Source organism: Dioscorea cayenensis, chromosome 14 (assembly GCF_009730915.1).
Source record: "Dioscorea cayenensis subsp. rotundata cultivar TDr96_F1 chromosome 14, TDr96_F1_v2_PseudoChromosome.rev07_lg8_w22 25.fasta, whole genome shotgun sequence".
NCBI lineage: Eukaryota > Viridiplantae > Streptophyta > Magnoliopsida > Dioscoreales > Dioscoreaceae > Dioscorea > Dioscorea cayenensis.
In genome coordinates, this window is record NC_052484.1 from 9,870,056 (window position 1) to 9,942,144 (window position 72,089).

At 33.1% G+C, this 72,089-nt stretch overlaps 4 protein-coding genes across 4 annotated transcripts; 1 reads left to right on the top strand and 3 right to left on the bottom strand.

The window, feature by feature from the left end:
• Positions 1-5,415: 5,415 nt before the first annotated feature.
• LOC120276103 lies at positions 5,416-5,811 on the bottom strand. The gene has a single exon (XM_039282836.1). It carries the CDS (start codon positions 5,809-5,811, stop codon positions 5,416-5,418), a length of 396 nt encoding a protein of 131 aa, XP_039138770.1.
• A 19,413-nt stretch (positions 5,812-25,224) lies between these two features.
• On the top strand, positions 25,225-25,713 carry LOC120276104 (uncharacterized mitochondrial protein AtMg00810-like). The gene has a single exon (XM_039282838.1). It carries the CDS (start codon positions 25,225-25,227, stop codon positions 25,711-25,713), a length of 489 nt encoding a protein of 162 aa, XP_039138772.1.
• A 3,999-nt stretch (positions 25,714-29,712) lies between these two features.
• LOC120276105 lies at positions 29,713-30,613 on the bottom strand. The gene is made up of 3 exons (XM_039282839.1): positions 30,331-30,613; positions 30,019-30,263; positions 29,713-29,919 (listed from the first exon to the last, which is right to left on the bottom strand). Exons 1-3 carry the CDS (start codon positions 30,611-30,613, stop codon positions 29,713-29,715), a joined length of 735 nt encoding a protein of 244 aa, XP_039138773.1.
• A 27,463-nt stretch (positions 30,614-58,076) lies between these two features.
• Positions 58,077-60,198, bottom strand: LOC120276540 (calcyclin-binding protein-like). Its single transcript, XM_039283303.1, has 6 exons — positions 60,133-60,198; positions 58,922-59,055; positions 58,704-58,713; positions 58,521-58,583; positions 58,377-58,436; positions 58,077-58,289 (listed from the first exon to the last, which is right to left on the bottom strand). Exons 3-6 carry the CDS (start codon positions 58,707-58,709, stop codon positions 58,182-58,184), a joined length of 237 nt encoding a protein of 78 aa, XP_039139237.1. The 5' UTR covers positions 58,710-58,713; positions 58,922-59,055; positions 60,133-60,198; the 3' UTR covers positions 58,077-58,181.
• Positions 60,199-72,089: the final 11,891 nt, after the last annotated feature.

Consider the following 72,089-nt stretch of genomic DNA (forward strand, 5'->3'; position numbering starts at 1 on the left):
TTTGGTAAATCTATAAGAAAATAAAGAATTTATAAATATCTCCTTAGAATCTTCACAAACTAAAATTTTATTTTATTTTTCTAGTTTAATCATTTTATCTATTTCATTATTATCCATAATTGGAATTAGAGAAAACCACTAGTCATCCTTCTCATTAACCGTCCATAATGCCAGATTGGCTATATTCAGCCTTTGAGTCCAACCAAAATGTTGGTAACATGTCGGCTTGGGGTGAGTAGATTAAAATTTAAAAGCTAGATGTCATTTTGGATAAAAGCTTTTCTATGAAATTGGATAATATTTAAATTAAAATAAAATGGTTTAATATTAAAATTTTCATTATATATTGGTATATTGGTAGAATAATTAATTTAAATTTGTTAAGTCTGATGACATGGATTGGCATTATATGACAAGCCAAATGGTGACATGGCATGAGGATGATGACATGGCTAGAAATGACTCATCAAAAGAAATGGTGACTAGGATGATGATGTGGAAAATGATGAGGTCATGACATGTGATGAAGATCTAGGTGGAGATTTTATGAAGATCAAGGTTGAAGATTTTATTTGGTAGATATTCCTCTCAATACAATCATGTGATGATAAACTATTTTTGGTAAGTGCATCAAGACTATATGATCTCTTCAAAAAGGGTAAGTTTTATTTTAGTTATGATTATCTATCCTTGGTAAGATCCGGGATGATTATTCATATCTTTGATAGAGCTCCTTTTTAGAAAGATCTATTTGAAGAGAGGGGAATATTCTATTTTTGGCAAGAGTTCAAGATCATGAAGATTATATGAAGCTATTAAAAAACACAATATTTAGTTTGGTGTGAAGCTATTTGAAGACACAAACTAAATAAGGTAAAGACATGCCAAGGAGATTATCAAGACCATATTTAGCATCACTAATTAAAGAAAGATCCAAGAGCTATCTATGGGCGGAACTATTCATGGAGACTAATCATGTGTGGAGATTGATTGAAGATTGCATAAGATATGATTAGAGATTTGGAGATCTAAGCATGGATGATTGAAGATCATGCTTGAAGATATTGAATACTAAACTTGGATGAAGATGAGATCAAGTTTAGTAACAATATTTCATGTGCCAAAAGAAGATCATTTGGAAGACCAAACTTGGGCCAAGTTTGGAAAGAAGATCGGGAGATCTTCGGCGGCTATCTTGGGTGAGATGGTCGCGTGTGCCTTGGTGGGCACGTCTCTCGGGAGAGGGAGACCTTTTGAAGTGACATGAGGAAGAAAGCAGCTGCAGGCAGGAGAAGCTCGGGTCGAGTCAACTGCTACAAGGCGGACTGAAGGAACCGGGAGGTTGAAGGTCGCAGATTCGGGTGTATTTGGCTAGAACTCAGTCATGTTCAGTAAGGTGGGCCATGTTACAACTGGGTGTTGCAACATCTAACTTTGGAAGGTGTCCAAGTTAAGAAGCAGCGGAGAATTCTAAAAGAGGTAACTTTATTAGACGTCGATGCGTCTATATAAGAGATCATGCTTGAAGATTTAGGATGAGCCAATTGTGAACGACTCTTCGGTGAGAGTTGAGAGTATGGTCGTTGGGCAATCTTGAGAGGATATTCTTTGTATTGAAAGAGTGAGTGAGTGTTGTACTCCTTGTTCCTATACCTCTTTTAGTGGATTGTTTCTCTGGGCCTGGCCCCCCAGATGTAGGCAAGGTTGTGCCGAACTGGCTTACCAATTTGCTTATCTCCTTTATCTTGTTTTGATTGTGTGTGTGTTTGATCTTTGAGTAAGTTTTTGAGTAAATTTAGCACATCACACCCCCACCGGAACCATCAAAATTAATAAACGAAAATAAATTTAAGATGTATGGCTGGAATCCTAGGATGCCACAAAACCAATTAAACATAGTCTAAAATATTTTAGGTTATTGATTCAATTTTGCATGATATAATAGTTCACAAGTTGAGTTTAACTGTTCAGATAGCTTGTGTGATGTGGTTGAAACAGATACCAATATTTTAATTAAAAAATTAAAATTTTAAATTAGTGTATATTATATATTAAATTGGTTTTGTGGAATGAGGATTACGTCGCACATTAAATATCATCACTTATGTCATTCGTAACTACCCTTTACGATTCATTTTCAAATTTTTTTTATTTTTAATTATGAAAATAAAAATTATTAAAGTAGCATATGACACATGATAAGTCATGTAAGTCTCTTATTGTGTATTAGCAATTAAAAACTTAAAAATATTATATGGGTGGTGTTGCAACATTGAAGGCACCAAAGTGTACCATCTCCAATTTGGTAAATTTAATTAACTCAAATTAAATTGAATAATTAAAATGATCACAAAATTTGTCAAAGGATTTATAACTCAATGGGATTACTGTCACTGTAAAAGATGTTGGTATGAGAAGTTCAAAGTCATATATTTAAATTTCATTAAATATATTATTAATAACATGTGTCCACTTATGAGTATAAGTTGCAGTTTAAATTCCGTGTCATTAGTTAAGGATATACGTAAAAAAAATATAATATTAGTTCATGAACTACAAGAAGAAGATACAAAGATATGGAAATTTCTATGAAAATGTGAGAACTCTCAATGATGACTTTAATTTCATGTTGAAACCTATAACCCTCATTCCTCAATGAAAAATGTATGACCTTTTGATTTTTAACTAAATATTCTTTTAGCTAGTTCTTAAACCCTTTTACTTTATGAGCATGATTTTTTATTTTTAAAATTCACAAAAATTTCTAGTTTTTAAAAATTTAATCAGTTATCTATTTTCATTTTCATCTTTGAGTGGATTTAGAGAAAAACCACTAGGCATCCCTTTCATTAGTGGTCCAAACTATCGCATTATTGGAAGCTCGTCGTTCCTTGGGAAGAAAACTTTTCTATCCAATTAAATAATGCTAAAATAAAAATAAATACTTTAATATGATCATTTCCATTGTTGTATATATTTTTAAAAATTAATTGTTTATTAATTATTTTAATTGAGAAATATATTGATTTAAATTTATAAATGAACATAAACTTGAGATATATGGTTGTCATCATAGGGTACCAGATAACCAATTAAACATAATAAAAAATATTTTAAGTTAAAAATTCAATTTTGTATGATGTTCACTAGTTGAGTTTAATTCTTCAAATAGCTTTTGTGAAACAGTTGAGGCTATACCAATATTCTAATTTAAATATTAAAATTTTAAAATAAGTATGTATTATAATATATTATATGGTAGTGTGCATGATAAGAAAAAAAACATGAGTAGAATGATGTTTATAAGATAAATAAAATAAAAATAAAATCTCGAGTAAAGTTATGAAGTGGAGGCCTAATGAACAACAATAGTTATTAAATTATTATTATAAAGGTTTGAACATTGACTAGCATACTATATAGTTGAACTTTAGTGGAAACTTGATGGCCAAGTTATCATTCAACCTTACAGAAACTTGTCAGTCACTTCTTGCAAGCTTTCAAGCTCTATAAAACACCACTTTCATAGTGTTTTTAATTATCAGAGAAGAAAACTTGAGATTTGCTTTTTAATTAACTCCATCTGAAATGGTCCTTTCAGGAGCTGAAGTAGCTGAGGTTTATGTGCTTAAAAAGCTCAATGAGAAAAAATTTGATACTAAAAGAGAAGAAGAGAAAAAGGACTTGAAGCGTAAGGAAGGAAAAAGATGGAGTGTATTTATTATTTCAAGAAAGTGTATTTCTAAATTTTGCTTTCTTCCATGAAATCCTTGAATTATCAACTGCTTATTTGATGAGATTTTTCTGTATTTTTAAATGTGATGTTGTTTGACAGGGAAGTTAAGCGTTGAAAATATTGTTTAAAAGGGTGCAAGCAAAAAAAAAATTGTGTAAACAAATGGGAAGTAGTTATACCTAAAGATATTTGTAATATATTGCTAATTATATCGCAAAAATGTAGTCCAATGATCAATTTTGATTATTGTAAATAACCAACTACCTCATCATATATAAATTTTTAAAAAATAAATATAATATCATACTATTATGTCAACTGATAGAAATAATTCGACCAAAACATCCTCATGTCCCACTACAACAAATTGAATAGTAATAACAAAAGTTTTTACTAAAAACAATAATTTTAGTCATAATTAATATTAATAGTAAATTTTAGAAGTTGTCACTTCCTAATATAAATACCTCCGATGCTAATACAAGAGTGATCATTTTAGATAAATGGTCACAATTACTCCATATTTTTGTGACCAATTTCATGACACTAATAAGTTTAATATTTGTGGCAAAGCGATGTGGCTACAATAACCTTATTTATTTAAATCAATTTTGTTGACACAAAAAAAAAATTAATTGTGATGAATAAAGTGTTCATAATAATTTGTTCTGTTGTGTCAATTTTGTTGATACAAAAAAAATGCTAAATTGTGACGAATAAGCCTTCACAATAATCTATTTTATTGTGACAATATTGTTAACAAAAAAAAAAAATACAATAGTGACAAATATCAATAGTAATATTTTTATTGGTGACCAATACTTCGTCACTAATGTTACTTTGAGATATTGTTATGTAGTTATTATTGTTGTCATAAAAATAATGTTGTCATAAAAGCAAATAAAGTATTAATATTATATGAAAAAATAAATAAATATCATCAAAATGTACAAAATTCAAATTTTGAATATATAAAATTAGAAATTTTAATGTCCAAAATACAATTTTAAAATTATCCTTTTAAAAATATAACAAAGATTGTAAAATTATCCTAAATTTGGAAATAAAGTACGCTTTATGCATTTTAATCTTCTTTTTGCTTTTTAGCCTTAACTTATGCAAGAATTTTACTCCTTTCTTGGGACTTTAATGTTATTCCATTTCCTTGATGTTTACTCTGCACATTTAGGAAAAGTAAATAAGAATCTAATGAAATAATTTTAAAAATTAAAAAATTCTAATTTAATTACAACTTTTATACCATTATTTCTTTTCAATTGAGATAAGTTCTATGTTGCATTTGGCTTTTGTGATTTTTAATAGATAAAAAATCATAAAAAAAAGGAAAATCACATAATCAAAATATAAATAACATATTCCTATGACAAACCTGAACCTAAGATTCAAAATATTGAAAAAGAAAACACTGGGCCTGTTTGGATAGGCCAAAAATCCTACATAATCCGTACATTATGGCAGAAAAAAATATTTTCATGGATTTACGGCATAATGGTCGTTTGGGTGCTTAATTTACACCCCAAAAATATGGCATAATGTGGGGATTCTGCCAGAAAAAAATATTCCAGTGGAACTGGAATATTTTTTTCTTATGAAAGTCGTGACCCCTCTCAGCCGCCCTCTCTCCTTCGCACGAGCTCCTTTCTTCTCAAAAACGAAGATCAAAAGTCGTGACCCCTCTCATCATCAAACACCCAGATCTGGTCTCCATAACCACCACCCTCCGCCTCCAAACCACCAGTAACCACATCCACATCCTCTCCATCCTCCTCCGACGAAACCGGCGCCGGCGGCAACCCTAACTCATCATCCGACGCCCCAAGAAGAAACCCAAGATCCGGCTGCGCTTCCTCCACTGCCGGCGCTAGCGCCGGCAACCCGATTTCCTCCTCTAAACTCTTCATCACAGAGGCCAAATCCTGTACCCTCGGATCCCTATCGCCGGCGTCGACATCATCATCAAGCATATCAAGAAAGAGGTCATCACACAGCCGTTTCACTTCCGGCGACTCCTCGGAGTCCTCGCGCTGCCTCTTGGAACTTGGTATGTCCTCCATCTATCTCAAACGTTGAAGAGTGATAAGAGTTTGGGTAGATTGGGAACGAGTAATATATATAGTTTTAAAGGTCGGTTAAGTACTTTATCTTCAGAACCATACATTCAGAAATAGGCAGATTGTTCATATTTCATACTTCCTGTACAGTTTTTCCCTGCTTTATTCCTTATAGTATGTTTGTGGATCTTTTTCAAGAGTCAATTACCTAGTCAGTCTCAAACACATTTAATTAGTTCAACAGAACATTGAATTAAAAGTGGGAAGCTAGACCACTGTGTGGTTTGTAGGATAGTTTTAACTAGTCATTGGGTTCATTTAAAATCAAAACAAAAATTTCTATGATTTTTTTTGTTGCAATGAAGCTATGAATATAAGAGATGATTAGTTAGGATAATCAGGGTAGTCTCTGGACATGATTCTTAGTTATTTATTTTTGTGAAGGAGAACTTGCTTTCTACTTTTAAATTTAGAAAAAATCTTATGGCTGTGAAGTTGGTAGTAATGTGGACCAGGGATTTAATTGTGTAAATGCATTTTGTTATTTTTGTATGGCCTAAATATTTTGCTTACATCTAGAACTTCTCAAATCATTTGTGTGTCAGGGCAATTTTACTCTATGCAGCTACCTAGTCTTCACATTTTGTATTCCCGCTTTGCTATCTCTTCACCTTCCATTTTTTTAAAAATCATTTATTGTGTAAAAATGAGAGTATGATCAATGCTACTAAGATGATAATAAACTTGAGGATTTTTGCTTTCCATAACATTCATTATGTATTAGTGTGAGTGTGATCAATGTTATTAAGGTTAAAAAACTTTTAGAATAATACTGATTGTGAGAGATATACTTAAAGCTATACATAAGAGTGATGATCTCAACGATGAGGATGAGGTAGAGGATTTGTAGAGAATTTAAAGCGATAGAAGTTATGATACACTCGTATCATTGGTGTACTAACGCTTTCTCCGCTTGCTTTGGTTCTTGAGCTTACCTTCATTAAAAACTATTTTAATTAAGTTGCACGTGTGATATCCGATGATATATTGCCTTCATTAGAATGATTCAAAGTTATCTGATGATATATTGCCTATCTAGTCAGATAATATGTGTGATATCTGGTAGTTAAAAGCCAATATACACACACATATATCCTATTACATATATGTTGCTTCCCTTAAATTTTTCTTTTTCTTTTTCGTTTTTTAAATAGCGGTTTTGTAATTTTCAAAATATATTTCATTTTACGCTAACATACATGGACCACCCAAAATTCTTCCCAAAAATGTAATACAAATTCAATTATATGTGTGACGGTTTCTACCAAAAATCTGAGTATGAACCATTATATTTTACAATGCTTATGGCAAGTGAAGGTATGGCAATTGAAGGTGTGGTAAGTGAAGGAAGACATGAAGCTAGGGCAAAGTGGAATGAAATGCACAAGGCTTACCTAGTAAAGTTATTGGGTGAGTATAATACTCCTAGCTACTCGCTCACAAAAATGGATGGACAAAAGAGGCATGGAACAAGATGGTACTTGACATGATAACCAAGTTTTTCCAATCCAAGCATCACCACAAGCCAAGTCAAAGCATTAGAGCAAGACTTGAAAAACATACAAGCTTCTAAAAAGGGTTTTCTGAATTAAGTGGGTTCGGATGGGATTATGAAAGACATATTGTGTCCGCTCCTGATGATGTCTGGGTACCACTACTAGAGGTATGTACATACATAATGACTTGTTTCATTAATTACAACCATCCGATTTGAAAAATCAAACAGAGGAATAGAGATGCAAGGAAGTGGCATACTAGACCGTTTCCTTATTTTATGGCATTGCAGGGAGGTTTATGAGGGTAAGCATATTTTTTTAATATTTTTACATTTATAAACTTGTACTTCACTAACAACTTATATGTGTAAAAATGTAGGGAGGTATCGTGAAGGCAAACGATCTCGTGGTATAGAAGATTATGAAGATATCTCCCAATCACCCGAGTGCACACCCCAACTCCAAGTGTCTTTACTCCAAACGATTCAAGGCAACAATCACCTACACACGAGACTGAGGATGATGATATCATGCAAGTGGAACCGCCTAGTTCTCAACCACGGAATCCTCACACTCAAAGTTCAAGCAATGAAATTCTACGGGGACTAAGAGATCAAGATGGACACTAGGAAAGAAAAAGGGAACGAAAAGGGAAAAAGCCACAAGAAACATCATTCAATATGGATAAATACATTGCATTTAGAGAGCGCGAGAGCAAAGAATATCTTGAAGTTCTCAAGGGCACTCAAGTAGTGGAAAAACACACAATAGAAGATTGCATGAAGGTGTTTAATGAAATGAGTGGCATTTTCACTGAAGAAGAAATGTTCAAAGCTACCCAAATTTTCATTAAAGATAAGAGTTATCGTGAACTCTTCTTATGTCTTCAAGAAGATCATAAAGTGCCATGGCTCAAAATGATGTTCTCTAAAATTGAGTAGAAGATGATTATGAACTTGTTATCCTGAACTTGAATGTTTTCATAAGCACAATTTTTTTCCCATGAACTTGTTTTGATTATGAACTTGTAATCTTGAACTTGTGAAAGTTGTTATGGAGATCTTTTCATTATGTGTAATATTGATTGTAGGTTTTTTTTTTGTTTGGCGTGAATTTGTTAATAAGTATCCTTTTGTCTTGTAATATACTCTATAATGCTATTTCATTATAGGCAATGGTTTCGAACAAGACACAAGATTCATTCATCTAAAAGTGCTTTGCGATACAATAGATAATAAACAATTTTATGAAAACCACACCTATGATCAAGCTCGGCGGTAGCTACAATAATCATTCCATATTTGCATTGCTATTTCATCTCTTTTACGAGCACCTGCAGTTCGCTCAAAGTTCATGGTTTCAACATCCTCTCCGTATGACTCATCTCCATTAGGAACAATTGTTTCTTCGGCTTCATTATCGAAATCCTCAACAACATCTGTACCATTATGTATACGGATGAAGTTATGCAACATACAAGCAGCAACCACTATATCAGTTTGAGAGTCTATTGGGTGGAAAGTTGCTACTTTAAGGATTGGGAACCTCATCTTCAAAAATGCCGATAATGCGCTCAACATGATTCCGTAATGACGCATGTCGCAAATTAAATAGTTCTTTATAATTGCTCGGTCTAGTTTGCGCTCGACCTTGCTCCTGCAAAATGGTAACGGACACCTCTATATGGAGCAATAAAATTCGGGGTATTAGCATATCCTGCGTCTACTAGATAATATTTACCCCGTGGGACTTCAAAACCTTGTTCAATCGAACGTTGGAGAATCCTAGCGTCGGAAGCAGAACCTTCCCAACCAGCTCGTACATATACAAAACGAAGATCAAAATCACATGCAACCATAACATTCTGTGATAACGTTTGCTTCCTGTTTCTGTAAGGATCTTGCTTATCCAAAGAAATCGTGATTGGAATATGTGTTCCATCAATAGCACCAACACAATCCTAAAAAATAAACAAACATATAAACATTTATAAAGACGGAAAAAAGTTCACAATAAACTTCATAATATATAGATTTGCCTACCTTGAAATATGGGAAAAATTTTCGGGTATTCTGAATAACCGGTGATGTCAGTGTTGATGGAGGTTCTATATATTCACGAGAAAGTCGAGTAACAGCTTTAAGTACTTTACTAAAATATCGAATAACCGTTTCTGCAGAATGTTGAAATCGCTCTTGCACATCACGGTTACTAGCATTATGAGCTAGAGTGTACATGAACATTGCTAGTTGCTCCTCGACTGTTGTCCGTTTTGAGTTGCAGAGGAGGGAGTTTTCTCTTAGACGATCAACCAGTGCTTGAAATATATAAGGCTCCATACGAAATTCTCTTTTGCAACGTTCCTCATGACCTTGAAGAATTTCTTGTACATATGCATCACCTGTAAGAATGGATGTGTGATGTTCTACATTTCTGGAAGGTGCTGGACATTCTCTTGACCAATTGTTGAGCATGATTAGATCATCTTCTTCATTTCTTTTCCTCCAAAGATGTAAGGAATCCATGGTGAAACAATGGTTACAACACTGATTTTTTTTTTCAGTTATGTGCATAATGCAAAGGAATCATGTTGTGTATAAATAGGGAAAAATGATAACGGCTATAATTATAACGGCTATAATTATAACGACTATATTTACAACGGCTATATTTACAACGGCTATTTTTCAAAGTTTAATTACCAACGGTTATAATCCAATGGTTATATTTATTATGTAATAATTATTTATTATGCAAAACAAGCACTCATTATATAAGAAAAAAATATGTAATAATTTTTGTAATATTTTTTTATTTTGTTACCCAAACACCCATTATGTAGGAATAAAATATGTCATAATTTCTGTAATAATCACTTGCACTTCCTGCATAATAAAATTATGCCATATTTTTTTATTTTGCATCCAAACAGGCCCTAATAAACAATCACCATTGAAAAATTCAATAAATCTAACTTTGAAGATTAAAAAAATAAAGCAAAAAAAAATAATTATCTCTTATTCATTGCATAAACTAAGTTAAAGAATTTAAGAACAAAAAAATAAGCAAATCTTGTGATCATCAATAATATGTACCTTCACATCAACAGCTAGTTAGTCACTTTAATTCTGCGAATCAAATGAAGCCGAACTGTTGCCATCGATCTCCATAAACACATGATTACTCCATGCTTCACCCTTTTTATATGTTAAGTTCATTGAGAATATATATCTTTTTCAAAGTTTAATTTTTTAAAAAATTACATTATATAGATTTTGTTTTGTGGGATTTGGTAAATCTCTATTTAATTTTAAATTTTTAATTTTTTCTCTAATATTATAAATCCTAGATATAATCTAAATTAAAAGCTTGTTTTCTATCCCTTAATATATCAATTTTGGGGATTGGTTAAATAATAACAACTTACAAAACAATAAATTTGGAGAATATTTTTTTACATTTATTTTTATCAAATATTTTTACAAATATTTTTAAAATTTAAATAGTTTTTCTTTTAAAAAAATTATATATATATATAGACACACACATATCGAATTTGATCTGTAAATATGTTAAACATATTTTAGGGTTTTTTGTGACAATATTTAGTAGACATTAATAGTTGAATTTTTTTGTGACAAGAAATATGATCACAAAAAAATAAAATGACTAGTGGTGAAAAACACTTTGGTCACAATAAATGAAAATATTATTTATTATACTATAAATATATTAATAGTGACAACGCAATTGTGAGAGATCATAAATCATCACAATTATAATAGTTTTAGTAACAAAAAATCATTACAATTAACTTAAACAATAGTGTTAATTATTTTTTTTATCATAAAGAACTTCATATTTATGATAAAATGATTAATAGTTATAGAAAAAGGAAATCATAATGTTGTAATTCTTGAAGTACAAACATAATTTATTTGGTATATTAAAACTAGATTGGAGAAAGCAGACCTATATTTTTACTGGTTTTTAAAATTTTTTTCGTTACTTTTGGTATTTTTATGTGAAAAATAGTTGTTTATTTGGTAAATTATTGATGAATATGTATATATATATATATATATATATGTATATATATATATAGAATATGCTTCTCTTCACTGTAGATACGGGGCTACACCAATGCGATGATGAAGATTTAGTATTTGAGCATTGTTACTTTTAAATGTTTTAATAGGTTAATATTTTGGCTTAATAGAACAAAATCTTTTAGTATCTAATAGGTTATTTTGAAGTATTTATAAATAATAATTTTTTTTGATAAAATCATGTTAAATTTTAATTTTAAAAATCTTTTAAATTTTATCTATAATTACTTAAAAAATCCATACATAATTTTATTAACAATATAATTTTACAACTACATATTTCAATTTTTTTTGTATCCAAAATTATCGACACAAAAGATAAGATGTATAATTGTGATGTATACTAAATTGTCACAATTGAAATTGTAATAGTGACAAAATAATTAGATGTGACAACTAATTCAAACTATTGTATCAATTAACTTTTTTAGAATATAAAACTCAATAACATGGTTAAGAAATTTAATTTTTGTGGCAATATTTAGTAGGGCACTAAATGGTTATTTTTTTGTAACAAAATTGTTGTAATAAAAATATATATTGAGTGAAGGAGAACACTTTCGTCACAATAAATAAAAAATTATAGTGACGATAATATTTTTTGTCACAATTACACATCATTCTCATCAAGAAATTTTGACATAAAATTTTGTATGCTTTTAGTAACGAGCATTTTACACAAAAATGTTTTTGCCACTGTTAATATATTAATAGTGACAATTTAATTGTGACATATACTAAATTGTCACAATTATCTCACTATAATAGTGACAAAAATATAAGTTATCACAATTAAGTTAAACAATAGTGTCTGTTACCTTTTTTAACACAAAAAACCTAATATTTGTTGCAAAATAATCAGGTGACACAAAAACGTTGTCACTAAAAATCTTAATTCTTGTAGTGTCCTGCCCTTGCCCTGATCACTAAAGGCTCATTTGGTCTGATGTAATAAGTTATTACCGCATAATGAGATTACCTTGGTAATAACGGTATGATTGTTATATGATTGGGAATGTTGTAGCAATTTGATATAACCATATTTGGTTGGAAACGCATATTAACAGGAATAGTTCATTACCATGTTTGGTTGGTTATGATAATTAATTTGGTAATGTGCAAAAATTCCCAAAATACTCTTCAACCTTAAAAAAATCTACTTATTTAAATCACACACATATAGCCTATATAACATATTACATATATGTATATATTTAAATTAATATAGCAAAACCCCTTGTAATAAATTTAAAAATAAAAAAATCAATCAAAATTATTTCAATAAAGTCACACATTACATATTTGATTAAGTGAATGCACTATACAGTTATATAACTAAAGAAATGAAACATGAAACACAATGACCTGAAATCAACCATGTCATTAGATGAAATTTTTTTAAATAAGTGTGTATATATAAATGTTTAAATTACAAAGTCACATATATATGTCTTCATATTAAGGAAAGGAAGAAATTTTATAGTGCAACCATAATAGAAAACCCTTATTTTCTTATGGAGAACTTGCGGAATATAATGTCTGTTGCCACTTGTTACTCATCCTCATAATGATGTGAACTCCACTATCAGTATCCAATAAAACAATGAAAATTTTTAGTTCAAATTGAAGCTATTGTAGGGGATTTGTCAATTGTTACTCAATCCTCTAATTAAGCAATATTTTCTTGGCAATAACTCTTTGCAATAATCTCTGTCAAACATTTATGAAGTTTCTACAAAGGATTTAAATGGTTACTAGTTCTACTAACCTTTGCATGTACAGATGTTCAACAAATAAATATAAGAAAAAACACTGAACAACATATAGTAAGCATGACAAACAAAAGATGCACCAAGAACAAATGAAAAAGAAATGGCATGAATTAATACAAAAAACTTTAACTTTCAATCCATGTCCAAGAATAGCTTATAAATCCATTCATAATCAACCAACATAAAGTTTCAGTTCAAAAGTTAATATTCCCATGAATACATTAACAATCTAATCTATAAAAAGTTTTAACTCTATTGACAACCCTCCAAAACCCAATCAACATATTCTTTTTTGCATTCATTAGGCAGTGAGAAGAAATATGACACTATATTACTGTCAGCCACAATTAGTCCACCAACTCTGATCCTTTCCCCTTGGGATAGGCCTTCAATCTTAAGTACCAACAAAACCCTTAATTGCATCTTCCTCATTGACGAGAAATTGGAAGCAATTAGCATGCCTTGAAATATATTCTCATGAACTTTCCATCCATGTCCTAATTAAGCTAATAGTGTTTGTGAACTCATCAAAGCCACGATCTTGGCTGAAGGAGCTTCTATGCTTTCTTTTCATAGTAGGTGCAACATGTGATGGACCTGGTTGTGAATTAGTTGTGATAGTGTTTTTATTATTGGCATCTACATTGGTTGTGTGAGTTGGGCTCTAGGGTACATTTGCATTTCCTTCTCCGTTCATTGAATTCATGTCAAATTAAAAGTTATAAAAATTTGCTCCCTCAGGAAGCTAAATAATTGTCGTAGCTTCCTCAAATTCAATTTCTTCAACAGCATTAGCTAGAGTTTTAGCACCTTCTAATATGGCTTGATCTTTGCCAAAGACTTGGCTTAACTTTACACATTGTTGAATCTTGTTCTTCTTATTACTCATTGGTAGGGTTTTTTTCTTTCTTCACGTAATTATTACTTGTCATTATGAATGTTTTTTGTTTCTCAATTGCATCATAGGTTCATAACACTAGTGGTTTATAACAAAGGTAATGGAATGATCCAAGACAGTACTTAGTTGGGGAAAGAAAATTTGCTTTTCCTATACTATATAAAACTTCTCTCCCTTTTTATTTTCTCTTTATGTGTATGTGTGTGTTTCGCATTACAATTTTCTCTATACATATTTGATTTTCTTTCCTGTTTATTCCGTGAATAGACATCGTTCTTTTATGTTTTTGATTTTAATGCTTTATCGCATATATGCTTTTGTGAGATCATATATCAAATCTAAAATTACAATTAAGTTTAGAACCATGAATTATATTTGTTTTCTTAATAAAATTTATATAGTATTGAAGCTTTGTAATTTATAAGATCATTTTTGAATATTTTATTTATTTCAGTGAGTTAAATGCTTAGATGTGCCCAAAACTAATCAAAAAGGCAAAAGAAGGAGGTTTAGATGCAATTGAAACTTATGTTTTCTGGAACACTCATGAGCCTACTAAACGTCAGGTAAATAATTAGTACTTAATTGCTATTTAATTAATTTTTTAAATCAATAATATATTGATGACTATTTCATTTTTGTAGTATAACTTTGAAGACAATCTAGACTTGGTTAGATTTCTCAAGGATTTGCAAAATGCTGGATTATTCTACGCATTAGTCCTTATGTTTGTGCAGAGTGGAATTATGGGTAATTTAGGGGTCGTTTGGCATTGTTTTTGTTTTTGTTTTTGTTTCGCCTTTTGTTTTGTTTTTGCCTGTTTTTGTTGTCAATTTTTTTAAAACAAAAGCATGTTTTGATACACTAACTATTGTGTATTTTAAAAAACTTAAAATAAAAATACATTCGGTTAGCAGAAAATTATTATGACAATTTTTCATCCTTTTTCCCAAATTTATATTTTTTTATATATTTCTTTATATAAAAGTTTATTTTTCATATTAGTTTACTTGATTGTATTATTAAATAAAATTAATAATATAGACTGGTATTGTATGGGTAAAAAAATATTTCGTAAAATTTGCACCATTTGAAACTAAAAAATTTATATATGTTGATAATCTCCAATAATTTGGTTCCAATTTGATCTTTAACATAAGAATTTGTTGTTGCTTATCTGCTATAAATAGCAAAACTAGAAGGAAGATGTAGAGTTTGCTGACTCGAAAAATTAAAACAGATTTTAGGGGTTTTCCTAAAAAACAATGTGTATATACATATATATATATTCAAATTGGGCGTATCCAATTTTTTAAAAAATAAAAAGGGAGGAGGGTAATATAGAGACTTCACAATATTTTTTTGGAGATGAAGTAAAAAGTCAATAGCTTAATTAATACATTTTTACAAATATTTTTTCATATGTATATATATATATATTATATGTTATATCGTAGTTTATAAAAATCAATGATCAAACAATAATTTTCACAAATACTTTCTAAAAATATAAATTTTTAAACTATATAAACTAATTTGTAAAATATCAATGGGAAATAATTTTTATAAATATTTTTTAGACTATTGTTATTAATTTGTCAAAAAATTGATATTTTTCAAAAATTAAAAATTAAAACGGGTGAGAGAGAGAGAGAGAGAGAGAGAGAGAGAGAGAGAGAGAGAGAGAGAAAACTAGAGGAGTAGAAGAGGAGAGGTTTCATGGTGGGAGGAGTTTTGAAAATGTTTAAAAAAAAAGTTAAAAATACAAGGTATAGTTCCCTAAATAGTCTCTCTACTTTTTTCAAACTTACCATTTTAGTCCGTTACTTCAAATTATAATTTTTTAGTCCCCTACTATGTTTAAGTAAGCGAACTCAGTCCCCATAAAACGTAAACCCTAACCCCTAAGGAGGACTAGCATAGCTCACTTGAAACTAATAGAGGGACCAAAAGGTTACAGTTTGAAGCAAAAGACTAAAAGGGTATGTTTGAAAAAGTAGAGGGATTATTTAGAGAATTATACCAAAATATAAAAATGTTGTTTCCTGTTTTTTTGAAACATGCAGATTGTTTCCAAAATTTTTGAAAATAAAAACAATGTGCCCAACATTTTTTTGTTAGTTTTGTTTTAAAAACATGAAATTGAAAATAAATAACAAGAATTGGTAACAATGCCAAACAATCCCTTAATTAGCCTTTTTAGATTAATTAAGCACTAATTACATGTAACTTAATTTATATAATATTTATTAAGCCTTTTTTTTCCTTTTCTTTCAGTGGATTCCTAGTTGGTTATGCAAATCCGAAGGATGGAAATGAGAACTGATAACATACCCTTCAAGGTTGTATATTAAGTCATAATTAATTATAGTGTTAATAAAATAATTAACATTATGTTTTAAACTAATTTTATGATTAACTAATAGATTGAGAATGAGTATGGAAGCACTCGATCTCTATATGGAGCTACTAGAGAGAATTACATTCAATGGTGTGATATAATGGCTCAATCTCTAGGCATTGGTGTTCCATGGATTATGTGCCAACGTTATTTACTGTTCACATTATTATATGCATGCAAATTTTGGAGGTTATGTTATGTGAACATAATAGATTTTTCACATTATTAGATGTGAGTTGATTTTGTTGTTCGACGTGATGCTTTATTGATTTGTTGAAGCTTTCACGCCACAAGATGTCTAAAATTATCTTGAAGAACTGGAAGAGGAACACTGAGGGATAATTTCACTGAAGCTCTTGTGCTACAGGTTTTCATTGAAGCTCTACTCCAGGTTTTCACTGATGCTCGCTCACCCAACATCAGAAATGGTTTCTCCAAACTGCAATGCAATTTTTGTAAAAAGTTCATCCAATTTTAGTTGATATTACTGGTATTCTATGTAGTAGGATGCTTTATTTAGAAATTGAATTGATGTACAAAATGTGTTCAATGAACTGGATAAGGATTCTTCATTGATTAAAAAAAAATGAGCTTTAGTTTCTAATTAATGTAACTTATATGGCATGAGATTAATGAAGTGAATTATTAATATGGTCTTTGATGTTGTCTCATATATATATATATATACATATATATTTGCTTATATATGTGATTTGATTAGATATTAAAGTATCCTATGCAAGATTCAGGAAAATATAGCAGAGGTGGAAGTAGTGAGTGGTGAGCACTATAGCTGCGGATTTTTACACAACTATAGGATGCCCAAAAACTATATAGCGGCATAAATTTTCCACTACTATAGTACATTGCGCAACCCCAATCATAGCGTATGTGATAGCGGCGAAAGTGTACATTTGTTGTAAAAGAAATATAGTGACCAAGGTTTTAAAGGCTAATTTGGTACTTGCACCTATAGCGGTATTGAAGCCAAAACTAGACCTATAGTAGTGGATTTTCCACCGCTATAAGTAGTCTTTCTTGTAGTGACATGATGAGTGCATTTCATATTGTATTCACTCACCCTCTTCGCACTCATTTACTTGTATTAAAGTAGTCTTTTTTGCTTCATGTGTAGAAATCAAAGGCTCAAAGCAACATGGAGTGAATTCGGGTAGTAATTGAGAAGAAGAATCAGAATTGTGCTAAGTTTCAAGAATGACACGAGCAGTGCACGACCATGCGCTGTCCCCCCTGAATATCCCAGCCTGGAGGAAAACGAGAAAGAATTCAAGCATGATCATGCAATCAGGCTTGACACGGTCTCCACACGACCATGGGCGTTCCCTTGAAAAACTCAGCCTGAAGACGACTTTTTCTAAACAAGGGCAGCAAGATCTGGAAGCCCTTCTCACGACCATGTGCATGCAGGACACGAGCAGGACACGATCGTGCCCCATTCCCCTGAATAATTCTGGCCCGAATCACTTAGAATCCTCATCTAGGACACGGTCATAGCATGACCATGCACAGACCGTGTCGAGCACGAAAATTTCCATATAACTACAGACTTCTAGGGTTTTGAGATCATCTTTGTTGGGGGATTCTTTTCTCCACCGGGAGGACTTGGATGAGATTGAAGATCAGGCTTCACCACACCATCTAGGGAGATTAAGGGCTGGTTGGAAGCACAAGAGAAGTGGGGTTAGCACCAAGGAAAATCATCTTGTCTAGAAAAGGGAGAATCATGTCTTCTTTCTCTAGATTTTCATTTGTTTCTTCCTTGTTGTACTCATCCATAAAAGGCTAACCGTCCACAGTGCCCCGAGGTGTTGAAATACAATATTTTGTATGCTTTGACTAATTGTTTTTAGTGTCTACTGAGTTCTTTATATTCTAGTGTTAAATCTTGTGTTGCATAACTTGATGTGTTTGATGTGCACAGATGCTTTGGTAAAACTTGGTGTATGGATGACCATAGTTGTGATTGCTAATTGTGATTGCAAAACTTGATATGTATGAGATGCACAGTTACCCTAGCAGACCTTGGTGTATTTGATAACCATAGATGCAATATTGCTTTTGAGCACACACTTGAACCTTAGGATGTACGTGGTAGGCACTAGAGGCAATTCAACATGCTATGACTTATAGGGATCACCTCAGGGCATTGCTATCTTATTGTCGAATACTCAACCCTAGTCTGCCCATTCTTCCCATCCATTCTTTTTAATTCTTTCCTTGTTCTTGTTTATAACCAACTCAATCTTTCATTCACTAGAGATCAGAGGTAAAATGAGTACTTTGAGTTCTAGTCCCTGTGGTTCGACAACCTTACCCCTCACAGGGTACCACTTTACTACTTGCTTGCGACCCGTACACTTGCGGAGAGCGCATCATGACACTATTATTTGATCAATACGTGTACTTGCCTCTTTTAACTCATTCATGAAGCTCATCAAAGGGAGAGTCTAAAGTCTTATATACCATTTCAATCTCAAGACACTTGAAATTTTGAATCAAATAAGATGTTTTCTGTGGCAAACTTGATGGTCAGACTTTGATGATCATCCTTCTAGTGTTCCTTGTTCAAGAGACAATTGAAGGATCTTATGAAGCTTTTAACCTAACCTGAGAAATGTATAAATGTTGATGAGATTCAAGTTTCTAGGAAAGATTATTTATGGTAAGGAAGGCCAAGGAAATATAAGAAATATAATTAAGAACCACAAAAATGCTTCAAGTAGATTAATACCAAGGTCGAGGATCAAGGGTGGAAAAACACCCTGACCAAGTTCTATGGTTATATGCCTTTAAATATGAGTCAAGGAGAGACACTTATGCAAATACAAGATCAGCAGATCTTGAAAGACCAAGTTCTATGGTTATATGCCTTTGAATATGAGTCAAGGAGAGATACTTATGCAAATACAAGATCATCAGATCTTGAAATGGCCCTCCAGGATGAAATCTTTGACATTCAGAGGAATCCTTAAAAGTACCATCATTTTCATCATGAGAATAACTATGACACAAAAGAGTGTGAGATTTTGAGGGATAAGACAAACGAATAATATGAGGAGTCTACCTCAGTTAATATGTAAAGTAAGATCCAACGAAGGACATGTCGATATTATTAAAAAAAATTGACCAACACATAAGGTGATCCACTATAAAGTAGTATATCATGTTAGTGAGAGAAAAATGATTTCAACGTAAAACCAATATGCCAAGATAAACACTTAGTCGAGTCTCTTAAATAAGAAGACACAACCAAATCATTATATAGATTTTTTTTAAAAAAAATGATTTGGAAGGAGTTCACCTCCCACATAATAATACACCAGTCTATCAATATTTACTTTGAGGTGCAGAGAGTCCTTAGACATAGTAATAGCTTGGCTAATGTCCTATTTTGGGACTTGCATGAGTAGATGGACCTAGGAGTAGAGAGAGTTCGCCTTATAAAGTACCATTTCACCAAGTAAGCCTATTACCCGAGGACATAATCAACTTTTTGTTGATAGTAGGAGCTTTGCACAAGTAGGCTACAATAATGGTAACTGTTCATGTAGTCAAATGCCCTTCATTTATAACACTATCATTGGTACGCCGACTTTAAATGCCTTGGGGGTTGTGGTCTCCACGTACCATCTTTTGCTAAAGTTTAAAAATAAAGCAAGTGTGTGGAGACTTTGAAGAAACTAGCCCACTGTTCAGTAATGCTACATGGCATTGCTCAAAGGTAAGAAACAAGAAACCTTATCTTTCAAAAATTGGGAACAAGGTCAAACAAAACCTACAATGAAGACAACTCTAGTAAAAGAGATAGTTACAATTTTATTGAGTAAAAGCAACTAAACAAAGTTGTTTATATTAAGACAAAGCTAGAAGATGATAATAGAGGGAGTATCATATGTTTTCTTTAAGCCAACACAGATTTTTTTTTTTAGACCCTTGACGTTCTCCTAGGAGTAAGCCATAAGGTTAAAGAACATCACCTGAATGCTGATCTACCGCACAAGCATGTTTCAAGAGAAAAGATGTCATTTCGCCACCAAAAGGTAATCGGTAATTAATAAAGAGATAGAAAATTTACTGAAGGCTGGCATGGAGAAGTCTAATACCTTGACTAGCTGGCCAAAGTTGTTTTAGTTAAGAAGGCCTTGTGAAGTGGATGTGATGCATATATTTGATATACTTAAAGAAGGCTAATTACAAAGATAGTTTTCTATTTAGAATAATTGATAAATTGGTAGAGTCCACTACAGTGCATAAGCTATTGAACTTGTTGAATGGCTTCTTAAGATACAAATAAATCCAAATGGCAAAGTCAAATGAGGGGAAATCCTCTTTTCATTACCAATAAGGGGACTTATTGCTAAAAATGTATGACATTTGGGTTGAAGAATGTCTAGAGATTAGTCAATAAGATCTTCAGCGAAGTAATTTTGAGGAACATTGAACCATACATAGATGATATACTCATGAAAAGAGAAAAAGCATCAGAATATGTGATTGATTTTGAAGAAACCTTTCTGGTCTTCTAAAAATTTAATATGTGTTTGAACCCCGAGCAAGCATGCCTTTGGAGTGAGATTAGGGAAGCTACTAGGTTTATGGTGACCCAAATTGGAATTAAAGCAAGCTTTGAGAATATTAATACAATATCAGAAATGAGTTCTCCAACGATAGTAAGGCTGGTTGCCTTGGAAGCCTATGATGGTTCATATTTTTTCCTTTCTTTTAAGCACTCTAGAAAATAGTAGATTGGAATGTGGAGTACAAGTGGCCTTCCAACAGTTGAAAATGACATTTAAGCTCCTTGCTATTGGTAACTAAGCCAAAGTTCAAAGATTTATTGCAATTGTATTTAGCTACTTTAGAGTATACAATTAGCTCAATTTTGTTAAAAGAGGAATAGGGTATGCAAATACTGATCTTCTATACAAACAAAGTGCTTAATGGAACAAATGGTAGATCCTTTTTAATTGATAAGTTTGAATGGCCCTAGTTACCTCGCCCAATAGGTTGAGGAATGATGCATGCTATTGAAAACGTGCATGCTTGTAAGTGCAATAGTCGTACAAGTAATAAAGTGTGCTTGAATAGAAAAGTCGATCTCCTGAGGATAGAAATACTAGACACTAACTTGTCTTTTGTTATCTAGCCTGGAACCAATGAGAAATAAAACTGAATTCAAGAACTAATGAAAATAAATGCCAACAAACTCAAACAATGAGGATAAGTTAATCAAAGAATCTATATCAATAAGGTGGTGCTTAGATACTTAATTCCATTGGGTTTAAAGGCTAATTTCATGAAAGAATGTTGATTTAATTCCATTAGTTATTTATTGGACTGTGGAGGTTTTTATCTTATGCTAGCCATATATATAAGCAACTAGCACCTAATCCTAGAAAAAGCAAGTGTTTTAAACATGTCCTCTATGATTGCATTAAGTTTTGTGAACCCTTCTATTAGGTCACCCTAATATGGAGAAATTATGTCACCTATTATTTTGGTTGAGCTTCTTTTAATCTTTTTTAAACATGGGAGATCTAACATGTACACTAACTAAATATAAAATCGAATAAATCCAAGCTTTTGCTAACTAGATTCATGTCCATGAACTCGGGCTTTGGCTAACTAAATCCATTGAATTAGCATAGACATGATCAAATCATCAATATCAATGAAGATTAAATCATTGAAAAAGAAATTAAGAATCAAAATTGTTAGAGTTTAGATTGGTTAATGGGATGTATTGTGCCCATACCACAAAACCCGAATATTTCTCTATATATACCCTTGTACTCTATTTTCTTGATTGATATCAAAATTATTTTTCCTTTTCTCACATGGTACTAGAGCGCTGGGTTAGAACCTAGCGGCCATCCAAAACCCTAGCCGTCATTGCCCGCCGCCGCTACTCCAAACCCTAGCCTTCAACCCGGCGCCACCATCTCTACCACTAGCCCCTGCTTATCTCTTACCTTTTCATTGTTCTACGGGAACCTGATGATGTTCCTCAACCCTCACCAATGATGCCCTTCTCTCGTTGCTGAAGGATTTGTCTCTTTGTCATCATGTCTTCGTCTTGTGGGCGTAGTAAAGGCTTCTTTCATGGTAGTCGAGGAGCCGACTGTGGCGATTCTCGAGGTAGGTTTGTGTGCGCCTTTTGTCGACGGACGGGCCACATTGAGAATCGCTGTTGGGATAAGCATGGTCATCCGGTAATGGTCAATACTAGTACAGACTTGGCCGATCCATCACCTACTTCTGGTGCTGAACAGTTAGTTACTATCTCTCAGGCTGACTTTGCGTGGTTCTAGTAGCTACAGGGCACAGTTTCTCATGCCATAGTCTCTTCTTCTGTTTCCTCAGGTAATGTCTTTTTTGCTTCCAGGGACAGTTCCTGGATTATTGACTCCGGGGACTCTTCTTACATGACAGGTATAAAATGTTTTTTTCAAAATCTTTCTCCATCTGTTTTTCGTTCTGTGGTAATTGCTGATGAACGATCTTGCTTAGTATCAAGAGAAGTAGTTGTACAGACTTCCTCTTAGCTGAAACTAACTGATGTTATTTTTGTACCTGAATTTCCTGTCAACTTGCTATCTGTTTCTACGATTACTAAACAGTTGAATTGTAGTATTACTTTTTTTCCCTTTTCACTGCACTTTTTAGGATCTATAGATGGGGAAGAGGATTGGTTTAGGGCGTAATCGTGGTGACGGAGTGTATACATTGGTGTGTGATGATATTTCTTGTGGTTTGGTAGCTTCTATTTTTGACACCGAGTCATCACTCATATGGCACTGTAGATTGGGTCATTCTTCTCTTAGTTGTCTTCAGTAGGCTTTGCCTTGGATTCGGGTCGAGCCATTTCAATGTGAGTCGTGTCAGTTGGGTAAGCATCATCGTGCTACCTTTAAATGTTATACTCTAGTGTCTAGTCGATCGTCATTTGATCTAGTTCACTGTGATGTTTGGAGACCTTCTAAAGTCGCTTTTATTTCCGGTCATCATTATTATGTTGTGTTTGTTGATGATTTTTCCCGAGTGTCATGGGTATATTTGTTAAAAGACTGTCTTTCTATTGTTGATGTCCTTAAAACATTTATTTTGGAAGTACAAAAACAGTTTTCCATTGTTCTCAAATGTCTTTGTACTGATAATACTTTAGAATTTGTATCTTCTGCTGTAAATTCTTTATGTGCGTCCTTTGGGATTATTCATCAAACCACATGTCCACACACCTCTTAGTAGAATGGGGTCATTGAAAGAAAGCATCATCACATCTTAGATGTTGCACGCACTCTCTTAATGGAGCATAATGTCCCAAAGTATTTGTGGTATGATGCTATCTTAAGTGTAGTATATCTTATTAATCGTATGCTTTCTGTATCCTTAGGGGGAGAGGTCCCTCTACGTCGTCTTCTACCTGATATCTAGTTGTTTCGCTTGTCTCCTCGTGTTTTCAGTTGTGTTGGTTTTGTTCAGGATTTAACTCCTGCTTTGAATAAGTTGTGCCCGCGTGTACTTAAATGTGTCTTTGTTGGATATTCCCGCACACAACGTGGATATCATTTATACCACCCAACTAGTCGGAAGTACTATGTGTCTATGGATGTCATGTTTTTTGAGTCTCAATCCTTTTTTTTTGACTCGGGTTCTCAGAATTTGTTGACTACTTCGTCTGATATTGTTCTTCCTATTCCTATTTAGGTTATTGCACCTGTGCCTGTGCCTGTGCCTTGTGTGACGCCTCCTCTAGTAGATCCAGATGATGGTCATTTTAGACAGGTTTATCATCGACACCAACATGTACCACCGCCAGATCCGCCCCCTCTGATCGTCTCCCCGGATGATGCAGGCCCATTTCTTGATCTTTCCATTGCCTTTCGCAAAGGTATTCATTCTTGTACCAAACATCCCATCTCACTTTTTGTTTCTTATGATAATCTTCACCCGTCCTTCCGCACCTTTGCTCTTTCCTTGTTTGCTGAGTTAATCCCTAGGAACTACCAGGATGCATGTCTTCTTCCACAATGGCAGAAGACAATGGATGAGGAAATGGAAGCCTCGAGATCTCGTGGTACATAGGAGCTCGTACCTCGCCCTGCTGATTCTAGCATCGTCACTTGCCGATGGGTCTTCTCTGTCAAGCACAAAGTGATGCTATAGTTGATCGCTACAAAGCCCGGTTGGTGGCCCGTGGTTTTATTCAAACTTATGGCATTGATTATGCTGAGGCTTTTTCACCTATTGCTCATCTGAATTCCATTAGCATTCTACTGTTGGTAGCTATGAATCGATCATGGGTACCCTGTCAACTCGATGTAAAGAATACCTTTCTCTATAAAGACTTAGTTGAGACAGTTTTAAAGGAGCAACCTCTGGTGTATGTCGCTCAGGGGGAGAATCTAGTTTGCCAGCTCAAGAAAGCGATCTATGGTCTAAAACAGAGTCCTAGTGCATGGTTTGAAAAGTTTGGTGCAATTGCAGTTGCAGATGGTTTTCATAGGTGCAATATGGATCACTCTGTGTTCAATAAGAACACTTTATCTGGATGTGTTGTACTTGCGGTATATGTCGATGACATCTTGTGACGGGTAGCGATCATTAGGGCATTCAGAGAACTAATGAGCATTTAATGAGGCATTGCGTTACACGAAACATGGGACGACCCAGATACTTCTTTAGTATTGAGTTTGCATATGCCAAAGGAAAGATGACCCTCTCACAGTGGAAGTATGTGTTGGGCTTACTTGAGGAGACTGGTTTATTGGGTTGTAAACCAGAGAGTATACCTATTGAGCAGTCACTACCCTTATGGGAGACATCTTCCCCATCTCTCAAAGATCTAGGTCAATATAGAAGTTTGATTGGCAAGCTCGTTTATCTAACAGTTGCTTCTCCTGATATATCTTACGTCATTGGACTCTTGAGTCAGTTTATGCATGAGCCACGAGAAGTTCATTGGCAGGGTGCTCTGAGGGTGCTTACATATGTTAAAGGAGCTCCCGGTAAAGGTCTTCTCTATAAGAATTATGGTCACTTGGACATTGCAACCTATTCTGACTCGGGTTATGCTGGCGATAGAGGAGACCGAAAGTGTACATCGGGGTTTTGTACATATGTTGGTGGAAACTTTGTTACTTGGTGACGTAAGAAGCAGAATGTGGTTTCAAGATCGAGTGCCAAAGCAGAGTACAGATCAATGGCACAGATATCTTGTGAGATGGTTTGGTTGCAATCACTTTTATCTGAGTTAGGATTTCTCATCATGATACCTATGTAGATGTCATGTGATAATCAGGTCACCATCTTCATTGCAAACAATCCAACATTCCATGAGCGTACCAAGCATGTGGTGGTTCATTGTCACTCTGTTCGTGATACGATATTAAAGGGAGTCATCTCTACGCCACACACCCAGTCATCTGAGCAATTGGTGGATATTTTCATGAAGGGTTTAAGTGTTAAAGTCTTTAGTAATCTATGTAACAAGCTAGGCATGTTCGATATATATGCTCCAGCTTGAGGGGGAGTGTTAGAGTTTAGATTGGCTAATGGGCCGTATTGGGCCCATGCCACAAAACCCTAATATTTCTCTATATATACCCTTGTACTCTTTTCCTAATTGATATCAAAATTATTTTTTCTATTCTCACAAAAATACAACGCAAAGTTCATCAAATCCAAACACCAAGAAGGCATTTAGCCACTCATGGCTATAAAGATCATAAAGTTAACACAAGATTCGGTAAATCTATAAGAAAATAAAGAATTCATAGAAAACTCCTTAGAATCTTCACAAATTAAAATTTTATTTTTTCTAGTTTAATCATTTTATCTATTTCATTATTATCCATAATTGGATTTAGAGAAAACCATGGGTCATCCTTCTCATTGACCTTCCGTAATGCCATATTGGCTATATTTAGCCTTTGAGTCCAACCAAAATATTGGCACCATGTCGGCTTGGGGTGAGTAGGGGTGGACATAGATGGTGACACATGGGCTGGCCCGAGCCCAGCCCAAAAAATGTAATATCCAGGCTTAGAAAATTGGTCTAAAGAGTCGAGTTGGGCTCAAATAAATTTTAACCCAGCCCGATCCGGCCCAAATAAATAGATAATATATATATATAATATATTATTTATATTATATATATATATATATAATAAAAAAGACATGTTTCAAAATACTATGTAACTTTCTAGGCTTTGCTTTTGGTATATATAATAAAAAAAAACATGTTTCAAAATACTATGTAACTTTCAAAATACCATCAGTATCCCTATATATATATATATATATAGAGGGATGTGTGCATTCCTTTTCATCTATAAATTTATTAACAAAAATAAATTTCAGATGTATGGCCGGAATCCTAGAATGCCACATAACCAATTAAACATAGTCTAAAATATTTTAGGTTATTGGTTCATCTTTGCATGATATAGTATTCAGGGTAAATATTTTGAGTGGGTACTGTACTATGGTCAATTCTCACTTTGAGTACTAAACTTCAATTTGTATCATTTCAGTTATCCAGCTTCAATTTAGTTTCATTGAATGGATACGAAGAGGTTTTTGAGAGGAATTTGATGGTGATGCTGCCAAAATTGCTTTGTCAGCAGCAATTCATGGCATTATCTACTGACGCATACATACAACATCATCAACGATGTCAATGTGGTCACCTATTATGCAATTCAATGATGTCCTCTTCTTGTACATAATAGGTGCCAACATAGACATTATTGATGATGTGGCATGTATGCATCAGTTGATGACGACGTCAATTACTACTGACAAGGCAATTCTAACAGCAATGTCGAAACCTCTTGGTACCCATCTAGTGAAATTAAATTGAAGTTGGATAACTGAAATGATACAAATTGAAGTTTGATGCTCAAAGTAAAATTTGGCCATAGTATAGTACCCACTCAAGATATTTACCCTAATATTCACTACTTGAGCTTAACTGTTCATATAGCTTGTGTGAAGTCGTTGAAGCAGATACCAATATTTTAAATTAGAAATTTAAATTTTAAAATTAGTGTATATTATATATATTAAATTGGTTTTGTGGAATGGGGAATACGTGGTGCATTAAATATCATCACTTATGTCATCTGTAAGGTCATCTCCAACCCAAAACTCTATATTTGAAGCTTTAACCACTACACCATATGGGGCTTTCAGCGGCATTTTTATCGGCTTTTAGCGGCGTTTATAAACGCCGCTAATTTCATGAACGGCATTTATAATAAACGCCGTGAGTAGTGCCACCGAAGAGAACGTCGTTATTTTAGCGGCGTTTAGGTAATAAAACGGCGTAATATTAGCGGCGTTTTTTACAAAACACCGGCAAATTTGTAAGGAAAGTATAAATATATGCGCATCAAATTAGTGGCGTTTACCAATATAAACGCCGCTATTATAGCGGCGTTTATAAGTGGGAACGCCGTGCAAAAGTGTGGTCTGTAAATTTTAGAAAATGTAAAATAGCGGCGTTTAAGTAAATAAACGCCAGTAATATACTGGCGTTTTATTTGAAACGCCACAAATATATTGGCGTTTTTAATGCAAACGCCACTAATTTAGTGGCGTTCATTTGTATAAACGGCGCTATTTGGATCTGTTTATTTCAGAAATGGCACAATATTACCGGTGTTTAAAGGATAAACGCCAGTAATATTTCCATCTTCTAAATAATGTTAAAGCTTTTTACTGGCGTTTATATATAAAACGCCACTATATAACGGCGTTTTCTTGAATAAACGCCAGTAAAATGATGTGTTTCCCGGCGTTTATATTGGAAACACCGCTAAATTTATTTTGAATACAGTTTCTTCGTTTCTGCACTTTTATTTATGCGCATTTTTACAAAAACAATGGTACTACAAAGACATGTAATGAGCATTCAAGATAAGAATAGTCACATTGTTATCTACGCACCAAAACACAATAGTTGATATTTAAAAATTTCAAACCAATTAGAAGTTACAAAAGAGATCAATATTAATTAGTACATAATTAGGTTTGTGATTCTTGTCTTCCGGCCTCCAAATAATACAAAGGAAAACAAAGATAAATAAAAATCCATCAACACTTGATGAATGCCATTACTCATCTCCAGAAGGCTGGTTCTGCAATTAAAAAAAAAATTATAAGAAAAGATTCCACGATGTTTTTTAAATTAAAACAAATAGATACAATAATTGAAACATTGCCACTTTCGAAATACGTACCTGTGATTGAGAAGTTGAGCCAGCTGGGTCAACTCCAGGGATAGTAACTCCCGGAAATCGAGTTTGTAAAAACCCAAGAAAAGCATTATATCGAGCACATTCTTGTGCACGTTCTTCCTCACGTTGTGCACGTTCATGCTCTCGCTCCTCTTTCAATTGTTGCATTTGTTGTTCCATTTGATTAAACCGCTCAACAAACTCACTTGATTGGGCGCTTGAGGCAGAAGTTCTGCTAGTCGTACCCCCATAACAAGTTTTGAGTGTTGGACCCAATCCAAGCCCTCGTACTCGCCCACATCGTTCTTTTCCAATAACTTGTGTCAGAATTTCGGTTTCAACAGTTTGCATATCCTCATCTATTGTTTCACATTCAGCTAACTTCTCATTTGCTTTAACCTATATATAATGAAAAAAAAATATTTTAAGGTAATCATATATTTCACACCAAATTACGAAAGAAGGAATACTTAAGACATAATTATTACCATAATTTGTTCAGTTTCCACATTCATGTGAGAACCATCCTTTTTGGTATGTGTTGCTTTAAAAAATTCGAGGCGTCCTACTTTTCTTCCATTGTGAACCTCCTACAAGTGTTTAAACAAAAAAATTGTTTGAATCACAAACATCAAGAGATAAACTTGAAGACATCATTAAAATACAAATGAAAGTAAAAAAAAAACATCATTTTTCACTCACACTAACAATTTAATTCTTAATATATATTTACTTACCATTTCCTTTTCCTTTCTAGCAAAGCTCTTTGATCCAGAGGTATGAGTATATTTTTGTTGTTTTCTGCTAGCAACCCCAAGTTTTTCTGAATCCTACATAATGACATGTATAGTAACTTAGAAATAAGAAAGACATGATAATTTTAGTAAAATAGGTAAAATACATACTCATACCTCTCCTTTGTTTGAATACCAATAATCGACTAATTGTTCCCATTGCCATCTAATGGTTGCATTTGGATGTTTATCTTTGTTCACTTGCAAACCATCTTCTCGTTTGAAATGACGCTTTTTCAAATCATGCTTGTAATCTCTCCATTTCTTCCCCAGAGACTTGGGCACATACTCTTTTGAAATCTCAAGAACAAATCGTAACTAGTTGAAGACATTATAAACAATTTTGTTTATCAATGTAACTTGATGTTTTTATATTTATAGAAATAACATTTGAACAATTCAATTATGTGGGTTTACCTCAATAAATTTGAACAATTTATCCTTCAATGTTTTTGGCACTTTATGCCAACTCTCATAATGGATGCCAATTTGTTGACCGGTTCGAGCAAGCATGCCGAGAAATCCAGCCAGTAGTTGTGCTTCCGGCCCAATTGGTTGTCCCAGATGATTTGCACTCACCATAATCCTCTCTTCTGGTGGTAATGACCACAAGTCTTTCAAAGTAGTTCGGCCTCTTTTCTTTTGTTGTCCATTTCTATCAACTACATATTAGTATAACATAAGAATATGACCACAAATATAATAAATTATGATTAAGTTTCAAGATACGAAACGAATCTGCATTTAAATTTTCTGCTTCACTAACTGCGGGCACGTTCTCTAATCTGGTACTATTATTTTGGTTTGGCACTTGTTCATTGTGATTTGAATCAGCTGAAGATGATGGGATCGAGCAATTAGGAGTAACATGAAGTGATGGAGCGGATCTAGTAGAACCAATTGGGGCTGCTGAATTGGAGTTGTTGGTGTTGCTCATTCTAGCACCCACACCATCGTCACACCCACTACCATTATTTGGAGCATTAGTTGGAGCAGGTTCTGACACGACCATTTTCATTTTGTTCAATTTTAATTTCGGCATATTTTCTCTTATCTGCATCATATAAACAAAGACATGTTACAAAATTCACAAGACCTACTTGTATTTGGAAGATTATACATGGAAGATTATACATAGTAAATTTGCATTGCATTCACAAATCCAACTGCAAATGGTTTAGTTAGTATTGCACATTATCCAATAGAAACACAATGAATAATAATATTGCATATCAATTGTCTTCTCTTTCAATTATATTTCAGAAGCATTACATTTCTTCACTTGAGTTTAATTGGTATTAAAGAATAAAAAATCCTTTCCAAACTGTAAATTATTGGTAGCCATTGAATCTTCAAACATGAAATTAATGGAAGTTCACAATCTGATATGATACACAACTAAAAATAATAAAACTAGCCAATGATTTGCAATAATGCACACACTCCTAACTGCACTAAAGTCTAGAGATGTCAATTTAGATCCATCTGTTCAATATAGACATTAATGGAAACATATTTAACAACTTCATCTGCAGAGAAACCAGGACTATAATATATGGTAACTGTCTTTTTGGATGTGATTGTATAGAGATGTTACTTTATACTCATATTATGATCTCAATGAAAAGTATTACTATCAAATCCCATGTGAATTAAAGAAACATAAATCTACAGATCTGAAAACTGCAGAACTGGAATCTGCAGAACAGAAATCTGCAGATATGAAATAAAGAAACAGAATGTTGTGTTTTGAATTATCATTCAGAGTGTATAGAGCTTGTTGTCTAATTGCCAGTTTTTATATTGACAAACCATGAATAAGATACACAAAATTTTCATAAGTTATATTAGTACTTGTTTGTCTTTAGAAAACAACAACTGCTGGCTTTACAATGTTGATACAGACTTCAAAGGGCTAATAAATGAATGATTTTCACAACAGCTGCTAACCCAATGATACTGCTCATTGATGCTTACAAGATAATTATCTTATAAACATACAAAAATTAAGGACCTCCAAATCACTGTACCATGCTAAAAACGTTCAATCACAACCGGAGTGACACTTTATTTTTTCAGAAGATAGTCTACTATGAAAGTCTTCAGATTGATACCAACAGGGAAAATAAATAATATAACAAAGAGTTGCTTACATCATTAATAAATTAAATAGAAAATCACATGAGAAAAAGATGAATCACTAAAAATTTCTTTTCTTTTCCCTTCTCTCTCAATAAATTTCCACTCATTTTCATCTATCTCACCTCAAAAGCACATCTTGAGCCCTCGGAACAATTAAAAGAAATTTACGAAAGACAATGATTCCACTAAAACATTAACAAAAATCTCAACCAGAATTTTCTAAAGACATTTCGTAAAGACAATACTAATCTGGTTATCACCAGGCAGAAACCCTAGATCTAGGACTCTCAAAGTAAAGACCAAAACTTAATTTAGTATATAGATTCTAGAGCGAAGTAACATTGATTCTAGATTAGATGAATAAAAATGAAAATATGACCATGCACCACCAGCGCAATAACCCGATAGTAATGAGTTTATTTCGCATATCAGAGATTAAAGATTTAACTCTCTTAAAACATGATTAGGTATTTAGTGAATGTATAAGTGATGATGGCTTGTCCATATTGTAGAAAAAAAAAATTTTCGACCAATCTAAAAATAATACAAGGAGGAATAATTGATCGATTTGAAAAATTATATGAACCAATAAAAAATTTACCATATGTTGTGTATAAAGAATGTGAGTAAATATGAGTTACCTGAAATAAAGTTAATATACATGGGATGCAAATGGAGACTTTGTAATATAATCTTGACTAACCCTGGTTGCAAATTCTAATGGATTGACTACAATGAACATCTGCATTAATACTGATATATAGACATTGTTGAGATGATAATTACATTTAAGCAAGACCATGAAGTCTAAGCTTTGTGTTTATTTCTCTTAAATCAAACAGTTGGATGTTGAGATGATTAAACTTCTTAAGAGGTTGAAAGATATCTAATGGTGTGATAGAATTAACTTCCAAAATGACTTTGGGATTTTGATTTTCTAGACAGCATTGAATCATCTGCTCACCTAATTAATTGTAGTTAGAAACCATGCAACGTATTATAAATAAATAAATAAATGATCTAGTTCTATAGGGATGAGAATATTTCAAGAAGTAACAAAACTGTAAGTCCTGAAACTAATATTATATAAACAAGTTGTTTGTTATTTAAATGGACAACAAAGCTTGCTGGTAGGTCACCATGTTCACTATTTGGACTAACATTTCTATTTCTAGGTTACAGGTCATCCTTGTAGGAAAAAATAGAGCACATGCCTTGTTGACTAGCCTACTTCCATTTGAAGCATCATTGATTTCATTCAATAGACTTGTCAAAGCAAAGAGGGACTCTGCAACAAATAAAGAAAGGGGAAAGATCAAGATGATGGAAAAAGGGCACATTTTTTATTTATTTATTGAATCCTTGATGACCTAATTCAATATTTTCTAGTGATACTTGTATAGTTTGGTCACTGCTAAGCTTGTCACTGGTGTCTCTAGGCTAAAAGGTGGGCATGATCATTAGGTTGGTCAGCTGCCTAGCCTAAAATCAGATATCTCTCATGCATCACATGTTAGGAAGCTGTATTCATCTTCCCTTTGGATCAGAAATAATATTTCATTCATGTAACAAGGTTTGTTCATATGATGCAAACCAAAAGCATCCTAATGCGCTATTGTTGTATTTTGGTGGAATTTTCAAAGCTAATTGTTCCAAATTACCGGCCAAAATATATAAAGAAAAGAACAAAATGAGAATGTTAAGTCTCTGTGTATATCATGACACCTATTTGTTTTCTTCTGGTTGAAATCTAAAACTAATCTTCTGAAATGACGTGCAAATTAGAGAAGAAAAAGAACTAGATTGACATGCGATGCTCATGCATCAAGATATGTTCCTATCATGCTAATCAAATCATCTCCACAGCTCTTTGTTGTATTCTCACTGGAATTCTCAAGCTAATCTTCTTGAATGATAAACAAAAAATTATATTAAAAAGCCATGACAAAAATGATTTACTAAAAAAATCACCTCCTAAGCTTGCCACCGATGTCTCCAAGGCAAAAAGGACATAATCATTATGTTAGCCACTGCCCAACCTATAATCGGATATCTTATTTCTCATGCACCTAGTTAGGAGGCTGTATGCATCTTCCCTTTGAATTAATAATGATGTTTCATGTATCAAGATTTGTTCATATCATTCAAACCCTAATTGTTCCATCTTCCCTTTGAATTAATAAAAGCATCCTAACACGCAATTGTTGCATTTAGGTGGAATTTTTAAGCTAATTGTTCCACATGACCAGCCAAAAACTATATGAAGAAAAGAACTGAATGGAAATGTTAGGTCCCTGTGGATCAAGGTTTATCCTTAATCATGACACCTATTTGTTTTATTCTGGTTGAAATCTCAATCTAATCTTTTGAAATGACATGCAAACTATATAAGAAAATAATTAAATTAAAATTTGATGCTCAAGCATCAAGATTATTTCCTATCATGCTAATCAAATCATCTCCACAGATCTTTGATGTATTCTGGTAGATTTCTCAAGCTGATCTTCTCAAATGATGAAAAGAATTATATAAAAAAGCCACAACTGAATGATTTACTAAAATCAACTCCTAGCACTCCACAAAAAATAATTTCTTTTACCATGTCGGCAAGATATATCTCAGCTATTAGCAAATTATGATGAAACTATGACATGCTTGCTAAATAGTAGGTGCCTAAAGGGTAAAGGGAAAACAAAAGAACATATAACAGCATTGAATCAAGAACCATCATTCAAACCTTAATGTTCACAAAATTAAAAAAACAAAACAAAGAACCCATACATTCAATACCCAAGCGATCCCGGCCAATCCCTCAAAAGCTCAGTCAACTGCTTACACCGTACTGGTCTCCAAGCCCTGTTCCAAAGAAGAGCATCGAGATTCATCCATACATCCGATAATTCCCAAGAACCACACAAGACGATAATAAAAAAGAAAAATCATGCCGTTTTTCCAATGAAGACGAAGCTCATCAGCGTTCAGCGATTCCGGTAGCTCCGACGGTACTCGCGGCGGCGGCGGCCTTCTTCAAAACCCTAACAAAATCCCAATGAACCAACAAAAACCTAAAACAAGAAAACACCCAAAAGAAAACCTAAATCAACAACACTAAATCACCTTACGAACTCGATAGCTTCAATTGTGCTCAAGAAGTCAAAGAAGACAAGGCGAAAAGAGAACAATGAACAGGGGATATAGAGAGAAATAAAGAAGAAACGGGGGAGAGAAATCAAAAGGAAACTGGCAAAGTTTTAACCTTTTCATTAAACTTTACCGGCGTTTATTAAAATAAACGCCGTTATATAAATTTTATTTTAGCGGATAATTTTATCCCCGATCTCGCCAATAATTTTACCGACGTTCATTCCTAAAATGCCGCCATATTCATTTAATATCCCGGCGTTTATTAAAATTATCGCCGCTAAATTAAATATATATTTTCCACATGTTAAATTCTCAAAGTCCATTAATTACTTTACCGGCGTTTATTTATTTAAACGCCGCTAAATAAACACACATGGCGGCGCCTATTAATATAAACGCCGCCACTAAAAATTATATTTTTGAATTTTAATTCATCCTAATTTCCCGAAATAATTTGGCGGCGTGTATTTCAATAAACGCCTCTATATATAATACCGGCGCTTTTTAAAATAAACGCCGCTAATGTAAATATTTTTCCAAGCGAAAATTATGTAAAACCCAGAAAGAATACGGCGGCGTTCATTTATAATAAACGCCGCTAAAGTAAAAATAGTGGCGGGGTTTTTTAAAAGCGCCGCTAAATAAACGCCGCAGAAGCCTTACTTTGGTGTAGTGAACATACAAAAATACAGCTTTTACAGTGAAAATTTCTCCAACCATCAACTCTATTTTTAACTCTAAAACAAAATATTCTAAGAATATTCTTCTTACTTTACATTTTATATATTCATACCATCAACAAATTTAATCAATTTTAATTCTTCTTTATTTGCATACGCAAAATGCTCATGTAATTTTTTTTAATTTTAATGAATTTATATTTCTTGTATTATTTTCTTTAATTTATTATTTCTTATTAATTATAAAATATAAACTTAAATTATAAAATTATTAATTTGAATAAAATATGAAATTATAAATAAAAAATAAATAAACTAAAATAATAAAATAAAAAAATAAAAACAGAACACCAAAAAAATAAAAACAGAAAATAAAAATTACAAAAAAAAAAAAATAACGCTAGCTACAGTGACGAGCAATTACTTGCGCGTCACTATAGCACATTGGTGATTTGGCGCAGGAATTGGCGCTTGATTGGAGCCCATCCTACGCCAAATCAAAGTTTTTACTTTAAATATAGAGCATGGTTGGAGATTTTTTTTAATTATTAATTATGAAAATATAAATTATTAAGGTAGCAGATGACACATGATACGTCATGTAAGTCTCCTATTGGGTATTAGCAATTAAAAACTTAAAAATATTATATGGGTGATGTTGCAACATAAAAGGCCCAAAAGTGGAGCCTCTCCAATTTCGTAAATTTAATTAACTCAAATTAAATTAAATAATTAAATTCATCAAAAAATTTATCAAAGAATTCATAACTCAATGGTACTACCTTCATTGAAAAAAATATTGGTATGAGAAGTTCAAGTTCTATATTTAAATTTCATTAAATATATTACTAATAACAGGCCTCCAGTTATAAGTATAAAATTGCAACCTAAACCTTATATCATTAGTTAAAAATGTATGTGAAAAAAAAATACAATATTAGTTCATGAACTACAAGAAGGAGATAGAAAGATATGAAAGTTTATGTTGAAATGTGAGAATTCTCTATGATGACTTTAATTTCCTCTTGAAAGCTATAACCCTCATTCCCCAGTGAAAATGTAAAACCTTTTGATTTTTAAGTAATAATTCTAATGTAAGACCTTTTGATTTTTAACTAAAAATTCTTTTAGCTAGTTCTTAAACCTTTTTTACTTTATGAGCATGATTTCTTTAATTCACAAAAATTTCTAGCTCTTTAAATTTAATCGGTTATCTATTTTTTATTTTCATCCTTGAGTGGATTTAGGAAAAAGCACTAAGCATCCCTTTCATTAATGATCCAAACAATCACATTATTGGAAGCTCGTGGTTGCTTGGGAAGAAAACTTTTCTATCCAATTAAATAATGTTAAAATAAAAATAAATACTTTACTATGAAAAATTTTATTGTTGTATATTTTTTTTTGTAAAAATAATTGTTTATTAATTATTTTAATTGATAAATATATTGATTTAAATATGTAAATTAATATAAACTTGAGATGTATGGTTGCCATCATAGGGTACCAGATAACCAATTTAAACATGGTAAAAAATACTTTAGGTTAAAAGTTCAATTTTGTATGATGTAATAATGCACTAGTTGGTTTAACTCTTCAAGTAGCTTGTGTGAAGTAGGTTGAGGCAAATACCAATATTCTATTTTAAATATTAAAATTTTTAAAGAAGTATGTATTAAAATATATTAAATAGTATGTGTGCATAATAAGAAAAAAAAACATGAACAGAAATATAGAATGATGTTTATAAGAAAAACAAAATAAAAATAAAATCTGGAGTAAGTTACGAAGTGGAGACCTAATGAACAACAATAGTTATTAAATTATTATTATAAAGGTTTGAACATTGACTTGCAGTACTAGTTGAACTTGGTGGAAACTTGATGGTCAAGTTATCAGTGAACCTTATAGAAACTTGTCAATCAATTCTTCTTGCAAGCTTTCAAGCTCTATAAAACACCACTTTCATAGTGTTTTTAATCATCAGAGAAGAAAACTTGAGATTTGCTTTTTAATTAACTCCATCTCAAATGGTCCTTTCAGGAGCTGAAGTAGCTGAGGTTTATGTGCTTAAGAAGCTCAATGAGAAAAAATTTGAGACTCAAAGAGAAGAAGAGAAAAAAACCATGAAGCCTAAGGAAGGAAAAAGATGGAGTGTCTTTATAATTCCAACGAAGTGTATTTCTAAATTTTGCATTCTTCCAAGAAATCCTTGAATTATCAACTACTTAATTGATGAGGTTTTTCTGTATTTTTAGATGTAATGGTTGTTTGCCTGTGGGAAGTTAAGTGTTGAAAATATTGTTTAGAAGGGCGTAAAAAAAAAATTAGTTGTCTAAACAAATGGGAAGTAGTTTATATCTAAAGATATTTGTAATATATTGCTAATTTTATCACAAAATGTAATTCAATGTTCAATTTTGATTATTGTAAATAACTAACTACCTCATCGTATATAATTTTTTTTAAAAAAATATAAATATAAAATCATACTATTATGTCAATGCATAGGAGTAATCTGACCAAAATATCCTCCTGTCCTACCCTGATCACTAAGGGGTCATTCGGTTTGCTATAATACGATATTACCGCATAATGAGATTAACTCAGTAATAAAGGTGAGATTGTTATAATAGTTTGATATAACCATGTTTGGTTGGAAACTCATACAAACAAGAATAGTTCATTACCTCGTTTGGTTGGCTATGGTAATCAATGTGGTAAGTGCAAAAATGTCCAAAATACCCTTCAACCTTAAAAAAATCTACTCATCCAAATCACACACATATAACCTATATAACATATTACATATATTTAAATATTTAAATTAATATAGCAAAACTCCTTTTCATTTATTTAAAAATAAAAAATCAATCAAAATTGTTTCAATGAAGTCACACTTTACAGATTTGATTAAGTGAATTTACTATTCAGTAACAAAACTAAAGAAATGAAACATGAAACACAATGCCCTGTCATTAGATGAAATTTTCTTAAATTAGTATGTATATATAAATGTTTAAATTACAAAGTCAAATATATATATATGTCTTCATATTAAGGAGAAGAATAAAGTTTACAGTGTAACCATAATAGACCATCCTTTTTTTTATGGAGAACTTGCAAAAAATAATGTCAGTTGTAGAGCAGGAAACACTTGAATAATTTACCACTTGTTACTCATCCTCATAATGATGTGAACTCCACTATTAGTATCCAATAGAACAATGAAAATTTTCAGTTCAAATTGAAGCTGTTGTAGGGGATTTGCCAATTGTTACTTAATCCTCTAATTAACCAAAAATGTATTGCCATTAACTCTTTGCAATAGTCTCTGTCAAACATTTATGAAGTTTCTACAAAGGTTTGGAATGGTTACTAGTTCTACTAACCTTTGCATGTACAAATGTTTAACAAAAAAACATTAAAAAAAACAATTAACAACATACAGTAAGCATGACAAACAAAAGATGCACCAAGAACATCTCAAAAAAGAAAGAAATGGCTTGGATTAATACAAAAAACTAGAACTTTCAATCCATATCCAAGAACAGCTTATAAATCCATTCATAATTAGGAAACATAAAGTTATTACTGTCAACTAGACTTGACCCCGGTTCGGTTTCGGTTCGGTTGAGGTTCCAAACCTGCGGTTGCGGTTTTATAAATTTTGGAACCGAAACCGAATCGTAATTAAACGGTTCCTGTTCTGGTTTCGGTTCCAAACGGTTTAGGTTTTGGTTCCAGTTCCACACATCTACTACCATCATTCACATTTATATAATTATATCTTTAAAGAAAAAAACTCATTTTTATAAGAAAAAAAGCTTGACCCACATGATCTATATCCAAGCAACTAAATGCCTTCAAATCCCACTAAAATAAAAAATACAAATTTTAGTCTCGAACAGACTAACAGTCTAACTCTTTCACAAATCCACCAAAATCAAAAATAAAGAAAAAAAAATGAAATCAAAAGGAGCGGAAAATAAACTCAAACTACAAATATTTAATTTATGATGATCAAAACTGATCAAATCTACATCAACATGAAGCAAAACTGTAAAAATTAAGACACAAAGACTAGAGAGTAGAGACCCAAGAAGTCGGTGAAGAGCCCTTGATTGCTCTTTTCTCACCCATCAAGCAACCTGCCATGGATGAAGAACTAATGCTTGAAGCAACAAGAATGAAGATGCTAGCCTAAGACCAGAGAACCAAGAAAAGCTCATTGAATATTTGCTTTTTTTTTCACCGATAATCAAATTACCATGGAAGAAGCAATAAAGGACTAAATCTTGAAAGAATAAAGCTTTGCAGCCAGGCTTGCAGAGATATAGAATTTTTTCCCCCTCCGGCTCTCTCTGAGATTAAGACTCAAACTTGGTAGCTTGAGCCATGAAATATCTTGATAAATGATTAGTCTTTTGTTTAATAGGTTCATTAAATTTTAATTAATAGATGTAACCGTCAAACTTAAGATATTAAGAGAAGATTTGTTCTTATCTTCTTGGTTTGAAGTCAAGCCTAAGAGACAAAATCTGACAATGTCACATGCAATGATGCAATGCTTTAAAATAAAAAATAAATAAAAACAAAAAATTCAAAGATCTTTCATTTAATCAAAAACAAATTAAAATAAAATTAATTGAAACAATAGGTTTAAATGCTTTTCAAGTTCCTCCTCCATACAAAATCAAAATTAATCAAACATTAAATTAAATAACTATTTTAAATGCTTTACATTTTTTTAATCACTACCCGTGGTGCCATCCTTGGCTTGATCATCGGGAACATCATAACTCAATTCTTCATCCAATTGTTTTTGTTGCTCAAATTCTTGTTGTCTATATTGTGCTCTGGTCCAATCATCAACGCAAACTTGAGCTTTAATTGACTCTGGACTCATACAGGAACGCCTTGCATCTATTATGTTTCCACTTACACTAAACTCTTGTTCCACAGCAACTGTAGAAACTGCCGTTGAAAGGATTTGCTTGGCTATAGTAGCTAAATTTGGAAAATGTTTTTGATGCTCCTTCCACCATTGTAAAATATTAAAACTGTTATCATCAATAAACTCAAAATAAGTTGTTAGATAACTGTCAAGCTCAGGTCTTGAGCTTGTTGATGATGAAGATGAACATAATTTTTTTTCGTTTTAGAGCCAATAGTTCAAAATAAGTTCGGAAGGGATGTCACTTTGTTCAAAATTAATACCACAAATTCTAGCATAATCATCATATAATTCAACAAATAAAGTTCTAACATTAATACACAAAAGAGCAATATCAACATTTAGATTTAAACATGTATAATAAACATCTAAATAATATTTTAAACCATCTAATTTACAACATGGATCGAAAACAGATGCAAGTAAATAAATAATTGGAATATTTGTATAATAATCACACCTTTTTGCCTTCATAACACTACAACAAGGTAATAATTGTTCGTCATTAGCAAAATCAGATAGTGTACAACAATATTAACACTCTCAATAAGAAATAAATGTGCCATAGGATAATAAATACCGGATAAAATATTAGTAGCATCATTAAAAACTTTTAATAATTGGCAAATTTTTGTACAAATATCCCAATGATGAAGATAAAGAATGATATTACTGGCATTATATTGCATAAAACTACATAATAAACTTTTATATTATTCAGTTTGAGAATGTAATTTATACGTAGAATTCCAACGAGTAGGAACATCACGAGAAAATCTTATAGGATGTTTGCTATGAGTAATGCAAAATTTTTACCATGCGTTCATTTGTGATGGATGCCTCCATAAATAAAGAATTGCATTTCTAATAGGTTCAATAAAAAATTCAAGTGCTTTTGATGAAAAAATTTACCGCCATAAAGAGATTTGCATAAAGTTGTTAAAGCAGGAATAGTTGTAGTGTTATTTGCAGCATTATCAAACCCGATAGCAAAAATTTTATTTTCAATCTCATACTCTTCGAATATAGTTTTAAGCAATCTAAAAATATTATCGGCAGTATGAGATTGATCAAAAACTCTAAATGCAATAATTCTTTTTTGCATGGTCTAATCATTGTAAGAATGTACTCGCCAATGATCACTCCAAATATTAGAACATGTAGAAATACGGCCTTCAAAATTTGAAAAGTATTTAACCAAATTTTTTTTTCTTTTTTGTAAATTTTAAAAAGTGCACGTGTGAGAGTGGTTCTTGGAACATGACATGCGGCTGGATTTAATGCTTTATGACAATAACCAATAAAACCAATTTTTTCACCAAAAGAAAATGATAAATGTTCAACCGCAACCATTCTTGCTAATTCTTCTCTATTATTTGCATCGGTATAATGAAATAATTGATTGATAGAAGTAGCATACCTTGAAATTTGTGTTTGTGATGGTGCTTTTGCCTCTTCAGCTTCAGTAGGATGTTGCTTCTCTATATGTTTTCTATACGTACCATAACCTCCAGATTTACTCCAAGAATAGGTTTTGCCACAATAATTGCAAACGACCACTGTAGTTTCGTCAGGTTTTTCCACTTTCTTCATGTGCTTTGTGAATAAACCGGATTTGGGGGGCTTCTCTTGCTCATTTTGAGATTGATGTATGCTTTGAATTATTGGATTGGACATGCCATTGGATATTGAATATTCAAAAAATCATCATAACTTTGAGCTTAAGGAGCATGAATGGGTATGTTAACATTTTTACCCTTTTGAGAAGAAGAGGAGCTTGCACTTGCCATTAAAAAAATTATAAAATAAATTCAAATAGTGAATTAGAAAAAAAAATTAAATGACAATTTGAGAGAATTGAGATGGAGGGGCTTGAAGATTGGAAGGAGTTGTGATGGAAAAATATTAATTAGATGAATATTTATAAGGTGAAATAATGAATTAAAAAAAATTCTAAATCAATTTAGTTCTTGAAAAATGGGTTGAACGGTAATAAAGACCGTTGTGACTAATTCAACGGTCTTTATGATCGTTACAAACTTACAAGTTACAATAGTCATTATAATCGTTACATTAATTCATTGGGCATACTTTTAGAGTTTACAACAGTCATTTTGATCATTAGTTCTTAGGTGGTTTGATAGGTAGGCTTGATTTTAGTTTTTATTGTTGTAAATTAGATTCTGATATGTAGTGATGTAGGTTTGTAGGTTGTACCGTTGTAGCTCATGCTTACAAATAAATAGTTATGTTTATGTTAATCAAAGCTAAAAACTCAAAAGCCTTACTCTAAATCTCTAATTTATGTCATATTAGCATGCATAATGCATTAGCCTATACCCCATCTGCAAAGGTCTAAATAGGAAAAAACAAATTGCACGGGAATCAAGATTCAATCATTCAAGAATGTTGGTTGATTTTTTTAATAAATATAATTTTATATATTATATAATATTTATTTAAAAAAACCGGAACCAGCGGTTCGGTTCGGTTCCGGTTTAGGTTTGCAACTCTTAAGAACCTTAACCGGAACATTAAAAGTCTGGTTTAAGGTTTCGGTTTGGAACCGGAACCATATTTACGGTTCTGGTTCAATTCCAACAGTAACGGTTTCGGTTTGGTTCATCGGTTCAAACCGAACCGCAGTCAGGTCTACTGTCAGCCACAATCAGTCCACCAACTCTGATCCTTTCCCCTTAGGACAAGCCTTCAATCTTAAGTAACTCAACAAAGACCTTCTTTGTTTCTTCTTTGTTTCTTCTCATTTCCTTCTCATTCGGCCAAACACCTCAAACCCTAGAAAAATTTTCCTGTGGCCTTTCTAGCAAATCAAAGTCTCCACTCTCTTCCTCTCATCCTCTTGAGCTCGGTAGGAGCTTCAATCTAAGGTTTTCATTCGTATTTCTCTCGTATTTATTCGCTTTTAAAAATATTCAAAACCCAAGAAATACATCTTGGTTTGGGTTGATTTTAGGCTCAAATCGAAGCCAAGGTCTTTGTTATTCATGTGTGCGAATGTTTGTAAAGAAATTTCTTGTTAGGTGTTGTAGATTGGGAGAAAATCATTGTTTAAGGGCAGATTTTACTGTTGCAATTTCTTGGTTACTGTAGTAATCCCGAGTTTACTGTAGCACCTGTAAGCTTTCATTGTTTTTTTTTATTTCTTTGGATTAAAGTGAAGCTTTAACCCTTAGAACTCATTGGTAATTTTTAGACCTGGTTTTGAGCCAACCCAAGGATCGATTTAGGGTTGTTTGGTAGAAGGAACCTAGGGTTTCTTTGCTTGGATTTTTGTATTAATCTTTGATGTTGTTTGTTGTGATTAGCAAAGAGGTGAGTGAGGCGTTAGCTCGAGGCAAAGAGTTAGCCGAGGATTAGCTTGCGAGGAAGAGGAATCGTCAATCTTGTGAGTGGAACTATTAAGCATGACTCTATTAGAAGATTACCCATATTTATATGTTTATATAATCTATCTTGCTTAATGAGTTTTTGTAAGTTATTATGATTGCTTTTGAGAAGTTTTAACCCTGGAAGGAGTTTATTGGTTGGTGCTTCTTTTATGCAATTTGTGTTCAAAGGAAGGAATTTTCGTGTTGTTTCTTGTGTTGAATTATGTAAATTGATTTCTGTTAAAAGCTTGAGTTTTGCTTATGCTTTTATCATTTCCTTATGGAAATGTCTGAGGTATTGTTGTTGTTGGTTATTTGTTGGCTATTGTACTCCGTGTGGAGTTGTGCTTATTGTTGAGTTTGTATGGTAATACTCTACTGCAGTAGGCAGTCTCCATGGTTAGCCTTTTTGAGGTGGAGTGGTAGATCGGTTGATTACTACAAGGACTAGTTTAGGTGGGAGTGTAGAGTCTTGACTGATATTCACCGGGTAGCCGTTGTCACCATGCGATGAACCGATGGGTCAACGTTAAGGGCATGAGTACTTTGATGGCTCTAAGCCTAGTTGCCGCCGCGGTGAAAGTTTAGGGATGTTTGTAGACAACTTTATGCTGGGTTAGTGTTGGGTGTTTCTTTATTCTGGGTTGAGATTTATTTCTATTGTTTCTTTTGTAGTGTCACCTTGAATTTGTGGTGAGCCGGCGAAGCCCAGCTATCGCTCTTAGAAGGGCAGTCTTCCATAAATTTGATTTAATATTAGTATGATGTTTACTTATTGTGAAACTCATGTTATTTACTTTGTTATACCTATAATTGGGAACTACTTTGATTTCCATGTTTATTATTGAAGCTTTGCTTTATGATTGGTTTATTCCTATAATTTGGAACTCTATATTTAGTATTTTCACACTTTGATATTCTAAAACCCTAATTGAGGTAGAATGCATTTTTATTCTATCTTTCTTGCTATTTTCTATTAAAGTTTGCTATTATATGTATTCATGCACTAAACTAGTTATTTTATTTGTAAAGTAGCATATTTGGAGATTTATGTCATTATTGTGGTATATTTCTATTAGAGTTGTGCTAACCTCCCCTCACTGAGTAATGTTAGTTGCTTACCACTCTTTCCTCTTCCCAGGCTTTTTCAACTAGTAGGTGCGGCAGTGTGGTAGTGTGCTGAGCATTTAATACTGTTCTATCTTCTGTGTATCTTTTCAGTTTATGTACGTTTATCTTGGTCATGTTGTTTGACTTATGAATCCACTAGTGTGTAGTAAACCTTGTTACATAGTTTTGTATCTAAACAACTCTTGAACTCTTGGTAGCTATGTGTTGTTGTTGTTGTTGCTTCCCTATGCATTTGCAAACCCCTCTAATTCTGTTTATTATTGTGGTTGCTATTATTGCTACTTCTGCTATATATCAGAATAAATATTGTTGTTTCCAAGTTGTTGGTTAGGCTTGCGGCGCCCCAAGAGTTGAGCGGCGGAGTGTCCCTTTTCGGGATCGTCGCGGAGGTTGTCACGTCCCGTGGGCCCGTAGGTTAGGGCATGACATTCTTGTTTGCATCCGCCTCATCAGTTAGAATTTGGAAGCAATAAGCAAGCCTTGAAATATGCTCTCCAGAACTTTCCATCCATGTCCTAATTGAGCTAATGGTTTTTGTGAACTGATTAGCACCACCATCTTGGTTGAAGGAACGTCTATGCTTACTTTTCTTAGTAGGTGAATCATGTGATGGACCTGGTTGTGAAGTGGCTATGGTAGCGTTGTTATTATTGGCATCTTCATTGGCTACATGAGTTGGGCTTTGCGGTACATTTGCATTTCCGTCTCTATCCATCAAATTCCTGTCAAATTCAAAGTCATAAAAAGTTTGCTTAATCAGGAACTTCAATAACTGTCATATGTTCCTTATGTTTAATTTCTTCAACATCATCGGCAGGAGCTTCGTCATTGATAAGTGCTTGAGTGATATGAATGCGAAGTATTCTTTCCTTATGATGAGCATTACTTTTATCAGGTTTTAACGCTAATATGTGTGTATTTATGTTACTTTCATGCAGATAGGGTTGTGAGGCCGAGTATTAGAGAAAGAAGCCAATGTGGATCGTAAATGCACCATTTGGAGGAAATCTTGAGAAAGTTCAAATGCGAAGACATAAGTCAGGTTCGAAATGTGGTAATGTGTGCCAACCTCCTCGTATTCAAGTTAGCACAATGATTTGGAGGGGCATAATAGCAGTCACATTCAAGCATTCTGGCTTGTGAATGTATAGCAAGATGTTCACCAACATGTCCATTATTGAAGAAGCAAAGCGATGTACGATGTAAACGTGTGCCCGTTTACGTTACCTCGATGAAAGCATGGATTTGGTTGTGTTTCGGGCTGGTACTTCAGCAGAGCACTATAGAAAACGTTGTAGTAGGTACTGTTCATAGCCGGCCGAAGAAGGGTGAAAACAAAGAATCCACACGGGCGTGTGGAAATTCCACATGCCCGTGCGAAAAATTCATAGGGGCGCCCACATGGGCGTGTGGATTCCCGATTCCAACCCTATTTAAGGCCGAGTTTAGCCTCGATTTCAGGATCCTTTTCTCCATCTTTTCCCCAACTTGAGAGAAGGCGGCAGCTAGGGTTTTGAGAGGTATTGGCTAGGGATTAGGAGAGGTTCTATGACTCCAACAGCGCGCTCTGTTTGGAAGAAGGTTAGTGGGAGAGCTTTCGTCGGCATTGATCCGGCGAGGTGTATCCTAGGCCGGACAAAGGGACCCTTGGACGAGTAGAGGACTCTCCACAAGACTATTGCTATGACTATCGAGGGGGTTTTCTATGGATTCTTTGCTTTTACATTTGATTTCATTGATTGTAATAAGCTCCATGGAGAGCTAAACCCCCTAGTGGGTACTTGGGTATTTGTGAACCCTAGGATGTATTCGTTTCATTGAACCTCTTTATTAAGTTTTCAATTAATTGATGTTTTATCTGAGTTCCAATCTTGAATGCTTGATTGTATGAATACTCCCTTAGAGTGACACTAGAGCTGAGAATTCTTGTTGGTAACCCTTGTGAGTAAGTGACACACCACGAGAGTTAGACAAAGATAGATTGGAGAGGGTTGAGAGGGTGAGTCGAGAGGTATCAGAGCGTCCCCTTTCTTCTCCAGTGTGATTTATTCTACCTCCATTTCCTCAAGTTCCTTGCGGTCATAGTAGAGTGAAAGGGCTAAAGGATGACCTTCCGCTGGGGCTTAGTTGCGGGTGCAACGGAGTGAAGCGTTGAAGTGATTTTAGTATCTAGGGCTTAATTGTGGCTAGGGACCTTCCACCTGGACTAAAGGGTTAGGTCTATATCTAAGAAGAGGATTTATCACTTGGAATCCTTAGAACTCATTGCAATTCTATACAAGTGCGAGGTTGAGAGATTATTCAATTTCTCCTCCGGGACATGTATAGAGTTAGGCATGGTTGACCTTAGATTTGGGACCATGTATTTAAGGATCTCCACGACTCATTATTGCATTAGTTAGAAAGTATAATAGGGGGTTCTTGCACTTGAAACGATTGTCCTAGGCGGAACAATATCCGAGTACCCCATTTATATCGATTGCCTTACCTTCTCCTTTACTTGTGCTCTCTTTCTTGTTCTTTTACTTTTATTATTTCACATCTTGTCACACATATCACTATTCATCTTTCATTTAGTTAAGAAACAATTTAAGTGATTTTATTCCCTACTCCCCGTGGATACGATACCCCACTTATCTGGGATTTTATTACTTTGACAAACCCGTGCACTTGCGGGACATACGCAAGGGGCGTTGTCAGTCATCTTCTTCTATGGCTCGATCTTTGCCAAAGACTTGGCTTAACTTTACACATTGTTGAATCTTGTTCTTGTTATTACTCATTGGTAGGGTTTTTTTTTCTTTCTTCACATAATTATTACTTATCATTATGAATGTTTTTTTGTTTCTAATTGCACATAGGTTCATAACACTAGTGGTTTATACCAAAGGTGATGGAATGATCCAAGGTAATACTTAGTTGGGGAAAGAAAATTTGCTTTTCATATACTATATGAAATTTCTCGCTATTTTTATTTTCTCTTTATGTGTATGTGTGTGTGTTTCGCGTTGTAATTCTCTCTATACATATTTGATTTTCTTTACTATTTATTCCTTGAATGGAGATCATCTTTTATTGTTTTTATTTTAATGATTTATTGCATATATGCTTGTGTGTGATCATCTATCTAATCTAAAATTACAATTAAGTTTAGAACCCATGTATTATACTTGTTTTCTTAATAAAATTTATATAGTATTGAAGCTTGTAATTTATGAGATCATTTTTGAATATTTTATTGATTTCAATGATTTAGATGTTTAGATGTGGCCAAAACTGATCAAAAAGTCAAAAGAAGGAGATCTAGATGCAATTGAAACTTATGTTTTCTCTAATGGTCATGAGCCTCCTAAACGTCAGATAAATAATTAGTACTTAATTACTATTCAATTAACCTTTTTTTATGAATATTATATTGATGACTATTTCATTTTTGTTATATAACTTTACAATCTGGGCTTGGTTAGATTTCTCAAGGACATTAGAATGTTGGATTATTCTTCACATTGGTCCTTATGTTTGTGCAGAGTGGAATTATGTGTAATTTAGGGGCCATTTGGCAACGTTTTTATTTTTTTGTTTTTTTATTTTTGTTTCGCCTTTGTTTTGCTTTAAGTTTGTTTTTGTTTTGCTGTCAAATTTTTAAAACAAAAGCATGTTTGGATACACAACTATTGTGTATTTTAAAAAAGCTGAAAATAAAAACAGTTCAATTAGCACAAAATTATTATAACGATTTTTCATCATTTTTCCCAAATTCATATTTTTTATATATTTTTTTTAACAAAAGTTGATTTTTCATATTAGTTTACTTGATTGTATTATTAAATAAATTAATAGCATAGATTAGTATTGTATACGTAAAAAATTATCACATAAAAATTGCACCATTTGAAACTAAAATTTATACATGTTGATAATCTCGGATAACTTGGTTGCAATTTCATCTTTAACATAAGCATTTGTTGTAGCTTATCTAGTGTCAATAGCCAAAACTAGAAGGAAGATGTAGAGTTTGGTGACTCGAAGATTTAAAAACAAATTTTTGGGGATTTTCCTTAAAAATATTTAATACATATTCAATTTGGACCAATCAGATTTTTAAAAAAATAAAAGGGTAGGAGGGGCAATATAGAGTCTTCATAAATATATATATATATATATATATAAAGCAGAAAGTCAATTGCTCAAACAATATTATTATGTTATATCGTAGTTTACAAAATTCAAGAGTCAAACAATATTATTCACAAATACTTTCTAAAAATATCATTTTTAAACTATATAAACTAATATGTAAATATCAAGGCCAAATAATAAATATCAAGGATGGAAATGAGAACTGATAACATACCCTTCAAGGTTATATATTAAGTCATAAGTAATTATATCACTATTTGATGAGTATACAACATGCATGTATTTTATATCACTTTGTACACTCATTCGGCATGTATTAGAATCATATTGTATAATTCGATCCTAAATCTAGTGTGTTTCACATTCTCAGGCTTAGGGAAACATTTCAAGATGAGAGAGAGAGAGAGAGAGAGAGAGAGAGAGAGATCCAAAAGAAGCATTTCAGATCTCAAACTATGAAGTTGAAGCTCTTTTGGCATCATTTGAACAAGGACAAGGTAAACTCGGTGGCTTACTGGCAGCTTACAGCTAACCTTACGGCTGTAAGTCAATTCCAGAAGACCTTGCGGGTATGCTTATGCCCGTAAGAGGGATTCAAAGCCAATTTAGAGGACCTTACGGGCAAGGCTTACGCCCTTAAAGATGTACGTAAGGATCATTTAGAGGAGCTTATGACTAAAGCTTACGCCCATAAAGGCAGTCACAAGAAGTAAAACAGTGAAGCTTACGGTCCATCGCTTATAGCTGTATGTTGGACAGTAACACAAATAGAAAACCTTACAAACATGACTTATGGCCATAAGTTTTCCCATAAGGCTTGCGACCATCTTCTCCAGCAACCTTACAGCCATGTCCTTATGGCTGTAAGCTGTTGGGTATAAATAGAACTTATGAGGATTTTTAGGGCAATCAACACTTTTCATTTGGCCATTTCTTGGAAGCAAAGTTAGGGAAGATAAGAGATGAATCTGAAGGGACAATTTCAAGGGGGATTCGGATCACCATTCAAGAGGATTAAAGATCGTAGCCATCAAATTCACCTTAGCGATGTGAGTGGAAGCTTTCCTAGGATTTCTTCAGCGATCCTTCATCGGAACGATTGAGAAGGGGGTTTTCATGGCTTTCATGTTTTCTCCTATTGTTTATATCTTGGATTCTTGCCCTCTATTAATGGAGGGCTAATTTGTAGATGTTTGGGCGTAGTTGAACCTTAAGATTTATACTTTTGACATTGGTTGTTGGATCTTTAATGCTTTAATTATTTTTTTAATTACAATCATTTATATTTGAATCTAATTACGTGTTTGAATGCTTGGTTGCTAACGAGATGAAAGACCTAGCTATCATGTTTGGTGTGCTACTTGATAGGAAGAAATTCACACCTAGTATAGACATGCCGTAATTTGTGAGGATAGTGAGTACACCTCTAGTTAAGATACTTTGGAGACTTTGTTTTCCACAATCCTTCTAAATGGGTTAGTGATAATCTCTGTGCTCTTTGCAATCATGTGGAGTGGATTTTAGGAGAAATTATGTCTCTATTCTGTATTCAAATTATGGATAATCTCTTTCTACGGGGGAGATTTTCTATTTAAGAAATTGTCATTAGCTCAAAGTAAGGTTTCATAGAGTGTTAATGTGATTGTGTGGATGTCTATATCAGCTCTGCACCTATTTAGTTACTCTTCACTTGAGAAATTAGGGTCCAATATAACTTTGGAAATCTCTTTGTTAAAATAAGATTGCATGCATAAACAATCTTTGTCTTGCACTTTAAAACCCTAGAGGGATGCTATGCCCGAACATCGCTTTCTTCCTTAACATCTCTCCTATTATTTTCAGTATTCTCTTATCTTTGCTTGCTTTTATTGACACGCACAATATTTGATCATGTAGGCTATTTTTTCATGTTTTGGGTTACTACTAGTATTCACTTTCTTCCCTGTGGACTGACACTCTGCTTTTACGCACACTTTATTACGCGATTGGCATATACACTTGCATCCATATCACTAATCTTTATATTTATATTAATATAGTGTTTTAATTATTTTTTCTTAATTATAGGATGAGATGCAAACAATCTTAACAATGATTGTAGACATCTTAAAGAAAGCGAACTTACTTGCATGTCAAGGAGAACCAATCATATGCACTCAGGTGATATCATTTGTGTTAATTAAATATTTAATATTATGTTTTTGAGTAATTTTATGATTAATTGATAGATTAAGAATGATTATGGAAACACTCAATCTCTATATGGAGCTACTGAAGAGAATTACATTCAATGGTGTGCTAAAATGGCTTAATCTCCAGGCATTGGTGTTCAGTGGATTATGTGACAACAAGCTAATGAGCCACAACCAATGGTATGAGTTAAGATTAACATAAAAAAATAATTAACCTTGGAAATAAACATGATGAGAATGTAGTCTATTAACAATATTATTATATGCATATTTATTTCATAAGATTAATTGAATATCTATTCAATTTTTATGAATGCAAGTATATGCATGTAAATTTTGGAGGTTTGTGTTAAGTTATAAGAATGAAGCAGATTTTCACATTATTAGATGTGAGTTTATTTTATTGTTTAATGTATACTTTATTGATTCGTTGAAGCTTTTGAGCCACAGGTTGTCACAAATTATTTTGAAGAATTAGAAGAGGAACACTGAGGGATAATTTCATTGAAGCTCTTGTGCTGTAGGTTTTCATTGAAGCTTTCCTCCAGTTTTTCACTGATGTTCACTCACCCAAAATTAGAAATGGTTCCTCTAAACTGCCATGCAATTTTTGTAACAAGTTTATGAAATTTTAGTTGATATTATTGGTGTTCTATGTAGTGGGATGCTTTTTAGAAATTTCATTGATGTACAAAATTGTTTCAATGAACTAGATAAGGATTATTTATTGATTAAAAAAATGAGCTTTAGTTTCTAATTAATATAACTTATACACATGAGATTTTTTCGCGGCTACAGGATGCCAAAAAACTCTATAGTGGCATAAATTTTCCACGGCTATAGTACATTGCACAACCCCAACCATAGTAGATGTGATATTGGTGAAAGTGTACATTTATTGTAAAAGAAATATAGCGAACAAGGTTTTAAAGGCTAATTGGGTATCTCAACCTATAGTGGCATTGAAACTGAAATTAGGGCTATGGCGGCCGATTTTCAGCCACTATAAGTGGTCTTTCTTGTAGTGACACTATTAATATCTAATCAATGTGTGCACTTACCTCTTATAACTCTTTCATGAAGCTCATCAAAGAGAGACTCTAAAGCTTTATATACCATTTCAATCTCAAGACATTTAAAGTTTTGAATCTAAATCAGTTGTTTTATTTGGCAGCCTTGATGGTTAAACTTTGATGATCGCCATTCTAATGCTCCTTACTCAAGAGACAATTGAAGGATCATATGAAGCTTTTCACCTAACCTGAAAAATGTATAAATGTTGATGAGATCCAAGTTTGTAGGAGATAATATTTAAGGTAAGGAAGGCCAACGAAATATAAGAAATATAATTAAGTCCATATTATTAAAAAAAAACTCTGACCAACACATAAGGTGATCCACTATAAATTAGTATATCACGTTAGAGAGAGAAAATGAATTCAACGTACAACCAATATGCTAAGATAAACACTTGGTCGAGTTTCTTAAATAAGAAGACACAATCAAATCATTATATAGATTTTTTTTTAAAAAATGATTTGGAAGGAGTTCATCTCCCACATAATAATACACCAGTCTATTAATATTTATCATAAACTTTAAGGTGCAGAGAGTCCTTATAGATAGTAATAACTCAGCTAATGTCCTATTTTGGCACTTGCATGAGTAGATGGACCTAGGAGTAGAGAGAGTTGGGTATTGTACAGTACCATTTCACCAAGTAAGCCTATTACCCGAGGACATAATCAACTTATTGTTGATATTAGGAGCTTTGTCCAAGTAGGCTACAATAATGGTAATTGTTCATGTAGTTAAATGCCTTTCATTTGATAACACTATCATTGGTATGCCGACCTTAAATGCCTTGATGGTTGTGATCTCCACATACCATCCTATGATAAAGTTTAAAAATAAAGCAAGTGCATGTGTGGAGACTATGAAAAAACTAGTTAGCTGCTCAATAATGCTACATGACCTTGCTCAAACGTAAGAAGCAAGAAACCTTATCTTTTAAAATTTGGGAACAAGGTCAAACAAAACCTACAATGACAACAATTCTAGTAAAAGAGATAGGTACAGTTTTATTGAGCAAAAACCAACTAAACAAAGTTGTTTATATTTAGGCAAAGCTATAAGATGATAATAGAGGGAGTATCATATGCTTTCTTTAAGCCAACATGGATGTCTTTTTTAGACCCTTGATGTTCTCCTAGAAGTAAGCCATAAGGTCAAAGAACATCACTTGAATGTAGATCTATATCACAAGCATGTTTTAAGAAAAAAGATGCCATTTCACCACCGAAAGGTAATCGGTAATTAATAAAGAGATAGAAAATTTACTGAAGTCTATCATGGAGAAGTCTAATAGCTTGGCCTTGTTTGGATTGACTTTTTAAAAAAGTGCTTTTTTTAAGTTAAGTAGAAGTGCTTTTGGAAAAAAGTGCTTCTCTAGAGTAAGTTAAGCACTTTTTTATATTTTGTATTTGTATTAGCTTTTCTGTAGAAGCTGAACCTGTAAAATAAGCTAAAAAACAGCTTTTTTCAGAAGCTGGTTATAACTAGTGATAAGTACTTTAGTAGACATATTTTTATATATGTTTTACATGCATTGAGCATCATTTTTACCATGGTTTATGTCTCATATTGTATATTTGGTGTTCTTTTGTGTAATTAGGTTATGGATGCCTTGAAGAATGAAAAGAAAGCAAAGATAGGCTATTAAGACGTAATGTTGGGAGTTCTTGTGCAATTCAAAGACCAAGACCCGAGAGGAGTTTACGAACGTGGAGATGTGTGCCAACTTCCAAGCAAATTCAAGTCAATTCACTAGTTGGAAGGGCATAAAGGCAGTCGCGTCTTCTTGTTCCTTTTTTTTGTGAAGATTGCAAGACCTTTCAAAGACGCGTCGATGAAGAAAAGTCTTATAGCCTACAACATGGACGTGTGCCTGACCATGTGGTCTCAAGAGAAGGATGTTTGGACCTCATTTGTGAAAGAATACTGTAGCAAAACAGTGTTCACACACCCCAAAATTCCGCGTGACCGCATGGAAATTCCTGCAACCTACACAGGCGCATGGAAAATCCACAAGGGCATGTGACGACACGGGACAGACGCGGTTTTGGGCTATATATAGGCCGTTTGCCCTATTATTCGAGGACTTTTTGCGGAGCTTTTGGCGAGCACTTAGAAGGCAAGTCTGCTAGAGTTTGAGGAGGAGGTATTTGCCAATTTGGAGGGTGTTCTTTACCAACTTTGATAGTTTCCTTCGCCGTCATAGCACTTGGGAAGCCATTGGCGACCTAGCTTCGGAGAGGAATCCTTCAAGATGTTGAACTACTTATCAAGGCCAATCAGCATGAATTCGAGAGGGTTTTTCTCTATGGATTTCATTGCTTTTCATTGTATTCATCATTATTTTGTAACTTGACCCATGGAGGGCTAAACCGTAGTAGATATTTGGGCATGTGAACCCTAGGATCTATTCTTTGTATTGATTTGCTTTGTGTTTCTAGTTAATCCGAGTTGATTTGAGTTTTAGCACTGTGATTTCATTGCTTGCATGTTTATTTGATCTTTGTGATTTATCTACATTGCTTGATTAGTTACTTTGATGTGAGAGATATCCATTAGAACATCAAGGTTAAAGAGGGTTGAGAGGGTGAGTCATGAGATAGTGGAGTGTCTCCTTTCCTTTCTGATTGAATGTTTTCTATCTCCGTATTCCCAAGACTCTATGCAACCATATTTGGTGTGAGCCGTGAGATTGATAGATTTCTTCGCCGGGACCTTGTAGGGGGTTAGAGATCCTTCGTCGGGAAATAGAGTTGGATCTATCTTTAAGAATTAGTTTCACTCTTAGGTATCCCTAGAGCTTATTGCAGTCATATGGGGTGTGAGGTGTTAAGATTGAGCGATTTCTCCACCTGGACCTTGTAGGGGACTAGTACGGGTTACTTGGAGATAAGGACCGGTTGTTCTTGGATTACCTCGACTCATTAGACTCAGTTTAGAAGCATTTAGCTAATCTTGAGCTTCATGAAAGATCCTAAGGGGAATATTGCCCGAGTACCTCATCCTTAGTGATTGAGAACTCCTTTACTCTATTTCTTACCTATTTGCTTGTTTATTACTTTTCTTGCAATTAGTTCATTTCATCACATTCATCGATTCTGACTAGACAACTGAGAAGTGGTAAATACTAATACTTTCGTTCTCTGTGGATTCGACTACTCACTCACCGGGGTAATTATTACTTCGACACTCGTGCACTTGCGGTTTACACGTATATTCGGACGTGTCAACTCGCTTCTGAAAAAAGCTGTTTTCTAGCTTTTTTTTTACAGCTTCTGCTTTTACAGAAAAGCCAATACAAACAACTTTTTTTGAACTCAAAAGTGTTTAACTTATAAAAAAACACTTCTGGGTTTTCCAAAAGCTAATCCAAACAAGCCCCTTGACTAGTTGGCCAATTCTTTTTTAGTTAAGAAGGCCTCTAGAAGTGGATGTGATGCATATATTTGATAGATTTAAAGAAGGCTTATACAAAATAAGTTTCCTATTTAGAATAATTGATAAATTGGTAGAGTCCACTACAGGGCATTAGTTTGAATGGCTTCTTGAGATACAACTAGATCCAAATGGCAAAGTCAAATGAGGAGAAACCCTCTTTTCATCACCAATAAGGGGACTTATTGCTAAAAATGTATGCCATTTGGGTTGAAGAATGTCTAGTGATTAGTGAATAAGATCTTCAACAAAGTAATTTTGAGGAGCATTGAATTGTGCATAGATGTATACTCATTAAAACAGAAAAAGCAACAGAATATGTGATTGATTTCGAAGAACTTTTCGGGTCTTTTAAAAATTTAATATGTTTTTGAACCCGAGCAAACTTGCCTTTGGAGTGAGATTAGGAAAGCCACTAGGTTTATGGTGACCCAAAAACAAGCCTTGAGAATATTTAGGTAGTTTCAGAAATGAGATCTCCAAAGATAGTAATGCTGCTTGTCTTGGAAGTTTATAATGGTTCATATTTTTCCACTTCTTCTGAGCACCCTAGAAAACAGTAGATTGGAATGAGGAGTATAAGTGGCCTTCTAACAGTTTAAAATGACATTTAAGAATCAAAATACCAAGGTTTTCAGACCCGGACCGGCCATCGACCCAGAGAAGGGTAGGGGTCAGGGTTCGAGGGGTTCAACCAAGTTGAACCGGGGTTGAACCGGGGTCAATAATTTTTAGTTATATATAATTAAAAAAATTAAATATTGAAGAATAAAAAATAAAAATATAAAAACATGATTTTTAAAAATTTAAGCGAGTATTTTATATAAATAAATATTGAAGTACACCACATTAAAAATGTAAAATACACCCAATAACATAATAATAAACTAATATAAAATTAAATGAGAAGCATAAAAATATTCACAAGGAAATACACAAATAAAAAAATTCATTAAAAAATTAAAATAAAAATATTCCCTTGGTCTCTCCCTTACTTAGTTTTATAATTTTATATTATAACCCCCAAACATTAATATATTTTAAAAATAAAATAAGAATTTAAAAAAAAAAAAATTGGTGCAAACCCGGGTTAATGACCCGGCCGGGTCACCGGGTCACCGGTTTGATTGCCCGGGTTGCCGGTTCAACCCCGGTTTTATCAAAATCCGGTTTTATATATTGAACCGGACCGGTTTAAAGGCCGGGTCCAGGTCAACCCGGTCCGATCGCCCGGTCCGGTCCGAGTCTGAAAACACTGCAAAATACAACCCAAAGTTCATCAATCCAAGTTTAGTGACTCATGGCTATGATGATCATAAAAATCATAAAGTTGGCACAAAATTCTGTAAATATGTAAGAAAATAAAGAATTCATAGAAAACTCCTTAGAATCTTCACAAATTAAAATTTTTATTTTATTTTTCATGTTTAATCATTTATCTATTTCATTATTATCCATAATTAGATTTAGAGAAACCCACTCGTCATCCTTCTCACTGACCGTCCATGATGCCATATTGGTTATATTCAACCTTTGAGTCCAATCAAAATGTTGGCAACATGTTAGGGTGGGGTGAGAAGCACTACAAGAAAATTGACTTATAGCAGCAGAAAAATCTGACTCTATAAATCCCATTTTAGCCTCAATACCCCTATAGTGGCAGATAAATAATTAACTACTAAATTCTTATTAGCTATATCTTTTTTGCAACAAATGTACACTTTCGCCATTATTACATTTGTTAAGATTAGAGTTGCACAATGATTTGTAGCAGGGGAAATTTTACCGCGCTATAAATTTCTAGTGACGTAACATTTCTGGCACTATAAATTCTATAAATTTGTTTAGTGTCCCTATAGAGACAGAAATTTTTTTCCATTATTAATTCTATAGTGGTGGAATATTTCTGCCGATGTAAATCCTATAGATTTATTTAGTATCTTATATCGGTGTAAAAATCTAACGTTGTAGGCCTCGTAAATTGAGTAGATACTTTAATAGCTAATCAAATCTGTATTTAACATAGACAAACAAAGATATATATATATATATATATATATTTGAGAAAACATCAAAGACAACAATAATATTCTATTATTAATATTAATGTTGTTATAGGGTGTCTTACATTTTATAAAGCTTAACACCTGTTGATCAGAATTCGGTAAGCTATTTTAATATAATCCACCCTTCGAGAAAAAACCACCCCATGACAAGAATAGTTTTAGTTACATCACTAGCACCCAACAAACTAGCAATATTGAGGTTTATCAACAACATAACAAAGAAATAACAATTAATGACCAAAACCCTTCATTGGATCAGTTGCCTTTCCAGATCTAGCATCTGACCATGCTTTGACAATCGTCCACTTCATCTCATCATCTCCCTCATCATACATGTTCTGGCAAATCATAATGGTTTCAACTCCAATTGAGGAATGATTAAGCATTAAACAAGGAGTATTTATCTAAAATGGACTAATACTCACCTTCATTAAATCCATTATTCCTGCCATGGGATCCTTATCTTTGTCCATACCTGGCTTCAGCTGTGTATACCATCAAAATTAGAACCCGTTTCAATATTTGTATGCAATAATTGCTTACCTTAAGTAACTCAAAAACACTTGTACCTCGAATGATTCAGATAAGCTGTGTGGCAAAGGAGTAAACAATTTGGCAGGTGTAGGGGTTTCCTGCATTTAGTAGTCATGCGTGAGGAAAATTCTAACTTGATAGAAATGAGAAAGAAAAAAAAAGCATAAATTTGCATACATATACAACTTTCTAGTTAATGTTGGGAAGCATAGATGCACCTGCATACTTCTGTTCCATCGAAAGAATTTCAAGAGTTAGATATGAGCAGCTTAATTTCTACCATAAGTAATATATGTACAAGAAGATTAAATATTTGCCAGAAGCTAAACAAAACGTTGATTCATAGATTCATAGTATGGAGATAAAAGGTTTGTCTATGGATAAGCAAAGGAATATATTTATTGAGGCACATTCTTAAAAGAATTATAAGTTACACCTTACTGATTTCTTGTTGTAGCTTGTCAGTGATTTTGGTCTTCTGAGGTTTCATCATCTACCCCAAAGCGATAGTATATCCCGCCAACCTTGTGGACGAGCATTTGCAGCATCAAGATCATGCAATGTTACATCCTAAAAGAAGAGAGGAACATCAGTCACTTTCATGCTAATACATGAAGGGTGTAGAATAACTTTTGGTAATAAATTGACGTTTATTTTGTCATACTATGACTATAATTATGAGAAAATCAAAATAAAATAATACAAAATCATAGCATGAAGTTAACTAATTCAAAACCCAGGTCAGATGATATGAAGTTTTTGTAGCACAGTCAAACATCAAATTGCAAATCTTAACAAACTTTTGTATCCAAATAACACATGATGAACTAGTGTGATAGCTTAATTGAAGGGATAATTGATCCATTAAAATAAAAGCTAATAAAAAACATTAATGTAACCATAAGATTGACAAAATTTTTAAATTTAACTAGCTTCACAACATAAGAATGTGGTAGAGTTACTTGCACTATCTCTTTTCTTGTGCACCTCGCCTTTAGGAGGTAATGGAACATACTCTTCTGCTTCAAGATCAAATTCTGTAGCAAAACTATCACTTCTACCAACCCCCTTCACAGAACCACTATTTGCTTCAATAAAAATGACATCGTGTATAGCAACCTGCAGCTCATATTACTAACCATAAAATGATCGGGAGCACATCAAATATTGTTTATGAACCATGAGCCCTATTCCGATGATATGTAAATCTTACAAGGGCAAACCAATAGCAAAAAAGCTACATAAATTTAACAAATTAAATGACTCAAGGAAAAACAGAAAAGAGATGAATGGTAAGTTTGCTCTTCTACTAAATCACTTGTTATGTATAGTTCACACAACACTGACTTGTAGTTCATGGATCTTAAATAGAAATATATGAAAAAAAAAAAAATCTCCAACTCATATTTAACTTCTTCCATAATCTATTAAGACCCTGCTGAAAAATTTATCAGCCATATATAAAACCTTTAAGTCTTTCCGTAATTTAGAGGGGCACTTTCCCAATACCTCTCTGTCAGAGGAAAGGAAGAGGCAAATGCATGCCATATCAATAGGGAAGAACTCAAAGTCAGGACTTTTGTCTTGAAAACCACATCTAAACTTTGCATTTCCATAATGCTCATCAAAGCTAAAGGAAAATATTACCTGGAATATCACAACACCACATCTGATGAACAGTAACTCTCGCTTCCGACTAAGTGATTGCTTGGAGAATTTAACGCCAAATTCGACCAAAACAGACTAGGAATTAAATCCTGAAATTATTCCCTTACAAAATTCAGGTCATGGTCCTTCATGGATAAAAAGGGGTAAAGGATAAACTAGAAGACACAGTCGGTGAGAATCACTGCCCTGCATTTGCCTATTAAAGATGAAAAAAGAACAAAGTCTCATATGGCATTGCTTATAAGAAAGTTTCATATATATTGATAAAATAAGACAATATGGGAAAAGATGAATAGACCATTTGCAAATTTGCTTCTGCATGTCTATGTTTGTGTTCTCTGATAAGAGAAGTCAATAGTAAACAAAACTGCCAGATTGTTTAACTGGAGGGCAAACTCCAAGTGCTCCTTTTTTTTTCCCTTTGAAAACATGGACAAACTGCTAGGCCCGTATGAATATGCCTATTTTTTTTCCTTTACAAGACTAGATGCATGGCTGGCAGGAATTATGTTTATAGCAACAATTTCAAATAAAATAGTATAAAAGGATATTATTTCTACAGGTGCATGTAAATATAAATTACCTGCAGGTAGATAATTTGGAAGGCATAACCCCAAAATCCATCAACTTCACCACATCATCTTCTCGAGGCTCGAGGGATAAGAAAAAATCTTAGTCATTCATTGTTCATTGTTCTCAATTTAAGGTGTAACATAAGTGCCTCACTCTTCATCTACCCTTTCATGATGCTTCTTATCACCACCAACTTAATTTATTGTGATACTGATGGACTCCATCCATTGGACAGAAAAGAACGTACAACTCAGAACATATGCCCATTTTATTAACAAAAAAAAGGATGAACCTGTTAATACAGAGACCCACCACTCTAAATTTTTCATAACTTCAGTTAGAGGGAAGGATTGACTTAGGATATATAAGGTTAGGGAAATTGACTCTCACAGGCGATGTGAGACTATCGACCAGGTTAACCACTGTGTCTCAACACCCCCCTGGGCTCACAGCGGATGTGGGACCCAAGATCCTAGTCACGGCCGATCGAAACAGTAGCTCTGATACCATATTAATACAGGGACCCACCACCATAACTTCTCCATAACTGGAGTTAGAGGGAAGGATTGGCTTAAGATATATATGGCTAGGGACATTGGCTCTCACAGGCGATATGAGACTATGGACCAGGTTAACCACTGCGTCCCAACAGAACCATGACCACATTAAGCACAAAAACAAGACCCCAAACAAAAAATCAAAAGAAGCCCATTACAATGGTTTAATATTAAAATTTTCATTATATATTAAAATTTTGGAAAAAAAAAGCTTTACTACGAAATTGGATAATGTTAAAATTAAAATAAAATGGTTTAATATTAAAATTTTCATTATATATTGGTATATTGGTAGAATAATTGATTTAAATTTATAAACGAAAATAAATTTGAAACGTATGGCTGAAATCCTAGAATGCCACATAACCAATTAAATATAGTCTAAAATATTTTAAGTTATTTGTTCAATTTTGCATGATATAATAGTTTACTAGTTGAGTTTAACTGTTCAAATAGCTTGTGCGAAGTGGTTGAAGCAAATACTAATATTTTAATTTAAAAATTAAAATTTTAAAATAAGTATATATTATATATTAAGTTTTGTGGAATGAAAATTACGTGGCACAATAAATATCATCACTTATGTCATTCGTAACCAACCTTCCCGATTCATTTTCAGATTTTTTTTAATTTTTAATTTTGAAATTATAGATTATTAAGGTAGCGTATGACACATGAGAGGTCATGTAAGCATCTTATTGCGTGTTACCAATTAAAAGCTTAAAAATATTATATGGGTGATGTTGCAACATAAAAGGCCTCCAAGTGTACCATCTCCAATTTCATAAATTTAATTAACTCAAATTTATCAAAATATTTATCAAAGAATTCATATCAAAATATGTTGGTATGAGAAGTTCAAGTCCCACGTTTAAATTCCATTAAATACATTGGTAATAATAAATCTTCAATTGTGGATATAAAATTGCAACTTAAACCTTGTACAATATTAGTTCATGAACTACAGGAAGAAAATATAAAAATATAGAAATTTTTGTGGAAATGTGAGACCTCGAGGACTTTAATTCCGTGTTGAAAGCTATGACCTTCATTCCCTTTGAAAATGTAAGACCTTTTGATTTTTAACTAAAAATTTTTATAGCTTGTTTCAAAGCCCTTTAACTTTATGAGCATGATTTCCTATTTTTAAAAATTCAGAAATTTTGTTATTTTTTTAAATTTAATCAGTTATCTATTTTTTATTTTCATTCTTCAGTGGATTTAAGAAAAAGCACTAAGCGTCCCTTAAAGCTCCAAACTATCAGATTATTGGAAGCTCATGGTTACTTGGGAAGAAAACTTTTCTATCCAATTGAATAATATTAAAATAAAAATAAATGCTTTACCATGAAATTTTCTATTGTTGTATGATTTTTTTGTAAAAATAATTGTTTATTAATTATTTTAATTGATAAATATATTTATTTAAATTTATAAATGAATATAAACTTTAGATGTATGATTGGCAACATAGGGTACCAGATAAACAATTTAAACATGGTAAAAAATATTTTTGGTTAAAAGTTAAATTTTGTATGATGTAATGAAGTAGCTGATGCTGATACCAATATTCTAATTTAAATATTAAAATTTTTAAATTAGTATGTATTATAATATATTATATAGTAGGTGTGCATAATAAGGAAAAACATGAATTAAATGTTGTTTAAAAGATAAACAAAATAAAAATAAAATCTTGAGTAAGTTATGAAGTGGAGACCTAATGAACAACAATAGTTATTAAATTATTATTTTAAAAGTTTGAACATTGACTAGCATACTATATAGTTGAACTTTAGTGGAAACTTGATGGCCAAGTTATCATTCAACGTTATAGAAACTTGTCAATCAATTCTTCTTGCAAGCTTTCAAGCTCTATAAAATACCACTTTCATAGTGTTTTTAATCATCAGAGAAGAAAACTTGAGATTTGCTTTTTAATTAACTCCATCTCAAATGGTCCTTTCAGGAGCTGAAGTAGCTGAGGTTTATGTGCTTAAGAAGCTCAATGAGAAAAAATTTGAGACTCAAAGAGAAGAAGAGAAAAAAACCATGAAGCCTAAGGAAGGAAAAAGATGGAGTGTCTTTATAATTCCAAGGAAGTGTATTTCGAAATTTTGCATTCTTCCAAGAAATCCTTGAATTATCAACTACTTAATTGATGAGGTTTTTCTGTATTTTTAGATGTAATGGTTGTTTGCCTGTGGGAAGTTAAGTGTTGAAAATATTGTTTAAAAGGACGTAAAAAAAAAAAAGTTGTCTAAACAAATGGGAAGTAGTTTATATCTAAAGATATTTGTAATATATTGCTAATTTTATCACAAAATGTAATTCAATGTTCAATTTTGATTATTGTAAATAACTAACTACCTCATCGTATATAATTTTTTTAAAAAAATATAAATATAAAATCATAATATTATGTCAATGCATAGGAGTAATCTGACCAAAACATCCTCCTGTCCTGCCCTGATCACTAAGGGGTCATTTGGTTTGCTATAATAAGATATTACCGCATAATGATTACCTCAGTAATAAAGGTGGGATTGTTATATGACTGGGAATGTTGTAGAAGTTTGATATAACCATGTTTGGTTGGGAACTCATATAAACGGGAATAGTTCATTGCCTCATTTTGTTGGTTATGATAATCAATTTGGTAAGTGCAAAAATTTCCAAAATACCCTTCAACCTTAAAAAAAATCTACTCATCCAAATCACACACATATAGCCTATATAACATATTACATATATGTATATATATAAATAAATATAGCAAAACCCTTGTAATTTATTTAAAAATAAAAAAAAACAATCAAAATTGTTTCAATGAAGTCACACATCACATATTTGATTAAGTGAATTTACTATTCAGTAATAAAACTAAAGAAACGAAACATGAAACACAATGGCCTGAAATCAGGCATGCAATTAGATGAAATTTTTTTAAGTGTGTATCTATACATTTTTAAATTATAAAGTCAAATATATATATATATATATATATATGTCTTCATATTAAGGAGAAGAAGAAATTTTACAGTGTAACCATAATAGGCCATCCTTGTTTTTTATGGAGAACTTGAGGAAAATAATGTCAGTTGTAGAGCATGAAATACTTGGATAGTTTACCACTTGTTACTCATCCTCATAATGATTGTGAACTCCACTATCAGTATCGAATAGAACAATGAAATTTTTTAGTACAAATTTAAGCTGTTGTAGGGGACTTGCCAATTGTTACTAAATCCTCTAATTAACCAATATTCTCTTGCCATTAACTCTTTGCAATAGTCTCTGTCAAACATTTATGAAGTTTCTACAAAGGTTTTGAATGGTTACTAGTTCTACTAACCTTTGCATGTACAAATGTTTAACAAATAAATATAAAAAAAACACTGAACAACATACAGTAAGCATGACAAACAAAATATGCACCAAGAACATCTCAAAAAAGAAATGGCCTGAACAAATACAAAAAACAAGAACTTTCAATCCATATCCATGAATAGCTTATAAATCCATTCATAATCAGGCAACATAAAGTTTCAATTCAAAAGTTAATATTCTTATGAATCCATTAATAATCTAATCTATAAAAAGTTTTAACTCTAATGGCAATCCTCTAAAACCCAATCAACATATTATTTTTTGCATTCATCAGGTAGTGAGAAGAAATATGACACTTTATTACTGCCAGCCACAGTCAGTCCACCAACTCTGATCCTTTCCCCTTGGGACATGCCTTCAATCTTTAGTAACTCAGCAAAGACCTTCTTCTTTGCATCTGCCTCATCAGCTAGAAATTGGAACCAATTAGTAAGCCTTGAAATATGCTCTCCTGAACTTTTCCTCCATGTCCTGATTGAGTTAATGGTGCTTGTGAACTCATCAGCTCCACCATCTTGGCTGAAGGAGTATCTTTGCTTAGTTTTATTAGTAGGTACACCATGTGATGGACCTGGTTGTGAAGTGGCTATGGTAGTGTTGTTATTATTGGCATCTGCATTGGCTACATAAGTTGACCTCTGGCGTACATTTGCATTTCCTTCTCCATTCATCGAATTCATGTCAAAGTCAAAGTCATAAAATTTGCTTCCTCAGGAAGTTCAATAATTGTCGTAGCTTCCTCACGTTTAATTTCTTCAATAGTATCGACTGGAGCTTCGGCACCTTTTCCTATGGCTCGATCTTTGCCAAAGACTTGGCTTAACTTTACACATTGTTGAATCTTGTTCTTCTTATTACTCATTGGCAAGGTTTTTTTCTTTCTTCATGTAATTATTACTTATCATTATGAATGTTTTTTTTTTTGTTTCTTAATCGCACATAGGTTCATAACACTAGTGGTTTATAACAAAGGTGATAGAATGATCCAAGGTAGTACTTAGTTGGGGAAAGAATATTTGCTTTTCCTATACTACATGAAACTTCTCTCTCTTTTTTATTTTCTCTTTATGTGTATGTGTGTGTTTCACATTGCAATTCTCTCTATACATATCTTATTTTCTTTCCTGTTTATAGAGCAGTCAAAATGGCCTGGCGGGGTGGGCCGACAAAATGCCAACCCGACCCGACCCATTTTGGGTTGCGGGTTGGGCGGGCCGGCCCGCCAAAAAATCAAAATAATTAATTTATTTTATTTTTATAAATGTTGTATTATATGAAACATTGAAACATTCATTATAAATTCATAAAAAATCTAAATTAAAAATTAAAACAATCAAAAATTACCAAAATAAAAACATCCATTATAATATTCAAAACCTAACAAAATCAACAATAATTACAAAATCTCTAAATAAAAACATCTATTACAAAATTACAATCAACAAAATTAAAAAAAAATAACAACAAAAACCACAAGATAAAACATCTATTACAATTATAACATTCATCCATTACAATCTACAAAAATTTAGCAAAATTAACAAATCACAAAATAAAAACATCCATTACAATCACAAAATTTAAATCCTTAACAATATGTCAATATCAATATATACATAAATTATATAAAATATATTATATATAAATTAGAAGCGGGCCGCGGGCTGACCCGCCCCAACTCGCGGCCCACCCCGCCCAACCCGCGGTCCGCGCGGGTTGGCCCATTTAGGCCCGCCTCCAGGCGGGCCTGCAAAAGATCAACCCGACCCGCCCATTTTTATTGGCGGGGCGGGCTGGCCCGACGGGCCAAACCCGAATTGACAGCTCTACCTGTTTATTCCTTGAATGGACATTGTTCTTTTATGTTTGTATTTTAATGCTTTATTGCATATATGCTTGTGTGAGATCATCTATCTAATCTAAAATTACAATTAAGTTTAGAACCCATATATTATATATGTTTTCTTAATAAAATTTATATAGTATTGAAGCTTGTAATTTATGATATCATTTTTGAATATTTTATTGATTTCAATGATTTAGATGTTTAGATGTGGCCAAAATTGATAAAAAGGCAAAAGAAGGAGGTCTAGATGTAATTGAAACTTATATTTTCTGGAACGCTCATAAGCCTGCTAAACGTCAGGTAAATAATTACTACTTAATTACTATTTAATTAAGTTTTTTATGAATATAATATTGACGGCTATTTCATTTTTGTAGTATAACTTTGAAGACAATCTGGGCTTGGTTAGCTTTCTCAAGGACGTGTAGAATGCTAGATTATTCTTCACATTTGTTCTTATGTTTGTTCAGAGTGGAGTAATGGGTAATTTAGAGGGTCATTTGGTAATGTTTTTGTTTTTTTGTTTTGTTTTTAATTTTTTGAAACAAAACCATGTTTGGATACACTAACTATTGCGTATTTTAAAAAGCTGAAAATAAAAGCACATTCGGTTAGCACAAAATTATTATGATGATTTTTCACCATTTTCCCAAAATTCATATTTTTTTTAAATATTTATTTTTACAAAAGTTTATTTTCATAGTAGTTTACTTAATTGTATTATTATATAAACTTAATAACATAGACTGGTATTGTATACGTAAAAAATATCTCACAAAAATTGCATTATTTGAAACTAAAAAATGTATGCATGTTGATAATCTCCGGTAACTTGGTTGCAATTTCATCTTTAACATAAGCATTTGTTGTAGCTTATTTGGTGTCAATACCAAAACCAGAAGGAAGAGGCAGAGTTTGCTGACTCGAAGAATTAAAAACAAATTTTGGGGCTTTTCCTTAAAAAAAAGGTTAATATATATTCAATTTGGACATATCGGATTTAAAAAATAAAAATAAAAGGGTAGGAGGGTTAATATCTGATTTGTAAAATAATAAAAGGGGAGGAGGGGCAATATAGAGACTTCATAATTTTTTTTTTGAAGAGCAAGCAAAAAGTAAATAGCTAAAATAATAGATTTTTAGAAATATTTTTGCATATATATATATATTATGTTATATCGCAGTTTATAAAAATCAAGAGTCAAACAATATTATTCACAAATACTTTCTAAAAAAATAAATTTTAAACTATATAAACTAATTTGTAAAATTATAAGGCCAAATAATAAATTTTTATAAATTTTTTTTTAGTAATGTTATTAATTTGTCAAAAAATGTATGTTTTTTAAAACTTGAAATTAAAATTTAAAAGGATATATATATATATAGGAGTAGAAGAGGAACGGTTTCATGGTTGGAGGAGTTTTGAAAACGTTTCCAAAAAAGTCAAAAACATAAAAAATGTTATATCCATTTTTTTAGAAACATGATGATTATTTCCAAAATTTTTTAAAACAAAAACAATGTGCCAAACATGTTTTTTTTTGTTAGTTTTGTTTGCAAAATATGAAATTGAAAACCAAAAAAAAAAAATGAATTGGCAACAATGTCAAATGATAGTTTAATTAGTCTTTTTAGATTAATTAAACACTAATTACATGCAACATAATTTATATAATGTTTATTAAACTTTTTTTTTTCTTTTTCTCTCAGTGGATTCCCTAGTTGGTTGTGCAAATCCTAAGGATGGAAATGAGAATTGATAACATATCCTTCAAGGTTATATATTAATTCATAATTAATTATATCACTAATTGATGAGTGTACAACATGCATGTATTTTATATCACGTTGTACACTTATTTGGTATGCATTAGAATGCCATTGTGGAATTCGATGCTAAATCTAGTGTTTTTCGCATTCTAAGGCTTAGGGTAGCATTTCAAGACAAGAGAGAGCAATAAAAGAATTTAAGACCTCAAATGATGAAGTTGGAGCTCTCTCGCAATCATTTGAACAAGGACAAGGTAAACTGGGTAGCTTACGGGCAGCTTACTGCCAACCTTACAGCTGTAAGTTAATTCCAGAGGACCTTGCGGGCATGCTTATGCCTGTAAGAGGGATTCATAACCAATTCAAAGGACCTTATGGGCAAGGCTTACACCCGTAAGGATGCCCGTAAGGATCATCGAGAATAGTGAAATAGAATAGTGAAGCTTACGGTCCATCTATTACGGCCGTATATTGGACCGTAACACAAGCAGAAGACTTTAGGATCATGACTTATGAGGATTTTTAAGGCAATAAACACTTTTCTTTTGGGTGTTTGAATCTCTAGCACGTAAGGGTGATTTCAAGGGTGATTTGGATCAATATTCAAGGGGATTGAAGATCGTAGCCATCAAATTCACCATGGTGGCATGCATGGAAGCTTTCTTAGGGCTTCTCCGCTGATCCTTCAATGAATGATTGAGAAGGAGGTTTTAATGGCTTTCATGTTTCCTCCTATTATTTATATCTTGGATGCATGCCCTCCATTAATGGATGGCTAATTTGTAGATGTTTAGGCATAATTAAAATCTAGGGTTTATACTTTTAACATTGGTTGTTGGATCTTTGATGGTTTACTTGTTTTCTTGATTGCAATCATTTCTATTTGAATCTAATTGCTTGTTTGAATGCTTAGTTGCTAACGAGGCGAAAGACTTAGTTATCATGTTTAGTGTGCTACGTGACCAGAAAAAATTCTCACCTATCATAGACATACCGCAATTCAAAAGGATAGTGTATACACCTATGGTTAGGGTACTTTGCAGACTTCCTTTCCCGTAATCCTTCTGAGTGGCTTAGTGATAATCTCCATGCTCTTTGCAATCATGTGGAGTAGATTTTAGGGGAAATCACATCTCTACTCTATATTCTGATTAGGGATAATCTTTCTACTGGGGAGATTATCTATTTAAGAGATTGTCATTATCTCACAGTAAGGTTTCGTAGATTGTTAATGCAAATGTGGATGTTTGTATCAGCTGTACACCTATTCAGTTACTCTTCACTTAAGAAATCAGGGACCAACATAATTATGGAAGCCTCTCGGTTCAAATATGATTGCATGCATAAACAACCTTTGTCTTGCACTCTATAATCCTAGAGGGATGCTATGCCCGAGTAACACTTTTTTCTTTGAATTCTCTCCTATTATTTTCTATAATTTCTTTTTATATTTGCTTGCTTTTGTTCACATTCACAACATTCGATCACTTAGGATATTTTTTGGATTTAGGGTTACTAGGAGTATTCACTTTCATCCCTATGGATCGACACTCTGCTTTTACACGCACTTTATTATGGAATCGGCACATACACTTGCATCCTTATCAAAGTTTTTAACACCATTGCCTCAGAAGAATAGTTATATTAGGAACACTTGAATATTCTTCACTTTAGCCTTTTCTTTTCTTTCTTCTTTATTTTTCTTTATTTTTTTCTGATTCTTTTTCTTTTGTTTGATTTCAGTGTATGCGACCAAAGGGCAAATCAACAAGACTGGCAGAAGGCTAGAGTAGTATAGAAAGAGTGATTGGAACCCGATTAAGAATAGCTTTACTGAACGAGACATGATCTTTGACAGTGATTATTGAGGAAGTGTAGTTGAACACCATGGCAGATCAAGGAAAGTGGCATAGGACCCTTTCAGATTACGCTTGTCCCACTCTTGATGGTTCTTAGTCAAGTATAGTGCACCCACTAGTTACAGCTAATAACTTCGAGCTTAAGCTTGTATTTATACAGATGGTACAGAATTTAGTACAGTTCCATGGGCTACTATATGAGGATCCTAATGGTCATATAGGAGGATTACTTGTGGTATGTGATATGCTAAAGATTAATAATATCTATGATGACACAATCAGACTTCGCTTATTCCTATTTTTAGTGAAAGAAAGAGCTAAGCAGTGGGTCCAGGCTCTTCCTTGAGCATCTATCATGACTTGGAAGCACCTCTGATAAGTGCTTATGTATTAGTAATATGAAGCATTCTTTTCTTACGATGAGCAATACTTTTATCAGATTTTAGCGCTAATACATGTGTATTTGTGAACTTTCGTGCATGAAGGATTGTGAAGCCAAATATAAAAGAAAGAAGCCAAAGTAGATTATGATTGTACTTTGTTGATGAAGTCTTGGAGTGAAAAAATGTGAAGACATAAGTTGTGATCGAAGATACGTGAATGTGTGCCAACCTCCATGTGCTCAAGCAACTACATGGTTTGGAGGGGTACAAAGGCAGTCACATTTGTGTATTCCGACTTGTGCAATGTTAGCAAGATCTTCACCAATATGGCATTTTATTGATAAAGCGATGTGATCTAGGGCATACACATGTGCTCGTTTATGTTGCCTTGATGAAAAGTGCAGATTCGGGAGTATTTTGGCGAAGTACTGTAGTAAATTACTGCACCAATTTACTGTAGTAGTTATTGTTCACAGCCCGCAGAAAATTAGATTTCCAGAAATCCACACGGGCGTGTGGAAATTCCACACGCCCGTGTGGATGCCCGATTCCAACCCTTTATAAAGCTGCGACTTGTACCGATTTGGGGATCCATCTTTCATCCTTTCTTCCATCTTTTCTCCAACTTTTGGGAGGCCGACGGCTAGGATTTAAAGGGGCTTCGGCAAAGGCTTTTGGAGTGGTTCGACGGCTTCGACACTGTGTTTATCTTGGAAGATAGTTATTAGGGGAGCTTTCATCAACACTGACCCGGCGAGGTGTGCCCTAGGCTTGACAAGAGGACCTTTGGAGAGAACGAGGCTACTCCACAAGACCATCGACACGAATACCGATTGGGTTTTCTTATGGATTACATGTTTTTACTTTCGATTTCATTATTAATTGTATCTTGCTGAATGGAGAGCTAAATCCCTTAGTGGGTACTTGGACTTGTAAACCCTAGGATGTTATTGTTTCATTAACCTTTTATTATGCTTCTCTTAATTGATGTCTTTAATTGAGTTCCAATCTTGATTGCTTGTTGAATGATTTCTCCTTTAGAGTGACACTAAGGTTGAGAGTCCATCTTGGTAGCCTTTGTGGATGAGTAACACACCATGAGGGTTAGACAATGATAGATTGGAGAGGGTTGAGAGGGTGAGTCGAGAGGTAGTGGAGCATCCCCTTTCTCTTCCGGTGTGATTTGTCCTACCTCCATGTTCCTAGAGTTCTTTGTGGTCATAATAGAGTGAAGTTTTAAGAGAGGAACTCCGCTGGGGCTTAGTTGCGCGAGCAACAGAGTGAAGCGTTGAAGCAATTCTTATTATCTGGGGCTTAATTATGACTAGGGGTCTTTCGCCTAGAACAAAGGGTTAGATCTATATATAGAAATAGGGTCTATCACTTGGAATCCCTAGAGCTTCCTGCAACTGTATACAGTGTGAGGTGTTGAGACTGAGCGATTTCTCCGTCGGGGTTTAGTGTAGAGTTAGTCACGGTTGACCTTAGGTTTGGGACTGTGTATTTTAGGATCTCCACGACTCATTAAGCATCAGTTAGGGGACATAATAGTTGG

Excerpts from the sequence above, each read along its gene's own strand:
- LOC120276540 (XM_039283303.1), bottom strand. Across the intron at positions 58,437-58,520 it reads GCTTATCTGAATCATTCGAG|CTGAAGCCAGGTATGGACAA; the intron begins GTACAAGTGTTT and ends TGGTATACACAG. Across the intron at positions 58,290-58,376 it reads GAATAATGGATTTAATGAAG|AACATGTATGATGAGGGAGA; the intron begins GTGAGTATTAGT and ends ATGATTTGCCAG.
- LOC120276104 (XM_039282838.1), top strand. The coding sequence starts at position 25,225 with ATGGGACGACCCAGATACTTCTTTAGTATTGAGTTTGCATATGCCAAA.
- LOC120276105 (XM_039282839.1), bottom strand. The coding sequence starts at position 30,613 with ATGGTCGTGTCAGAACCTGCTCCAACTAATGCTCCAAATAATGGTAGT. Across the intron at positions 30,264-30,330 it reads TTTAAATGCAGATTCGTTTC|TTGATAGAAATGGACAACAA; the intron begins GTATCTTGAAAC and ends ACTAATATGTAG. Across the intron at positions 29,920-30,018 it reads AATTGTTCAAATTTATTGAG|TTACGATTTGTTCTTGAGAT; the intron begins GTAAACCCACAT and ends GTCTTCAACTAG.
- LOC120276103 (XM_039282836.1), bottom strand. The coding sequence starts at position 5,811 with ATGGAGGACATACCAAGTTCCAAGAGGCAGCGCGAGGACTCCGAGGAG.